The sequence below is a fragment of the Aphelocoma coerulescens genome, chromosome 7, assembly GCF_041296385.1.
Source record: "Aphelocoma coerulescens isolate FSJ_1873_10779 chromosome 7, UR_Acoe_1.0, whole genome shotgun sequence".
Lineage (NCBI taxonomy): Eukaryota > Metazoa > Chordata > Aves > Passeriformes > Corvidae > Aphelocoma > Aphelocoma coerulescens.
This window is the reverse complement of record NC_091021.1, coordinates 22052642-22124730: the sequence shown is the minus strand read 5'-3', so window position 1 is coordinate 22124730 and position 72089 is coordinate 22052642.

Below are 72089 nucleotides of genomic sequence, written 5' to 3'. Positions count from 1 at the left end.
GTGCTCCTCATTAATTGATCCATCATTAAAAATAAAAAAGATTTCTTATATTTTAATTTGGACCTTTTATCACTAATACTGTATCACTTTTGAAAAATATATTTCTAAGAGTTATTGTTGTACTGCTACCAGAATCTAAGAAAAGCCAAAGTGAGTTTTGACATCCTGTGAGCTACCTGGCCAGGAGTTTTATGTCATGATTCCCATCTGTAAAGGCTGTGCTGTGTAAAGACAACAGATCACAGAAACCCACAAGCCTTCATTTAACTTCATGAATTGCTGCTTTGCAACACTGGACACTGATTGGAAATGTATTGTAAAAATCAGTGAAATGCAAGATTTTTAAGGCCTCTTCGAGATCATTTGCATGTCCTTCAGATGAAACTTTTTCAAAGCATTTTTCACATGAATATATGGCAACATCAGATTTTTATTTGTAAATTATTTCTAGATTTTTTTCTGAACATTTCTGTTATCTCATTGTTGTGTTAATCTAATCTATTAATCATATTACTCTGTACAATCACAGGGAATTTAAGATTCTTTCACAGGTCATTGTGAAGGGGATAGTTTTATCTCCCGCAGCAAACTGCTTTCTTTGAGGGAAAACAAAACAAAAAACACACAGGCCAATCTTAAAGAAACAATATCAGATATGGTTAACTTGTTAACTGTCTTAAAAGTGAACATGTCCTCCAAATTACTGATCCTTTCATCATTCAGCACATGAGAAGATGGAAGTGATTGAAATGTGGCCAAGGAGCAAAGTAGATTCAGCAGAGAGACTTTGCCAAATATAAAGCAGACAGAAATTTAAATCTGTATTTTTCCTCACATCAAAGCAGTAACAAAGTCTAAAATGTTTTGGTTTTCTACAAAATCAGGTAAGTGGATTAATTTCTCTACATCTTTTTATCACTGCTTGAGGAACAGCATGTGATTGTTTGTATTTCATCTGTGTGCTCTAAAAAGTATAGCCTCATGTCTATGTATCCATCAGTACAGAACAAATAATGCAGGAACTTCATCTTCTCTGTGTGAGATGTAGTTAGAAAACAAGACAATGTGCTAGAACGATAGCCAAATCTATGTCCCCAGATTCGTGCAAGAGTGATTTATTTGTAGTCTTTCTACACATAATTCTTTAAAATACTTAACTACTTAAACTTTTGACCGTAGGCATTTTATTCACTGTATAGAAGCCTGTATCAACCAAGAAGATTATTTTTTGTTCAACAGCCTCTCTGGAAGTTGCTCAATTTTGTTTCTGTGTCAGGCATCTCTGAGTAAAATCATTACCCTTCATTGTGCAAATTAAGCTGTGACTCACACAGACAGAGCCTCCAACATGATGGGGCTGTGCCCAGGCTGGGTAATTCATGGAGAGGGTTAAAAAACCAGAATCAAATGCTGGCTGTGAGTTAAAGAGAATAGGGGATAAGAGCTTAGGCTTAACCTATAGGGGGACCTAAGGAATAAAGCAAACCAGAGTCCAGTGTGGGGAAGAAAAGAAAAAAAGCAAAAAGGCTAAAAGAGATCAGGCCTAATGAGCCTTTCGAGGAAAATGGGAGACTGGAGCCTCAGAACGAAACAGTGGCCCAGCAAAGCAAGGATAAAATGGATCAGCCACAATGTCACCAAATTGATCCAGAGTTCAAAAACCATCAAATCAACGTATACAATAAAATAAATTAAAAAAGAAGTTCAAACAGTGTCAGGTTCCTTAAAGCTCACTTGCTGACATCAAACATAATAAGAAAAAGACCTGTTTGTAACATAATGTGACTCTTTCCTAATACAGCCTTTGAAATGTATGTACTGGTCTGTCATTTTCTGTTGTATAGTTCTTGCATCATATATTTATATGCCTGGCAGAATTTTTATATGATATGAAAAAGAGAAATAATAATGGAAGAATTAGAGACATATATTTAGACTACAGGGGTTTTATCCTGCTGTGTTGAGGTGCCATGCTACCATCTAGACTGATGGCTTGAGAAATGAGCCAGAGAGTGGAACAGAGGGAAATTCTAGAGTGCAAATTAAACCAAATAAATTCTGTGTATAAAAACACAGTAAATAGCTATAACAAATGCACACTAAAGGAGCAGAAGGTATTAATTCCTATCAAGAGCATTTCTAATGCACCTATTACTCTAATGTGTAAGTGACAAACAAGACAAAGAAAAGACCCTGTGTGTCAAAGCGTATATATCTCTTCATGACGTAAAGAGGTGGTGCTACCCATATTTAGCAGGTTTTATTTAGCCACCTACGCACCTCTGACTTGGTAGACTTATTTTTGATAAGTGGTGCTTAAAAGTGTTGGTATGAAGCATAAGTAGCTAATGCAAATATGTTACCGACCCCTACCAGAGCCAGCAATTATGTAAATTTTCAAAGCCTTCATCTTTTATAATTAGATGTGGCTGGCTTAGAGTGAAGGACTTCCAGTGCTGGCCAGCTCAGTCCTTATTCCAGTATTTCACTAGAAATTATATATTTGAAACCAGAGGAATGTTATATTCTTTACTACGATTTAAGATATAGCTTGGAATAGTTGAAAGACCTTTAGTAATTAATTTCTTGTTTGCTATGCTTGAAAGATGAATAAAAGCATGGAAACACTTGGTGAATAACATCTTGTAACTGATTATAATTAAACATACTTTCAGTTTCTTCTAAGTGTATGAAATGCTAATTACTTTTCACAAAATCCAGAACACAAGTTTTCTTAGCTTAGTTAAAGGGGAAAAGTACAGGTTTATGTACAAGGCTGGAAATCTCTCTGTATGTAAATCCTAGCCATTTCCTCATTAGAAAGATGCTTTCCCTATAGGTCGGTTATTGTCAGATAACTCCAGGGACTGATCCAAAGTACACTGAAGCAAACAGATTATGGTGATTTCAGTTTGGTTTGGATCAGGCCCTAAAGGGCTCCTCAGGCTACAGGGGCAAAAGCACAGTGTAAATCATTGACAAATTTAATTGTCTTAAAGGTTATGGGTTTTTTTCAGAACTTTGTATCTAGGAGTAGCGTTAGGGTACCCCTGTGTCCTTGTGTACCTGTTTTTGCATATTTGTGATTTGCTGTGAGAAGCAGAGGCTCTGGTGGATCTGATGTCTCCTGGTGGCATTAAGGTAGAAATAAGTATTGGTGCCAGCCCCAGTATACAGAGATGGTTTGTGGCTGAATGCCACTTATCAGCTGCCAAGCTATTTGCAAAAACATAGTATTGAAGTACTCAGACCCCTCTGGATATACTCAAACTTGGGGCAGAATGGCAGCACCTCACTGCAATGCTGCACGCCTGGACTTAGAGCTGTCTCCCAGGGCTGCCCTTGGCCCCTCTGCTCACCACCTGCCCACCCACAGTGTTAGGATATATTTCATGAGACCAGAGCAATTCCCCTGAGCTGGTCACTCAAATGGCAGGAACAGAAGGGGGGGAAAAATCCTCTCTAATATTTCCACTGCTTTACCCTTTCATCTAGCCATTATTGCCTCTGCAGAGTGTGAAATCCTGCCATTCAGGCTCAGTAGTGATTTATGCCCATTTTCTAGTGGTTTAAATAACTCCTGCAGGTGCAAGACAGTGAAGAATCAGGCCACTGGGATGCACTAGGCACAAGGGTGTACTTACTGCCTTCTGCAGCAGTGGGATTGTGGAGAACACCATAATGACACTTTACATTCAATCCCAGCTGTACTTAAGTGTGTACGTGTATGAAACAGATTCAGAAGTGTATAGCAAAGAGACTGGAAAGACAAAAAATAATTCAGAAAATTTCTCTAGGTTAATATGCTAAAACTTGCTAGATATACCCTCACAAAAGAAAGTGCTTATTAGAAAACCTCAGTGAAATGCAGGGTAGATGTAGTATAAAGTTGTTCACCTCAGACACTGCAGTTGATCTGAATGGGTACATGCTTGTAGTCACAGCAAAGCAGGCAGGTGTGGGCACATCTTTTCTTCCAGCATTAGGGGAGAATTCAGTATATTAAATCCTGAGGTTGGTGCACAGACAGTTAGGATCTGAATAATTTCTGTTATATTCCGAGGCAGCAGGTTTATTTTCACTGTATTATTTGACACTGATTTTCCCAAACCAAAGGCACCTATGTCTGAACAGGTACCATCTCTGGTTTGCACTAACCTAACTACAGCTGAGGTAGTCTAGGGGCTCGTTTATTCCATTGATGCATGTATTGCACTTGTCCTTTCAATAAAGGGAGGACTTTACTTTCCTGCACTGTCAATGTAACACCATGAACAGCAAATGTGATTAAAAATAAAGCAAAGTAACAAAATCAGAGGTGAGCCACAGCTATGTGCTCAAAAAGGGGAAAAATAGGATTAATAACCAATGCAGTGAGAGAGGTGAAGCATGCTTGTAGGGAGTAGAAGTAGCAAATGTTATAGATGGTACTATATACTGTGAATGAACATCAAAAGCCTTGGAGGCTGGGTTCAGAAGCTTATCAGAAGTTACCTCAGCCTATTTGATTGAGAATTCATGCTGGTGATTTCCAAAGATTGAATTTCCTTGTGAGATCTTTAGTAGTTTCTCATCTGGGTCAGATTAAAGGACAAGAAGAACAGCTCTGCTGGCACTACAGTGTTTCTGCTTGCTAGCCTAGTTAAAGCTAGGAGGTATACAGATATTAGAAACACATAGACATAGAATACTTAAATAAAGCCAGATTTTTTTATGCTTTAGAACAGTGTCGCATACAATATAATCATTTCAAGTACACAAAGAAAATCCAGACACACTCTTTTATCGCTTTACTGATTCCTAAATGGGTCAGGCAGAGGCCCATTTTCATGGAAAGATCCATGCCTTATAAAGCATGTGGCCAAAGTTAGGTATCTAAATTCATAAAACCTAAATAAGTTTCGGTATTTTTATATATGTATGTTGGGAGGTTTTTTTAGCATCAAGGCACTCAGAATGCTCCCAGGAAACACTCAGCACCTTTGCAAACAAGCAAATTAGATAACTGGCTTTTAAATACATCAAATTTCAAGTGTTTGGAAGGTGTGTGGCATTGATCTTTTTTCTGCTGTGCATTTTTGTTACAGAAAGGATACATCTTTCTCAGTTGTCACCTGTATTAAATAGTGGTGGGCTCTCAAACCTTGTCCTCTAAACAGCCTTAAAGGACAATGATAAAAATTCAACTGATCACTGACTGACACACTGAAAGGAATTCTACAAATTCAGGCTTGTCACTTGAGCCAATATCAGTCTGATGACGTAACCAGAGTAATTTAGGGAAAAAGAATACTCACATTGCCTGTCATTTAATTTAAAATAGAAAAAGCCAATCTTTAGGAACCCTTGAGCTCAGTGATAGCAGAGATACGCCCTGCAGCAATCAGTCAGTATTCACTCTTGAAGGCATGGAGATATTTTGGGTTTCTTCCCCAAGGTAGAGAGATGGAGATGCGGCTGCAGTGGAGCCAAATCTTTGCCACCGGCCTCTCACTGCTGGGGATAGATCTGGTCTCGACACAAGATGGCACCAGGGACCAGCCTCTCAGGGAAGCCTTCCAAACCTTTTGCCTCATGGCCTGCAGCAAGCACAGGTGTTACAAATCTGTTCTTTTCTTTGAGTTACCAAAAATAGTTAGTGAGACATATTTTCAGATGAACAAAATTTCTGTCTCAGCGATACTGCCGGCACTGGTTGTGCTTGCGAGCACACTCTGCTGAGAAGGGCTCCTTGTTTTGAACCATGCCACTGGCTCCTCTCTTAAAGAAATGCTCTCAGAGGAAGTCCTGCATCTTACAGCCTCTTTCAACACCAATGTGAGAGCCCTTCCTTTTGCTCTAAACCACAAATCTTTAAAGTATTATTCCCTTTTTTTAACACTTAGAGACTTCCTAGCAAAACAGAGATATTATTTAGGTTTTTGTGCCTCAGTTTGAGGTTAGGATATCTGATTTCTAGTGCAGAGGCCAGGAGTGTATTTTGCTTAAATATGTGCTGTAATGATTGCAGTACTGACAAATGTGAGAATACACAACAGTGTATATAAGACCTCACCATAAAAATAATTTCTCTGTTACTGCCTTTCAGAAATGAAATTAAAATGGAAATGTGGATGTTCTAGCAAGAAGGGCACATATTATTTTAGAAGCTTTGTTCATAATCACTACTCTGTGGAAAAAAAGCATGCAATGGGAAAAAAATGGGCAAGGTTCAACTTCTTAGCTGTCAAAATTCACTTCAGAAAGGGTATTAAAAATCCATAGTTTCCCTAACTAATTTCTTCTATGTGAATAGCTGTTGGAAACAGTGACAAGTGAGTGTAAACAAGACGAATCACAGTTTAAAAATGGTCCCTTCATTAGTCCCTGGCCTTCAGTCCAGGTGTGCTTGGGATCCCCACATAGCTGGCTAGAAGTGTAACCTTGCTGCGGGGCTGTGCGTTCCACAGCAATCACACAATTAAGTAGCAATGACTGGCAACACTATTGCTCAATTAGTCTCATATAGTATGTCAAGCTAGAAGATATTTCACAAATAGATCTTTCAGAGACACTTGCCTCGGCAAATTCACTTTAAGGCAAAGCAGCATAAACAGTACTTTTAACTGAAACATATCATACCTTAGCATCCAATTTTGTTTGTCTGGTGGCTAAAAGCAATGGGTCAAAATCTGCGAGTTACACTGATAAAGACCATAGAAGTTGGTACATTTGGACAGATAAGACTGAGAGAAGCACTGAGCCCTGTCTCACAGTCAGTGTTTATAATAATCTGCAGACGCGGACCATGCAAGAAGGACTATCACCCTACTAGCAGCTTGTCATGAATTGTCATTTGAAATGATAACATAATTGTGCGCATGTACCATCATGAGGTGGCCTGAAGCCAGAGCCTGAAGCAGCCAGATGAGCTGTTAAAGGGAGGTGATGTCTTCCAAGTCTGAGCAGGTGGAAACAAGATACACATCTCACTCTCCCTAGCCCATAAACATGCTACTGTTTTTCTAGGTGCCCTTTAGGGGTCAACACTTGGGATGAAAAAAGACTTGGCTGTTCTGTCCTGAGTGTCAGACTGCTGGGAGATTACAGGTTGCCATGATCTGAGCAACCACATGGCAAAATCACAAGGCATTCATGCAGCTCTGCTGGTAGACCAAAGATGTCCTGTGGCAGCAAAACAGAGCTGGGTTTGTGCAGTGACCCTTTATTGGGACCAGGTTCCTCTCTGCCCTAGTGTGCTGGCTCACTGCAGCTCTTTATTTCAATATCTTTGATATCCTTTTCATTTATGCTCAAAATCTGGAGAGGTTGGAAGAGCAGACTGGGAACCTAGCACAACTTTATTTTTTTTAGGTAAAATAAGTATGAGAGGATTGTCCTATTTTTCTGAGAAGGTATGGGAAATACATAGGACACTGTTTTCTGGGAAATGACAGGAAGCACTGCCCAACTCTGTCATTCACCTTCCTACTAAAATTTTACAGCTTTTCAATAATACCAGGGCAGACTCAAACTCGTGCCCTCCTACCACCTGCTGACTATTGTCTTTCATCCCCTCTGACCTTACTTCTGCTACTGTTGTATGTGCTTCATTCCCGAAGGCTGAAAGTGGATTCCTTTCTGTGAATGTCTCCTGTAATCTGTGTTGGAAACAACACAAGAGCTCTCTGTGCTGTGCTCTGTGGCTTGAGGACTACGTGGGCAAGTTCTGAGCCATGCCCATCCTTGGCTGTGTGCTTGGCTTTATTTTTAGGTAAGCCTGTCAAGATGACTGTTATGCACTGAAACTAGTCCTATGTGTAGCACCTTGCTGGATATTGGACTTTTTAGTTCTAGGGAAGAGCTGATCAGGACTAGTTGCTCCATTTTAAGAGAAACAGGATTTTGGAGAGTCATGGTGAGTACATAGAGACAGCTAGTTGGAAGGCTGCAGTTGAGAAAAGGCTGTGCCAGAATATAATGGAAAAAAGACAAAAGGAAGACTCATCACAGAAAAAGAAAAAACAGAAGTTATAAATTAGCAGTTGAGAAGACACATCCAAGAAGAAAAAAAACAGTGTTTATTATAGCGAGTGAGAGGGAAAATTTAATCAGGATGGATTACTTGATGAGAGAACTTCAGATGAATACGACATTTGGGAAAACTAATTAGATAATAAATTAAGAGACTGTATAATAGCAAATCAGGGCAAATATTCCTGTTGTCAGAATTACTGATGAATAATTTCCTAATAGAAGTTTTAAATCTTTCCTCAGCATATAGATCTTCTAGCACATATTTTCTAAATATACAGTCAAAAGACATCTATTTCTGTAATGCCTGTAAATTATGCCTTCATACATTTGAAGATCCTTTGGTAATTTAACAGGACTGAGTTTAATCTGCAGTGGAGTCTGAAGTCCAATTTGCTAACTTTAGTGAGACCAGCATTTTAGCTGTAATATGTTATTAACCTGCTTTCATGTATATAATGTAAAGAAACTTTCTATACTTGGGAAAAAAGAGAAGGCATAAGTTGTTCATTGAGCCCACCTGAATCTTCCTCATTCACTCCTCACCTGTTTTGTGTGTTCTCTGCTCTGTATAGTAGCAGGACAAATACAAAATCTGCACTTATATGAAGGAGAAGAATACCTAGGTAGAAACCATTTAAAGTAGGAGCCAGCTCTATTTAAAATGTATTAACATTGATCTTGTGTGTTCACCAAATGACAGAAAAGTGTGGTCCAAAGCACGTAATTTACCCATTTCCTTACTTTTACCAGTCTGATCTAATGCTCTTTTTGAAAGCAAAGCCCTTGAATTTGGTTTCTGGTAAACAAACTTTTCTGGACTCATTAAATGGTGGTTCACATACGAGTCATTGCTTGGATGTTAGGTTTGCCAGTCTTTATCAATGTTATCTCATGCCTTTGGGAGGACCTAAAAATGGCCTGTGCCATATTAGTAATACTATTTGCTTTAATGTTACACCTCAGATTCACAGTGAATTAGATACATACAGGAGTCAGTGAAGTAATGGAAATATGCTAAGTTCATCTGTGTTTTTGTCCTAAGTGGCATTTAAATCTATTCACAAACACAAGGCAGACTGCATAACTCAGCCATGCTGAGGGATCCACACATTGGCTGAGTCAGTAGCCAAATAAGGGATGGTGGGTTTGTGTCATTCATGTATGTTTTAACACAATCAATTGAGCTCAGAGAACTTGATTAATCACTTTGACTTATAAACTAGAGCCAGGAGAAAGTCACATGAGTTAGAGATAAATGCCACTCCGCCCCCAAGACAACATGCAGCAGCCCTGTCTAGCTGAGAAACTGTCCCAAAGGAGGTCAGAGTCCCTTGAAAAGCCCTTAGGAATGTCTAAAAATATAATGCCTAAGAACACTCTTTTTGCACTAAGAAAATAGAGAATGACTTTTGAGTACAAGTACTCTTGTACCTAGTAGAAACCTGCAGCCCTTTTTCTGTAAGAGGGGTGTTTCTATCATTACAGCTGTGAGGAGGTACATCTGAGGTAGAACTTATTCATAGCTCATCCATTTAAATTTTTTCTGTTCACCTTCAACTTTGCTCCCCTTGTTTCCTGACCACAGCATTTGATCAGAGATTTATAGATAAATTAACACTACTGACAGCCATTCCCCTGCCAGCCTTGCTGTCATTAAGTGGCGGCTACTTGTCAAGAGTTCAGGAGCAGAGAAAACTGTGGTTGGACAGAGGGGAAAAATAAAGTCAGTTCAGTGTTACCCCACTGGTTCTAATGTGGTAGGGAGTGGAAAACAGTGCATGGTGCTGGTCTTAGAGAAATCATTATGTCAAGGGTTTGTCCAAAGAGATTCTTGTAGCTCATTTGAGCTTCCTCTTTGCCTGGCCTCTCGCTGTGTGAAGAGGCCTGGGTGACACCCAGAGGTGGAACAGACCCACACAAGACCACACAATGCCGGATCCTGTCAGAATATGGATGCTCCTTACAATATCTTCTCAGTACTTTGTCCAGATTCAGAAATCAATTATCTCAAAATTACCTCCTTCTTTTGGTGTTTACTCAGTTTGATTGCAGTTTGTTACTTTAACTAGCTAGCATGCATTAACCAACCTGTTTTGTGCATGCCAGATATGACCTTGGCCCCTCTAGGTTCAGACAGAAAGGCCTAAAATATTTTTAATCTTCACTTAACTCAGAGGGAAGCTTGAGCTCAGCTCCTACCATCTCCTTCTTTCACCGCACCATAACAATGCCTGAAAAGTTTGAGTTATTTCATGTAAGTTAGAAATGTGAATGTGTTACGAGTCAGCTTTGAATATGGCCTCAATTCCAAAAGGTGTTATCATCAAATCAAAATTATTCACACATGTCAAGTTAACATTTTATTTTTATTCCTTACTCAATTTTTGGCAAGCTTACAGGAGCTGTCAGTGTTTCAGTATTTTGAGAAGAATATTTTAATAAAACAGTGATGTGCTGAAAGGGGTTCACAAGAACTCACTAGAGGCCCTTGTTAAAATTCTGCCACCCTTCAAAAAATTATTCCCTTGCCTCTCAAGGAGTTCACCCCCTCTCTGGATACTGCTAAATCATTTCTGCCAGGGATGAGTTTCATCCCTTGGGGCTCATAAAGATACTTCTGAAGAGCAAATTGTTTGCCTTTGAAATAGACCAGATTGCATGAAATAGCAGACACTTTAAAAATAAATTCCTGGGGTAGCAACACTTCTCCGCTCCCCCCGCCCAAGCATCCGATCCGATCTCCACCACCCGTACCTCTCATTGTGTTATACTATCAAGTACTCAATCTATTTCTCAGGAACAAAGTATAAACAGTTCCAGCAAGTGCACTTAATATAACTTTTTTTGCTAAGTGGCATTGCCTCCCTGCTAGGCTGTGGTTATAGGAAAGCATTTATATTTAAAGGTAAAAAAACAAAAGAGACAGGTTCTCCCCATAAGCATATTGGGCTTGAGTTTATTTCAGTTTAAAAGAGGAAATTTTTGTCGGACTCTTTTTAAAAGTATTAGCATATGACTGTAATAAAAGAAAACACTTATTAGGTGCTATGAAAAAAATGCAGTACTTAAAAATGAGAATTCTGGTAATCTTGCCAAAATGCATAAATTCTTTTTTTCTGTTGTTTAATTTGATGTGACTGAATGTTTAAATTATGACTGTGTAGACCTAGATGAGTTTTCCCTGGAAGAACTGGTGTGCCAGATATGCCTGGGCTTCTTTTTAAATGCTGAATTGAGAGAAAATATCTGAGTAGAAATCTTCTTTCTACTGAATGCACTCTTGCTAATCACTGAAAAGTAGGGTCTTATCTGTATAGGATATGCATGATTCACATTTTACTACCATAAAAAAATTTTCTAAGATGATGCTCTTTGTTTTAAAACAGAAGTAAAACCTTGCCAATGCATTTCAAGTGTAAATTAATACTGTTGCATTTCATTAGCCAAAAGAAAACCTGGAAAATCTGAATGGCCCTTTTTTTTCTCATTGGCTTGGTAATTCTGAAACTCATAGATGATTATTGAAATGGGAATATTATTAATTTCTTTCACAGCAAAATTTAAATGACCCATCTGACACATGCCCTAGCTTTGTTTGGATTGTTTCTGCCAATTCAATGGCTGTGGCAATTGGAAGAATATTGATCACCATTTAAAACAAATGGGCCTTAAGACCCTGTTATATCAGTATAAGAGCTAACAAGTATAGCAGCTATTTCCACTGCTGTATTCTTTGGTTTCACATCTAAAATATTCAATAAAATATTTCTTTTTCTTAAGCTGTTGTAAAACTAAGCTTGCTGTTGACCTGAAAGGGTAAAATTCTATTTAGTGCAACATTGCTCCTGAGCAAGATTTAGATTCACCAACTACTGATACTTGCTGCTTTACTGATGTTTGTCCTGCTTTTAGGGCCAGTGCTAGAAAATCATACCAGTGGGTGCTTGTGTGCTTTAGATGATGTGTTGTCACTGTATGAAAAATGAACCAACCAAGCAAGATGTTAGGGACTACTACTTAAAACCTGTCTCAAGAAAGTGTTGATTCCCTCTACAACTCTGATGGTATTCTAGTTTTACTGGTTTCTTAGCAAAGAGTAAGGTATGGCTATCATCATGTAGTGTTATTTGGGCAGAACACCAAGAAGGCTAGACTGTACTGCTGCTACTCATCCACTGAAAAACTTTGGGGAAAATACTCAGCCTCCTTATATCTTCATTTTTCTCTCTCTCTTAAATACGGTAAGACATTTACCTCCTCTATGAAGTGTTCGCACATGAGTTTTGATGAAAAATTTTATGGGAAAGATAGGTACTAACAACATTTCAATGGCCTTGCAAGATGAAAAGTGGCTGAATATCTAAGAAAATGAACATGCTCCTGAGTAGTTGACAGTCATAATCACAGTAACTTTTGCTGACTGGCAAATGACTAAAGCCTGGAATTTCTGGCTTATTCTGAAGATTTGAATTGTGTAATTACTCTCTTAGAAGAGTTAGAGTTGAAGGGAAATGTATGATGTACAAACACATATCAGAAGATGCAGCTTTATATGCAGTTTGGAGTAAGAGGGAAAAACTTCTCCAAAAGAAAGTAATTGAACAGCTGATACTCATAAACCCATAGGTCATGTAATTCTGTGGAGCAAAACATTGAAAGATAATCTCTGCTGGTTTTGTACAAACCTTTTTGGGTTTGTTGTTGTTAGGATAACCCTCAGAGCTACAGCTGAAAGCCTGTATCTAGCCCTTCTTCTATACAGAAGTCTGCAGTTGTATGCACACAGGACCCAGAGGGGTGCACATTGCCTTGTAGGGGAGACAAGGGGCTAGTGTTCCTGCACTACATTAGAAAAAAATATATGAGGCAGCAATACTTGTAAACTTACTTTTCAGTTGAACATTTGCCCTTTTTATCTTCTACTATAATGGCTAAGTCAATGTGTGATTGTTGCAAAAAATTTTTTCAAGTACTAGTCGTGATCTTCAATTACTCAACGGTTGCACTGATTTGGCAATGGTAGCAGTAGATCTTGAAGTGTGAAGATTCTTAGTACAACATCCAAGAAAGCACCCCAAATCCTAGAAAATTCCTGAAGTGCTGATTTCCTTGACTTTAAGTAGCTGGAAATATTTGTGATGTGTAATAGCCTGACACGGAGCTTTATCACTGAAAACAAGTGCATGATGTTACCCTGGTGAGCAAACCATCCTTTCTGGGAGGAAGTGTAAGAGTAGGATTTGGGAAGAGGAGAATCTGCAGACATTGAGGACTAACCAAGCCACTGCACCTGGTATGAGAATCAAACAAGTCCTGACTGAGGATGTCTGAGCATCCATTAGAACAGAAGACTTAGTTATTAATATTTACTTATCTCAGAAGAAACTGTTGAGAAAAACAAGGGCCTCTGCCAAGGATCTCTATGGACCATTCAGATTGGTGGCAGTTAAAGGGATCCATTTTTTGTTGTTTTGACAGTACTTCTATTGAATTTGCTTTATCTGGACTTTGCATATTTTCTGGAATATATTAAACGGAGTGGGAAAGCAGTAGATCTGTCTTCTGAGTCAGCGAAGATTTTAAGGAAAACTGAAAGGTATTGTTAATTTGGATTGCTTTGGAATATATTGTCCAAAATCCCTAAAATACAAAACATAATATGAAAAATGTCAACAATAAAAAACTAAATAATGAAACTTTCCCATTCAGAACTTCATAGTACAACTGCCCAGGGTACAGCCTCTATTTTGGAAGAACAATTTTTGATCAATCCCAGTTGATTTAAAGTGTGTATTTGTTCAAAATATAGCTGTGTGCGCATTCGGTTCTGCATATATATTTTTTATTTTTTCATTTGTGATCTGCATTAAAGTCACTTGCAGAAATGTTGGGATTAGTTAGAGTTGTTAAAAAACACCTATACTGCTGAGTGTCAAGTAGAACAATTTCTGTTGGTATGTAGTACAAGTACTATGGAAATATGTATTACAATGTTAGGTGAAGATTGTTATACTGATGATACTGAGCATACATTTGCCAACTTTTCAGATGATGGAAAAACAGAGAATATAGCCAGGGCTTTAATAATGAATTTAGAGATGAGTTTGTTCCTTTGATATTATATATCACATAGCAGCCTATGCACAGTCCCAGTCTGAAGACAGACACCGGAGTTATGTGTATTTTATTAATATTTAGATGATGTGTTCATGAAGCATCACTTTATACTAGCAAATCAAAGGAATGCATTTTGATAAAAAAAGACATACTTGACTAGATTTCTCTTTATGTTTGAATTGCTGCTGTATAAGGCTTTGCTATTAGAGCCCATTAGCACAGCGACTCTACAACCTGTTGAGGGATTTATGGGTCGGTTTGACTCTGCAGACATGGTGGTTAAGGTGTGAAGTAGCCATAGGAAATTCAGTCTTATACAACAATTTGTACTGCCAAAACCCAAGAAGAAGTAGCCTTCAGCAGAGGTTGCTGCAATAGTTCCGTCATGAAGCAGAGAAACTATAAGGAAACTGTCAAATCATAACTAATTATTGTTTGCAAATTCTGGCTGTCCAAGACGGCCTAGTGGAGTAACTTAGATATAAACAATTACTTTATAATTGAAAGGGTGAATAGGAATCCCAGACTGATCCAGCTTTAACTACAATGCAAGAAAAGCATGGAGAAAGACTGAGATGACACAACACTGACACACAGCTAAAATACCTGTTTTACTCTGCTGCAAGGGGAAGGTCCTTAGGCAATGATCTTGTTTTCTTATGTGTACTGTGTGATGCTTTACTCTCTTCTGCTTTCTTTTTGTACATTGAAATGCTTTCCTTTACAGGTTTGAAGTAATTAATTTCTTGTAACTGTAGTCTCTTCTAAAACTATTGCTTTTGTGAAAGAGGCTGCTAATTCTCAAAAAAAAAAAAAAAAAAAGATAAATAGAAGAAGAAATCTGCAGTACTGTGGATTATGTTACCATCTATGGCCCAATATTTCCAGTCATACTTTATTCCATGAGGAAGCAGTCTGTGTCCATGCTTTGGATATGTTAACTGAAAGAGGGGCCAGACATGGGAGAGACTGTTGATTACACTGCATAATTCCCAGCCCATTTATGGACTATTCTGATTTAATTTTCCAAGAAAACACCTGAGCAATGTTTGAGGGACTTGATGTGTCATAAATTATTCCCAATGGGAAGCGTGGGGAAAACTGATCAGAATAGCTTCTCTTCTCTGTACACCATCTTCCAGCCTGACTGGCTAGACAGGGACAAGAGAGTGTGCAGACATGAAGTTACCTTTCCAGTTGTGCAGGTTGGTCAAGGAGAATTCTTTTAAGCACTGATGATGCATGCTCCTGTAGAGCCATAATTATAGATGGCTGAAGAAAGAAATGACAAATAGCAGGTAAAGAGATATTGCAAATGTAGCTGCAAGTGACTGGGAGGCTGTGTTGATGGGAGTACTTAGGGGTCAGGAACTGGAATCAGCATTATTCAATATATTCATTAGTGACCTTGAGGACAAAATGATTTCCATACTGATTAAAAGTTTTAGACAGCACACCTTAAAGGAAGAGTAAATAAAGAAGATGGTAAATTAAAAATTCAAAGGGGTATGAATGCTTTGAGGGCAGATCAAAAAAGATGAAGTTTATGTAAAGAAATCAAGGCAAAACATCAGAAGAAGTATTTGAAATTCTTTTTTGTTGTAAGAATCAGAGAGTTTTGGTGGGTTTTTGCATGATCTGTTCTTCCATTCTTTTGACATAAGACCACTCTTTGCCCTTGAGTCCCCTGCAGTCACACATAAAGAACAGCAGGACAATATGGTGCAATGACATCATTTAAAGGTCTGAGTAGTCTAGATACCTTAGGGGTATATATGGATTTTTAGTCCCAGATCCATCCCACCTGACACCAAGATTTTAACTGAAGTACCTAGATTAGGTGTCCCATTATAAAAGTTAGGTAGGATGAATCCAAGCCTCACTGGTGACCATTAGAAGAGCACAGACAAGGTGACTTTCATCATCATCTTCTCTCTGAGCAGCGCTCTTGTCCCATCAGCCATCTTGGAAGAACGTGTTTTATAAGAATGAAAAATAAAAAAGGAAAGGTTAACAGAGAAAACTGCAAGGAGCTGAAGTACTGTTCCCATTTCATAATAAGAAATAAAGGCAATAGCACCAATTTCTTTTGTGATCCAAGTGTCCAAATGAATTGGATCATCAAAGGTTATACTGCGTAAGTGTTAAGCAGAATATGGTTTGAAAGAAATCACTGCCTTGTAATAACTGTAAGGATAAAAGAGTCTAAAATATCCAACTATATATAATATCTATGAAATTAAGCTGCATAATGTAATGACATGTTATGCTACCATTAACACATTATAACTATGTAATTTGGAAGGCTAATTTTTTTTTTGTAAAACCACTTAACTACATAAAATTGAAAATAATGATTATTGTAACTACTTCCATTTTTTGTCTTTGGAAGTTCAAAATTAAATATGCCATATACAGTTATTTTATGGTGATGTGTAATTTTATGAGATGGTCGTATAACATGTACAGTAATTCTTGACATAAAAATCCTAAATATATAAATCATCACGTATAAAATCTGTTATAACACATTAACTTTACCAGCAGCCAAGGTAAGTCATTCAGCATCTCATTAACTTAACACCCAGAGTTGACCAAGGAACCTAGATAAGATGACAGGAAATTGCAAATCTCAGTAAAGATATAAAATAATCATATCAAGGCAGCCTTGGATCTGATACTTCTCCATTCTGTTTTCTTCTGTCTTTCTAGTATTTCAATTCTTTGAAGACCAGCATGGAAAAAAGTAAAACCTGGCAGGTCACCCCAATGGCCCTCTTAGTCTAGTTGTAATGTATCTTGCAGTTGGGTTCCCATCATCCTTTGGAGACTATTCAACTGCCTAACTCAGCTCATTTTCAGGAAATTTTTTTCTAATATTCAGTCTAATTTTTTTCTCTATCGCCTCTTGCTAATATGCTTTAAAAATTTAGACTGTTATCATTCTCCCCATATGTCTTACTTATGACTCTGTGAAATTATGTGTATACATGTCTTCCAGCCTCATAACCATTTCTATTAGTCTTCTCGGAACTCTCTGTAAATTGTTGCTATCATTTAGAGAGGTCTTCTGCCCTGACTCATAAATCCAGATATATTTCGGCTACTTTGGGGAAACCAACCTTTCCTGCTAATGAATCAAAATTATTAAAAGGAATATTTATTTCATGCCAGGGTTATGTGAGAGGGAAAACTCAGTTGTCAAACCACCAGTAAAACTGTGAGCTTATGATAAATCAGAGTTGATCAAACAATATTAAAATTCTCACATTTTAAAATTTTCCTTCATTCTGAAGGAGTAAGAAATTATTTTTTAAGAATATTCCCTGTAGTTAAAAACTTAGATAAAAGGAATGTTTTGAAAAGTAATCTGTACTAATAACATACTCTGTTCTGTTTGTAACATTACTGTATTTTTATACAAATAAAATAAAATAATAAAAAATATTTACAACAATATAATAATACATTTTTATCAACATACTTTGAAGTTTTCTATTTGAAATTCTGAAAAATCTGTGCGTTCACAGGGAAAATGTTTCACAGAATTTTTTTTATAAACTAATTTTTGAGGATATAGAGCTAGAAAAGCTCCATTCTCTCACGTATCTCCTTCATTGCACAGACTGAAAGATGATTGGCAATTTCAAAGCACTTTTAATTCTATTATACCATATATCCTGCGAGAATAGGGATGATGCACTAATGGGCACAGAACGCTTTACAGAAAAATACAGCAAAAGAGTTTATATGAGTTATCTCATGTGTGAGCTAGGCTTTGCAGTCTAACAAGAGGGGTAGATTTTACATGTTCTTTGTAACCTAATGTTCCTAGGAAATGAAATGAGTTGTGTTAGATATGGGCAACTTTGTTCATCCTGGGACTTAGGAAGAGCAGAATAGGGTAGAAGAAGAACAGAGGAGTAGGAATGTTCCTCCCTTCCCTGGACCTTGTCTGAAGGTGTGTGTTGCCAGAAGCTGCACCCAATTTCCTTTATGTGCTTGATTTCTTTCCACTGAGTTATTCTGGTCTGTAAGCTGTACCTCACCACAGAGCAGATCTGTCTCAGGCTCATTCAGTGTGCAAGGCTGAATGTTACAACAGTGTTAAAGAGCTCCCCAACAAGAGGGAGTGATAGTACAAAGCCAGCATAACCAGTTCAGCATAACAAGGTCACCGTTTCTCGCTGATCTGAGAGGAGTTTGTGGTATGGTAGAAACATGAAGGATGAGAGTTCCTTGCTGCAAGATTTCTTTAGCAGCCAAAAAGTGTTTACAGAAGCACTGGAGAGCCCAGAATTTCCCCCAGAAGGTGGTTATTTGCTGCTTAGGAGCCCCGATCAGTACTTTTTTCTTCCACAAATCTGGTCACTCTCTCCACCATCTTTAAAGGATGCTTAGACTGCCTTACAAGGTACAATTTATTATTTATTAAGGCCAAGTATCAAGAGAATAGTGAAGTATTTATATGAGATCTTTCATTAAATGCATTACACCTATTCAGAAAAATCTGGCCCAAGCAAGTTTACTGGCATTCTCAAACTCTTATACACCTGAATCACCTGAATAATTTATTTCGTCATGCACAAAATTTACTCCCAATATTTCATATTCAATGTGCCCCTGTAAATTCAGCTGAAATGGTGGAAATTAGGAAAGTTTTAAAAATTTTTAAGTTTTCTTTTCATCGAAGAAGTAGAAACTATTTTAAAATCTTCTAAGAATGGAAAGCCAAGGTGTTAGCTAAAAAAGGAAATTGAAAAAAAGAAATATTTTTGAAATATTGTCAGAAGGAGAACTTACTGAATTGAAAATTAAAGCTCCTACTCAGAATGACTAGCTACAAGTGTGGAGGCAAATGTGCCTATAATACTACTGTACTTTAATACTGCATTTTCCAAGTATTAGTCCTGAACATCAATAGTGTGTTTTCTTTTCCCTGTGCAGTGTGCACACACAAGTCCCATTAATGTCAGTAAGAATTAGAATCAACAGGAGACTATAGATCCCTGAGATACTTTTTCATAATGGTGAAGACTTAGTTGAAGAAACTATGGGAGATCAATAATGCACTGAGGACACATTTTCTTCCTAGATGTGACATACTAGAGGTTTTCTAATGTCAAAACTCAGATAGGAAACAGAGGCAACAAGAAGTGGAAATAGCAAATCATTTGGCTGGCTTGTTTGAGCTGAATAGCCTTCCCCAATGACAGTCTGAACCATAATACCAGAAGTTTATCACCGATTCCCGTTACTACATTTTTGTATTTCTTTCAGAGTAATTGTGACATCCTACTGCTAACTGGCAATGTTATCTAGTGTCTGTTCTGCAAACCTGTCTCTTTGGCTAACAAAATATTAAATGGCAGGGTAACCTCAAGAAAAGCCCAAAGGGAGCTAGGTATGTATGGTCATGATGTGTTATGTGAGCAGCTTGGAGTTGAAAGGTATCCTGCAGTAACTATTCCATTTATATAGAATTTCTGCAAACAGAGTTAAGTAAATGTTTCATACCAGTATCCTGCTGGCTTTTGACTGTAGATAAAGATGTTGAGTGTGGTGCCTTTGAAATATGGGCTCTAATTTATGCAATTGGCACTATTTTTAGTGTCAGGCAGCTGTTATATCTTTTTTTTTCCTCTTCAAATCAAAGACATTTGGGATTTTTTTTTTACAAGTTGTTAATATTGGTTTACCATTTTTGTAATATTAAGCTAAGGATGCATAATTATGTTATAGGAAGAATAAACTTGAAATTCTGGAGAGCAGTATGTGCTATAACAGCACTGTTTTCCTTAGATCAAATCAAATAATAGTTATGGAAGGAAAGCCTGCTTTTGAAACTTGCCTACTTTCTTCCAAAGACAGTGAGAGTTGCTACTGAGAGCAAGGTCAATGCAAAAAAAAAAATAAACCAAACCAAACCAATAAGAAAAAGCCCCAAAATAAAAATGTGAAGAAAATCAATAAATACCTAAATTATTTAAGTACAAAATACAACAGGGTGTCTTACTGTCATGCACCATACCCTGCATCGGAGAGCAGACAGGTGGATTGTCTCTAGCCGGAGCTGGGCTGGACACTCTCTCCAGCATGCTCATTAGTAGCTCTGCGCCTGGGCTCCCTGTTAGTAGAAAGGCAGGGATCACAGCAGGGAAGTTAGATCTCAGGCTTCTCACATTCCTGCTCTATCTTAGCAAAGCTTTGCAAAGCCTTTTCTGGCAGCTCATTAGTAGGTGCACTGATGCATAAGAGAAAGTCATTAGAAGTGTTTTTCAACATTGGCTTTTGATCAGGTGACTAGTAGCTTCGTAGAGACATTTACTTACATTGTTTTCTATAAGAGATTCTGTTGCTATATTGAGAATGACACACATATAAAATGTGGAAAACTAGCTTGACCTTTCTATGACAAAAGGAAAAAAGCTCCATTAGTTCCCTGAATCTTGTCTTTATATTGTCAACTATGACGTAATAGAAGCACGGAATACTCACTCTTTTAGCTTTAATAATCTATGCCAAGTTCAACTATATCGTTTGATTTAAGGTTATGACAAAAAGGACACTGCTACAAAAGAATACAGCTGGCGTGCCTTAAGCTTTATGATTTACTTTTAGCAATAAGCATTAGCTACTTTCTTTTTCCATGCAGACTGGCATTTTTAGCATTTTAAGACTAAATCTATCTGTAGGGCAAAGTAAAATACACAGTAAAATTTTATTGGATCAGATATGGTGGACTGCTTAAGTGCCCTGAGTAGTATCTCCACTGGAAGGATTCCTTGTTGCATGGGAATCATTTTACTAAACCCTAAGAAAACTATGCAAGTTTAATTGGACATAGTTCTAACAGAAAACTGTAACTAGCATCTTGTTTTCTCAAACCTGCTTAAATAGGCTGTAGAAAATGAAGTTGTGCACAGAAACCAAAGAAGTTTGGTGTCAGAGTTATGCTTTGATGATGAATTTGCTTCTTTTGTTGCTGGCTCTTTCTAGACACTCAATTGTTATGTAATATTGCTCATGCCGGTATGACAATACTTCTCCAATCCAAAATGCCTGTGGTGACTGTCTAGTGCCTTTGCTCTGCAGAAAAATCTCATGTTAAGCACATGTGATGACGTGCAACCAAACAAGAGGAGGTAAAGTGGCTTTTGTAAAAGTTTACTGAAACAAAATACATCAGCTTAATCAGGCCTGCTTCTGGCTATGTACGAACATGACATGCCAATTACATAAAGTTCCAGCTCAGCTAAGACTCCTGCTGACTAATTCAGTGTTGATTGTTTTCCGCTACATGGCTTTGAGTGCTTGTTAAGGCTGAGAAAAAAAAGGGAGAGGGGCAACAATTGTAGGAATTCTTTGCTTCCATCAAACTGTCTTATGATTGCCAGCAATTAGTTAAGCTCCTTGGCAGTCAAATGACAAGATGGGACTTGACCAAATACAATGTGTGGAGCACATAGGCATCTGCCCCAGCTGAAAGACATTACAATGTTTGTTAACCTTAAGGGTCATTCCTGATTCACTTCTGCAGACAGAAAACAAGATTTATATAACACAGATCAATACAGCCCTAAGACTTTCGCCATTGAGGATGCTAGATTGAAGCACTTCTCTTTATCAGTTTACCATGACACTAATGTATTTTGCCTGTTTTGCCTGGGCAGTGATGAATCTGTTGGCAAGAGAAAACAAATAAGTTCTGTTGTTGAGAGACATGTTGTCTATGATTTGTCTCAGCAGACATGCCAACTTGCTGGCCAATTCATTTCCTATTTAATTTAAGTGGCATATCTGTCTTCCCCTTTCTGGTATGTCTTTTGTCTGCTGCACACCCATACTGGCATGGCAAGAGGCGCCTGCAGTAGATCTTTTCAGGTAAGACTGATATATCTGAGGCAGAAGCAAAATAAAGAATCAGAATCCCTGACTTTTAGTATGGGATTTTTCATAAATGATACTTTTCTCTCTATTTGCCCTCTGAGAAAATCACTTTAATCATCTATTTCAGACAGATCATAGTGATTTATTTTGCATACTCATAACCCAGTATCCTTTGAAAATATGCCTTTGAAAATATGTGCTGAACTGATGGGGGGTTTATGATGCAGCAAAAGTTAACAATTTTTTCTATTTGCAAGGGCAACTTTTTAAAGATGTTATTTGCTTGGAAAATAAAATATGCATTTAGGGTAGTCTTTACTGGGCAGAGAGAAGCTGGGTGCCTAAGGACTGCAAAATGACTTTTGTTGGTTGTGAGACCAAATATTATCTGCACCAGAAAATCCTTTCTCTCACTTCAGAATGACAAATGCAGTTCTGAAGCTGTTATTTCCTGTTTGTCCCAGGTTTGTCATTCCTTCATTAAAGCAATTAGTTTCTCATGCAGCTCATTGCTTCTGGAAATAGAACAATATATAAATTACATGTAAAAAGAATATATCTTCTTACAAAACCTACTAAAGTGAATGTATGTTGAACGAGTATTTCCCTTAAGAGGCCCTACATCTGGAGGGGTGGGAGCTTTTATCAGAGAGGGCCTTCTCAGCTGAATCCCCTTCAGCCCTGGAATTTTCTTACCCAGTTTGTTAACCTTTAGGGCAGGGTGCAGAGCCCATGTGCTCATTCAGGGCCAGATCCTGCCACTCTTATTTATGTTGAGTGGTAGCATACTCCAAAGGCAGTTAGATCAGCTCCAATGGGACCATATGGTTCTACTCAATGCAAGGAACAGTGGCAGAATCAGGGCCTTGGGCTTTTTCCAAAAATGCATTAGATGTAACAGATAGGCATTTTGTTTGGAGAACAATAAACTTCTTATAACTCCATCCTTGTTATTGTTGTGCTAATAGATTTTAGTAATTTGCATTCCATGGGTAACATAATCTTTTTTTTGATTCAAGAGACTATGGCTGTGGGCACAAGTTACCATAAACTGAATGATAAAATAAATAGAATGTTTGAAATGCTAAAAGAGGGAGGGACAGGAAAGGCAATATTCAAGTGGTTCAAGCCTGACAACTTTTGCTGGCAGGCTTAACATATGTTACCAAGTACAGCCTTATCTACGTCAGCATGTCCATTGTCCACCTACCACTGCACTGCTGCAAGTTTCTGGTTTACAGGATCATACCCTAGATGAAGAAAAACTTTACTGAAGGCAGGAAAGCATCGTAACATAAAGCTGCCAAACAGTACCATCATTTAGTGAGGACAGAATTCAAGCAGTGGAATAGTTAACATAAACCACACTTCTCAAATGTGTCAGCTAAATATCTGTGGCAGAACACATTAATTATAGCAGTCAGTTTACCTTTATCCTTCACAACATTTCTGATTAAAATTTCACACATTACAATGATATGTGTCTTTTCTACAAGCTATGAAATCTACTCAACGTCAATAAGTTCTTATTTTGTTATTGAAAGGGTTGATGTATATATATAAAAAAAAAGACTTTTGATCCCTGACAGAGAAATCAAAAACTTAACTTCTGTTTTGGATATAGTCATGCTACCTGCATGTATTATGTGCCTGTGCAAAGCAATCATTAGTAGCACTGGATAAAAAGGAATAAAAAAAGTCCCTAACTTTGCTGCCAATAGAGGGTATGTGGTTTCAAATTTTATATTTGCTGAGCTTAATTAAGCCATAGATTATGTTTTGAAAGGTATGTTCAATTAACTGAATCCCTCATGAGGAATTATATACAGGAAGAGATAATCACAACATTTATCTGGTTTACAAATGTATATGCTTAGGTTAAAAATGTTCTGGATTTTTATTCCATAGAGTATATAAAGATTGATAGAAAAATAATGTAAACCAATAATTGCAAATACTTACACAGTGATGTGCATAAAAAATTCCAATTATATTCATTATTAAGCATATAAAACTATTTTTGTTGGTAGATAATTACTGATGAAAATCTCTTATTTAACATTTTATTTGCATCTAATTCAGAAATTCATGTTTTAAATAAAGTTGCATGTTTACAACAAGGAGATCCATTGTGGCACATAAAGTATCTAAATCACTCTGCAGAAATGTGTCCCGGTGGAAAGAGGAGATGCAGAGTGTAGGTCCAGCATAAACCTTTGTAATTAAAGCATAAGCAGTGCTTGAATTTGGTTCAAATGTATTCTCCAATCCAGCTGGATAAGCCTAAAAATACACTAAGCCAATCCAAAGGCCAATACATGCTGTGATATACTGGTAATCTCCTGCATCGTCATGTACTTGTTGAAAATGAGTGTGTGATTCCATGTGTAATAAGAGAAGTTTGACAAGGGAGCAAAATCATACACTCAAAACATACACTGTCAAAACAAGTGTCTGGACTTTGCCTACACATATATTTTTTGTTAATATACTTGCTTCCAAAGTGACATTTATTTGGTAGGGCAGCACCACTCTTCCCTGACAATGCATTGACTATTTTGATTTCACTGAGAATAGTTTTGACTGCGAACATTTTCTTTTACTGAGACCGTTGCTCACTGACATAAATGAGATCTGATAGCCAAGGCAGGCTCTTGGCTTGGCAAAAAGCCACTGGCTTGACTGTTGGAAAGATAGAGCAAAACGTTACAGAAGTAGTCCCATAGGGAGAAATCCCTCCTCCCTCAGAGGCACCCTCTGAGGAGTGACGGTGGGTGCCTGTCTCTGGCATGTTCCTCCCTCGCTGGCTGGGTAGTGAAGGGAAACGTTGTGCTTGGGCTGTGCCCTGCTCTGGAGGACACCTCTAGACACAGGGTTAGGGCACAGCATGGCTCTGCTGGAGGGGAGGATGGTACCTACCATTCAAAGAAAAATGCAGAGGTAGAGGAACACTCACTATGTGGAATTTTTAGGTTGCAGAGCCTCATTGGGGTGAGTGTCTAAGCCTGCATGTGAACATATTTCAGCATGAATGTCTATATTACTCCATTCTAGGCAGAGCTGAACCTGGAAAGCTGTCTAGTCCAGTGCTGTACCTATGCTACTTTATGTGTTACATAAAATAAAATAACACATAAAATTTATGTGTTACAAGACAAAAGAAGTAACATAAAACAAGCTCTAACATTGTGTAAAGGCAGCTTGGGGATGCGACAGGTTCATGTCCTGGACAGGGAGTGATTATTACTCAATTTTCCATTGAGTTTCCTGGTCTGCAAAGTGAGGAAATAAAGGCCAAACCTTTGCCAGAAGAGCTGGAGAATGCCCTGGTCTAGTAATTACCAATACAGTGACTCCTTCTCAGTCTCATGGGCAGCCAAAGTGCTATTCAGCTGATAAATAAGCAAGGTAGTTCTTAATCTTGCTGAAGGATAAAATGTTTCTGTGCTCTGTTCTACTATTGTCTGCACTCACTGATTGCTTCCAAGAAAATGCACAGGTTTTTGAAAGCACTTTTAAGACTTTCATTTATAATGAGCTGAAGAAGGCCAATGAGATGAACTCTCTTGTACAAATGATTCTTAAATAAAAATAGTTTAGGTAGAGTTCTTCATTCACATCTCCTGGGAGTAATGTGTCCAGAGGAAATACCCTAAAGGCCTTCCTTCTACTAAGTTTGCAGCCTGTATTATCCTCTCTCTATAAGGCATTGGTGTTTTAAAAGCCTCTGAGTTTAAGGTTAGGAATTTCATAGTGGAAATTAATAAAGAGTTTAGCTATAGAGTGATCCTCTGTTTCCCCATCTAATCAAGCCCAACCAGCTGAATGAGTTGCTTTTGAGTTCTGGTGGATAAACCAATGTATGTTAAAACCTCTGCTTATATGAACCTATAAATAATAGTATTAGAGAAAAAATTGATCAAACTTTGCTATATCAGCATACAAAACCAAGATAAGCACTTCTTATTTGTCTCTTCACAGTAGATGGCATTTCCTTTACAGGAAAATGAAGTTATAGGATCACAACTCTACCCAGTGGATGTTTTCATAATGTGTAAGAGTGCGCTTCCTGAAGAGATTAAAATTTCGTACAAAAAGATTAGTATTTTATTATGATAATAATTTTTCCACAGTAAGTGTCTCTGTACATGCCTGACACTGACCCTGTGAGTCTGCAAAAGTTGGAGATAGTCTGAACTCATTTTAAAGAGGAATATACAGTTTCATCTCCCTGCAAGCACTACCCTTCCCAAATTAAGTGCTTTACATAACCTACAGCAATATGAGTTATTATTAGCTGCTCTTGTGCACCATCATGACATCATTCAAACTTTCAACACCTATTTATACTTAGCAACAATCCATACATTTTCAACATGCAAAACACATTGGTCAGGGGATTTTAAAATAATCATTGTATTTGTGAACATATAAAGCTCTGAGGGAACATTTGGAGCATCAATGTGGTGGGCTGTTTTGGGGACTCCCCTTCTTGTCTGCCTTCAGGGAGGATCTCCCTCCTAAAACCCCTGACCCCTCCAGTGTCTTTGCTACATACCAGGGAGCCAGAATAGAGTTCAAAATTGGACCTGCTATGTTAATGTTTTGAAAACCATTTATGTTTACCTCGTTTCAGAGTGCATGTGTTTATTTTTACAAGAGAAGATGATCATGAAATAGAGGTGTGAAAATTTAGATAGAAGCTAATTAGTTTTAGTCAGACTGTTACAGAGCATAATGGATTTTCAGCTTTCTCTATTCTTTATCCTCTGACTTCAGGCAATTATTTAGCAGTGCTGGAAGAACAAGTTATTGGTCATAATTTCACGACGTAGAAGGCATGCGTAAGACCACTCCAATTAATTGAATTTATATAAAAATGTTTACTCAATTTTAATTGGATTGAGCTATTTTGTGGCCATATTGAATTGAATTAAGCAGTGGCTTCTCAGTTTCGTTGTTTTATTATATTGCTTCATATTTCCCCCAATTCTTACAAAAAAGGAAAATATGCCTCATCCTCCAGATAGCTTATAACAAACTCAAAAGGCCAGGTTGATTTTTGTTTAATGTGACTGATGTTGAAGGGAAATATGGAAGTAATATTTGGTATCCTGCACACTGGGTTGAGCTGGAGAGTGGAGGAACAGCCCCTAAATTCGCCATCCCACTGAAAAATGACTCTCTGCAGCTGAGTGACTACAGCTGCAGCAATGCCCCTTTTCTATTTATGCTGATCAGTGGAGCTACATAAAAGCTTCCCCCCAGGTCTTCCCTGTGTCTCTCCTATCTTCTGCCTCCCAGAGAAGGATTCCTCTGGCAATGCTACCTAAAGTGTACTTCCAGCAACTGCCTAAATGCTAGACATAGTGTCTTACTCTAATCTGGGAAAACCCTGGGCAGGAACAAAGTTCCTGCAGATCTAATATGCAGGTTTCTAGTCATGCAGGTGCCAGGGTGGATCATGGCATAGTGCATAATAGGAGTCCAATTTGGAAGTGATTCTCTCCAAAGAATAATACATCCTAACACATTTGTGTGTTCTGCAAAACAGTTTTTTACTCTCCATTTAAATCTGGAATATTGTTGTATGCACTATTCTTCAGCTAGTAAAAAATTAAGGTCTACCTTTCTTAACTCTTACTCAGAGCTCTCATTTTAATGGGAAAAAGATCTTTTGCAATCTGTTATGTTGATTAGATTTACTGTCAAGGCAACTAAAGTGCACAATTGTTTATTTGTTTGTTCTTTCAGTGTAAACATTGACTGGGTTGTTAGCTCTGTTTCTTATTAAGGTTTCCCAGCAAGCCCATATCTAAAACTCTGTTTCCCAAGTGTTTGCCAAATTTGAACCATCTGAGGTGCATTTAGCTATGACAACATCTCAGAAGATTTGGATGTTTCAAGAATATTGTTAGGAAAAAAAAGAACAAAAATGCTGGTGAAATCTGGCAAGTTCCTTTCCTAGCAGATCCGTCAACCTCATATTTTAGAATAGCAACTTGAAATTTGGCAGGGAGGCAGCCTTCCCTATCCCTGTGAAAATCTGGCCGTGCTGTAAGCCTTGAAGAGTTTCAGTTGCACATGATGGGAGACTTCTTCCATTTTAGCTGCTAAAAGTCCTGGAGGGTCCCGTCACATCGCACGTGCTTTTGTGTCCGTGACCCGATCCCGCCAGTGTGGTCCCTGCAGCTGGCAGCAGCCCAGGGCTACTGGAGCAGAGCTGGATCCTCCTCAGGAAGGCATTCCCAGCATGGGGAGCTGGGCTGGGGCACAGGAGCTGACAGCAATGAGCCTGTCAGTGGTGTGTTCACACACCATGACATGCATTACTGAGTGGCACCCGGGCAGCATGGAGGAAGCTGTCTAATTAAAAGTCAGAGGTAACAAAGCCAAACTAGAGAAGGAAGTAAAGTATGAGACTGGTACAAGGAAGCTGGTGAAACTGGAACTGACTGGACAAGGAAATTATGTTCACTGTTGGTGATTTAGACTTAATTAGCTGATTCCCCCCCCTCCAATTCCAATTCCCAGCACCTCCTGTCAGTTATAAAAACAAGTCCATTTGGTTCATTAAAAATGTGTGTTTCTGTACATTGAGGCATTTGGGAGTTCTTAGAATAAAAGATCATGGAGAATATATTTTGAATTTTTAATAATGAGATCCCTTTCAACATGTTCAGTGATGGACTGAAATTGTTCTAAAGTTGAAATTAAATGAGAAGGCAGGGGGGCTGCAATTTGTATCCTACTTAGATACCATTGCACTTCTGGTTGTGTATTACTTCACTCAAGAAACATCTTTCAGTTACTACAGTGCTTCAGAGATTATGAATTCTATTTACCAATTTAGTGCAAGGCATGAATTATCTTTATTTCTGAGAGGAATTTCTGTTTCTTCTATGGACACAGAATTTCTTGCCTCTCAGTTATATGAAAAATAGGCTTTAATTTTCCATGGATTGCTCTGCAAAACACCTGGGGTTTGCTTCTCAAAAAAGAAAGCACCTTAAAAAGCCACATATTTTAGTTAGTTTAAAATCATGCTGCAGCATGTCATTCAGATTCACTAACTTCAGCCTAATTTAACAGTGCTTGAATAACATGAATTTCACTTCAACTTAATTAAACAGAGGCATAAGCATTTCAGGAATGATTTTGATGCAGTCTGGACCCTTGAAGCCTCATTGTAATCTTACACATAAATGAGCATGCAAAATGTCACTTGAAAGGCAGAGATTTAGATACCTAAGTTGTAGAGGCAATTACCCATTTGTGTACATCAGTGCTGTGTTTAAGAATACAAAATATTTGTGTGTATTCACTGAAGACCCATTGGGAGAAAAGAGCTCTTCAAAGTAATTTTCATTTCAATTTTATTTAAAATGCAGAACAATGAATTTAAAACTCAGGATTATGAAATGCTGGTAGCAGAAGATCAACATTTTCTCTTTTTATTAATTAAATAGGACAATAGGAATTGGAAAATCAGAGGGCAGCATTGTGTGTATGTTTGCTTGATTAACTTATTTATTCAGTTTGAAATGAAGAGGGGGAAATGGTGTCAGATAATATGCGGAATTTCATAGTAAAGAAGTTTTTACCATATGATTTTCTAAGCTCATGATGGCTCTTTGGATTCATTTTACCGCTGCCATTAATACAGCTAGAGGTGATAAAAATGAGAAATGTTTCTATTATAAATAGAGGTAGTTCTGCAAACACAGTCCCCCCAGCCACACTTTCAGCTGCACCTGGGGAAGATGCGACACGATAGTGCTGGGACAGTGACAAACTCAGTTATGTTACAGACACTTGAAAATTGCACTGGCTTTTCCCACATATTACCATGTAGCACTGCCTTTGTTACCTGGACCAGAAATATTTCATTTCACTAGATCTCAATCCTGTAAGACAGCCCTGTCATTTTAATTTGTCACTCTTTGTATACTGCATCGCACAGGAGTTGCGATGCCCCAGCCGAGTGCCATAGGCTACTGCTCAGAAGAGAAACCTGTCATGGGAGATAGCAAAGGTAAACACCAAAAACCAGAAATTTATGGCTGAAATCACTACCCAGGGCTCCATGCCCACAGGCTTAGCAGGTGCTGAATTGGAAAGATCCATGATTTCAGCTGAGAGGTAGGCATATGTCTCTCCCACTGTCCCCTGCCTCCACCATGGTCCCTGTGTAGCCATGTCACTCACAGGAGGTAGCAGGAAGGGACAGAGGATGAAATTAAAGTATTGGTGGTAGGAAGAGAAGTTGTGATTGACATGACACATGAAAATTGCTCCAGGAACTCTGTAGTAGAGTTGACAGCAAAAGAAAAAGTCTGGGAGAAAAAACCAGAGAGACTTGGGATGATCACACATCTCTGAAACAGCCAAGTGATCCCAGATCACTGGTGCCAGAAGTTCCAAGTCTTTCTCCAAAGAAGGCACCAGCACAAAACAAATGAGACCATGGTTCTGTCAGGCTTTTTGGTGTTAATCTTAACAGGATGATGCATCTTCCTTGTAAATTGTGAGAGATAAAGTGAGTCAATAAACAAAACTTCATAGCATATTTACTTCTTAAGAACTGAGATGGTGAAACACAGATCTCTCTTCCCTGACGTGGATTTTTGGCTTACCCTTTGGTCCACCCCCACCGAAGCAATTAATCAAAATAAATGAGGCATCAAACATCTCATATTAGCTGACTTCAGAATGCAACATATTAACTGTCTTCAGGAATTTCATTTACCATGCTGTGCAGGGCACACTGTGGGTTGTACTCCAGCATCTTTACTCCTGAACAGTATTTTGAAGTATGTGTTATTGATAAACTACTGATTAGAAAAAGGGAATAACTGATCCTTGGTTTTATTCGTTAGGATTTGTGGAATCTCTATGTAGCTATGCAGATGTAATGAAGCTCAAGGCAGTGTTATCAATTATCTGTACCAAGCCTTCCCTCACATTTTGTGATAGAAGGGCCATCATGTAAACAGACGTAAATTAAAGAATCAGAGTGAAAACACCTCAAACCTAGGGGGAAGTAAGTCCTTCATTGTGAAAATTGTGAATTTACTGTGAACCACAGGAGAGACAACGTCTCAGGGATGAAAAAACAGACATATTCCAATAGATAAACCAAAGCAGCTTATAAAAGGCAATGGGTAATGCAAATTTGGAAATATGAAACTTAGAGGGAAAAGAGGTTCTCTTTAGGAGACATTCCAAAAAACTGGAGATAGGATTTTCTCTTAATAATGTAAAAGAGATATGCTAGTTAGGCATGGCTGTGTCATTCTGGGATTATTTGGCTTGATTTGACTAAAAATCTCCATTGCTAAACTGTGCAGGTGGGCTTGCTGCCTGCTTGTCCTCAAATCAGCTTTTGTATGTCAGCTGGTCCTCTCAGAGCAATGTAAGCAGAAGATAGCTACAAAGTGCCCACACCTACAATATCTTCAGCTGTCAGAGAGCTGATCTTGGCCTCTTGCAAAAGCCTACAAAATGAACACAGGCTGTTTTCCTCTTTCCTGGTCCTGGGTGGTTTGGCTTTATTAGACATGCACCCCAGAAGAGAAAAGGGGGGAAAAGAATGAGGCATCAAAGAAACAAGAGTCTTAGAGTCTTTGTTTCTTCTCCAAAACTGACCCCTGGACTTTTGCTATAAGCTTTGTCCTCCAGAAGAGCCTTCAAATCCATAGAGCAGTTAATAAGAGCTACCTGCTAATATGACTTCAAAGTTATTAAAGAGCATTTCCATACAAGGCTTAAGAGCCTGGTTTAAGGATGACTCAGCAGTGTCCTTATGCAGATTCTTAGGATCATTGTCCTTTTACAGCAACTGATTATTGAAAAATTTCTGAGATTTACTGAGTGTTTCAGTAATTTCAGTATCTATTCAAAGAGATAATTTAGCAAATTTTGCCAAGCTCTTACTTAAAGCATTAGGAAAGGCATGAAAATTAGTCAGGAACTGGTGAACAGCAAGTTTAAAAAGAGCTTAAGTAGATGTGGAAATAAGAACTTCAGCTCCTATTGTACAAATGGGGGGAGAGAAGCAAATAGTTTTAGTGATTTCACATTTTAGTGACAAATGAAGTCACTAGCAGGATGAAGATTCGTAGCCAGGGGGAATTTAACATGAAATGGTATTTCATCTCAATAATTAGATAATCAATTAATACACACTATGGCCCCTGTGGCACACCATGGCCATGGACACTGTGGCCATGGCAGCCCGCCTGCCACTGCCAGCCCGTTGCAGCATCTGCCAGCTTATCTCCCAGGGAAATGGGATGTACTACTTGTCATCTGTAAAGCAACACCTTAACAGGAAAGGTACTGTGCTATTTGGCATCCCAATAAAGCCAAGTCCCTGATGTCAGGATACAGGGAACCTACATGATCAGCTGGTCCACCTGCACAGGGATGGCATGGGTCACTCCACTGGAAGCTCCAAGAAGAGACTGAGTGAAGCTGCCCAAGGACTCAGTAGCTCATCCATCCTTCTCGTGTGTGCCACGGCATCCACAGAGGCCATGGTGGGCCATGGAGGGCCATGGACCACATGCAGCTCTGTGCACCTTCCAGAGCCAGCACCCAGCCAGGATCCACTGCTTCTCCTCCAGGACCTCCCCTGCACATCCCAGCTCTCCAGCTCCCCTGTAATTCCATTATTGATGGAACCATTCTGAACTGCACTCTTCCTCTGCCACGAGTGCAGCACATGCTGCCGACACCAGCTCTCACTTAACTCCTTTGCAAATGTCCTCCCAGTGCTTGGAGGATTTTCTTCATCTGGAGTCATCAGTTTGCTTTTTGATTCTGAGAGCAAGATCTGAAAGACACAAATGAGCCACCTTCTTTCAAAAAGGTCTGGTGAATCCCAGCTCCCTTTCTAACAGATCCATGCTCCTCTCCCATGCTGCTGTGTGGCCAGAGGGGTGCTCCGCTCCCGTGCCCGGCTCAGCAGCAGCCTGGGCAGGGCTGGCTGCAACTGACACATCCCTCCTGGGTCATGTCCCTTCAGACTCCAGATATACATATCCCTACCAGAGATTTAATAACTTCTCTTCTGAAAGAAAGAAAAAGAAATGCCCCAATTTTCATATCCATCCTCCTTACCCAATGCCTGTTTGAAAAGCAGACCAAGAGCTGTCCTGAACACCTTTTGTGTTTCCATCTCCATTTGCCTCTCCTACACTTCATGATCTATAATTATTAGGTAGTGATGCTTTTTTTGCAATTGAGAACTATATTACATAAATATAATAAGCATGTTAAAATATTAAATGATTAACTGTTTGTTTGTACACCTATGAAACACTCTGTAACAGGATTAGGTTGGATCCCTAAAGAGTCATTAACTTGCATTATATTGAAGTATTTATTATTGTGGCATATGTAATGGATAATATTTGTTTACATTTTTAATTACTCACATTTTCAGCCAAGAAAATCTCCAAGGATAATGTCTCATTTACAAGTGTCCTGGCAAAAGACAGCATAATGTAATCATCACACATTACCAACAATTCCATGACAACCATGCAATGGTTTAAATATGAATTTCAAGTAAAGACATAATTATGGTAAACAATTAAAAAAACCATGACACCACGTATGTGTGTATAAAAAACACTGAAAAACTTAAATGAAGCAAACTTTTCTCTAGCTGCTGTGGATATTCAGCTTGTTCCATGTCCCAGTGAAGTCAAGAGAAAAAGATTCCATTTTCATCCACAGTGTCCAAGCTGGCACCATAAATAATGTAGCAAGTAAGTGGCAATTTGTACCTTCAAAATCTTCCAATGTATTGAGTCCTATGGTTGGGGGTGGGGAAACAATTTTTTTTTTCTCACAGAAAGTGAATAACTAAATGAAAGGAACTTAAATTTAATTGAAAAGCTTCAATTTTTCAGTTTCTTCAGGAACTTGCAGTAAACTCTGCTTGGATGATAACCTCTCCTTATCAGAATCAGCCAAGGAATGAGCTGTATTAGCCCTGAGACTTAGATCAACCATGATGTATTTTTGGTGAGATTCTCAGAAATACCCTTCACAGAGCTTAATGTCAGTTAGAAAATTGATCCAGCAGTAGTGAATAGCCCATTGTCTCAATCCTTGTTCACTGCAATTCCAGTTTGTATAATTTCAATATTCTGGAAGCAGACTTTTGCCAATAATTTTTAGGAAAAAACCCTTTGGGTTATTATATAGAAAATATATATTTTTTTTAATGGAGACTCATAAATGGTGCAACGGAGAGTTTCTTCCTAAAAACAGTAAGAATATATGTATTTTAGTAGAAGCATCATGAGGAACAGAATTTCGGAATGCATCCTGCAAGTGAGCTGAGCAACACGGAGGGGTTTTTTTGTGAATTATATCAAATCTCACATTCCTTAATTGTCAAGAGTATGTTTCTTGTGCTTGCTATGGATAGCTTTCCATCTCCTTTTCTTACTTGTCATCTTCAACTTAGTAGTCCTTTCTAGACTTTGTAGAAGATTCAGTCCCATTGATATTATTCTGCCTGAGGGTTGTTGCCACATGGCAATAAGACAAATTCTTAGTGCTGTGTTAAACATGTGGCCATAAACTGGAAGGTAAACTATATATCTGACCTTTGAAAAACTCCTTTTGGGCAATAGAAGCCCTTAAATCCTTCTTGTGACATCATCAGAACTTACAAAATTTCAGTCTACTGAACAAAAAATGGGTTTGGATTGTTTACAATCTTTTCAAATCTTCCGGCATTAGAGATTTTCTGATTCCTCACAGTGGCTTTCTTTGCAGCTATAATTTCTGATTGGAAATGTTGTCACTGTCCTTTAAACAGTTCATAGATTGGCAGAAGTCTTTGAAAGTCTCATTTCAGCCATTGGAACTGACTTCAAGGGAAAAGGTTGAGTCACCATCCCTGTTGGTATTTAAAAACCTGTAGATCTGGTTCTAAGGAAAGTAGTTTAGTGTTGGACTCCACAGTGTTAGTTTTGATGCCATGAAGACTTTTTGCCTTTTCTTTTATACCCCTGTTATACCTTTTTACTTCTGTATTCTTAGTGCTTTTTCCCTACATTCTTGGACTTGTTTGTCAAGCTGAGAGACTAAACATTTTAGAAGCTTCGTATCTGGGGATCAGTGTGCCCCAGAGCCCAAGGTCCTCTCCAGAACACATTCTGTAAACCAAGATAGAACCATCCAGGGGAAGGTTCCTTGGGGAGGGGGGCTCACTTGAGCCTCTCATTGGGGAATCTTTGATAGATATGCTAATTAGTAAAACCTGTAGTGATATACCAGATCTTTTGGGGCAGATTCGGCGGGGTGCATCTCGATGCATATGACCTGGACGTGTGCACCTAAGGATCCTTAAATACCAAGGTAAAATCCCTTTTCCCCTTCTAACTGTGTATGACTCTTGATTTTAAGACCAGGAAAAGGCATCAGTTTAAGGGTTAGGCACAATGACCTCGATGGTCTTTTCCAACCTAAATTATTCCATGATTCTCTGTTGTGATAGCAGACAGCACGGCTTGGGGCTGAAGTGCGCTACAAATCCTGGTAAGAGGTGAAGCTTGAATGCTTCACCTATGGGACATGACTATGGTAGAAAAAAAGTAAATGATTGCTCAAAAGAAATTGTTTTCAAACAATTCTAAGAACCTTACAAATGTCAATTCTCTTCAGTCTGCATTTTCATTTCACTCTGTTGCTTGTGTTAACATAAAATAATAAAAAAAAAATCTTCCGTCTAGAAGGGCAGATAAGGTAGCCACTTTTTACTTAGATAACATTTTTTCTTCCTGTGGCAAAATGTACCTTGTTATTCATCTGGACTACCAAACCAGTCAGTTATTTAGCATTTTTATAGTGTATTTTCGATCTTTACATAGAGAAGTGGACCTATGTAACTGAAATATCTTTGCAGGAAACCCTTTCTTCCTTAGCTGGTTGCAGTTTTTGAAAGAAAATAGCCCAGCAGAACAAAACACAAAGCATTCCTATCATTGTTTGAATAAAAAGATCCACGCACCAAGTTTGTATCATAGTGACTACAGTGGAAGGAGTGTATGCCATGCTGCTTAATATCTTTGAAACCATACTCATGTCTTTTAAAGAATCTGTAAATCTCTCTCTAATTAATTGTAACGGAGTTTAGTTTGCCCATTGAGAGGAGCATAAACCCTTTAATTGCTACATTCTAGAAGTCTCTGAGTCCCCAGCCAGTGGTAACTGTTTGATGTGTATCATGTCAAATGCGATGCTTCAAAATTAGTTTGATTAAAAATACGTAAAGTTAATGAATTGTCAAAAAAACAGTGTCCTTTAGTAGGCACAGTTTTAAAAGATGTCTATTTTAATCTTCATAGTATAACTGTCTCTGGTATTTCTGTCATTTGGTAATGCTTCCACATTCATGGTGGTCATCTTTGATCATATAAATTCAAGAGATTCCAAGGCTTTTTCTATTTGCATAAAAAACAAAGAAAGCATTGTCAGAAATCCCTAAATATGCATTTTGAATCAAGTTTCACCTAAGTGCTACACAAAGACTCAGTGTCTTGATGCTAATTTATTGAAAATGCCTTGGCCTTTAGGAATTTCCCATTGGCACTTAGTAGAGCTGAACTCAAAGTGGCAATGGCAAAAAGCAGCCATCGAAACTGTGTTCATGCTGACATCTAAGCCCTAGTGCTCAAATTATGAGTGCCTTGAAACAAAATACCGTAGAAGGAAAAACAAAGCATAAATGCTTTAGGTGCCAAGATTTCAGTTGAAAGGGGTGGAGGAGAAAATAAGTTTGGGGTTTTTTTTGTGAAATCTAATGTACTAAAGACTTAGCACAAAAAAAAGGATTTAACGATAGATGTAAAAGATTTGATGTTTAATGCACAACTCTGAAGTCAGTGTTTTATATCTATAATTTTTGCATATACATAACCATATTTAGATTTCGACATATGGTCTGTAAATAACATATGTAAGCTGGATCGTTGAGTGAGATGATTTTTTTTCCTGCTGAATGTATGTGCTTATTTTATGAGCAGAGACGTGAAAAGTTCATTCATGTCAAAATGTGTTGCTAAGTATAAACATGCTGCTTCACTTTAGGCAGGATCAGGAAAGACCCTGGGTGTGTAATCTCTGAATTGACTCTATGCTGATGTTGCCCAGGTTTTGTATTACTAAACTATGGCTCACAACAACAACAAAAATTTAACCTTTAAATAGAGGCACCAAAATAATTTAAAACAGATTGGAGGGTTTAAAGGGCTCCAAGAATAAGTAGCTCATATTTCAGTTCCTCCCCTCTAGGGCCTACCTATTTGGTGTTCAGAGTTCATCTCATATTGCAGCTGCTTATGTTCACATTTTCTGCAGTGTGTGGATGAAATGTCCAAGGAAAAGTAAAAAAACAGCAACAAAAAACTAAAATATACAACATTAAAAATATCTCCTCTAAAACAATGGTTTGGCTGTTATTGGGCAGGGAATAGGACAAATCACCCAGAGGCTTTTAAGTAAGAGCAGGGGAAAGAAAAACCCAGAAAACGGTGAGAAAGTGTGGAGATTTTAAAGGGACTTTTGGTTTCAGGGGATATTTTTTATTCAAAGTTCTTCCAGGTTATAGAGTCCATTATATATATATTTTTTTTTTTTGGTTCTTTTATTAAAAATTTCTTTGTAATTCATTTGGACTTTCTTGCCACTGGGCACAGACAGATAACAACAAACAATGGCACTCTGTACTTATCACTTTATTCTGTTTTACAGTGTGTCTCTGATTATGGAAACAATACATTTTTTGCACCTTTCTTTGGTTACTATTTGTCAAGAGTAGCCTTTATAAACAATATATTTTCCCATTTTAATAAAAGGCTAGAGCTGCACTAAGTGCATAAGATGGGATTTGAAACAAAAACCCATCAGGCTGCTAGAACAAGGTTACAGCACACCATCTTAGGAGTTAAAAAGCCTTCCACCTACTACATTTTCTAGCCCTACTATTCACATGTAAAAGCCATATATCTCTTTAATTAACGAACGAATTTCACTCCTTTCACCAGCATGTCTTGCCATGTAGTCCTTCAACCAAAGTGATTGCTGTTGCAAACAGCCCACTCGCACCAAACAATTTGTGCTAAATAATCAGGGTCTGAGGACATTTTCTTCCTTACATATGATCTATTCCATTTTTCTTTAGCCTGTACTTATGCATATGTAAAGATATTATTACGAAGAACCCAACATCCTTTGATGACTGAGGAAAATCTGGCCCCTTTGAAGTCTATGTGAATTTTCCTTTTCAGCTGCAGCAGGGGGAACCTCACCCCATCTGTCTAAGTCTCCCTAAGTAATTCACATGGCTTGGGTCCAAAAAGAGGTGAGTACCGTGTTCAATGGTGAATGGTAACCTCACTGGTTACTATAACTGGTCCAGCGGTAAATCCCCAAAGGTGACAGCAGATACGGTCGTAACTGCTCCTATGGTCCTTTCCTCGAGCCTACCTAGACACTTCTGTATTTCTCTTCTGCTGTACCTCCCCCAACTCTTCTTAGAGTAGGGGAGAATTTGCATTATTTGGGGAGGCGATCCTTTTGGCTCCTTTCAAGGCTAGCCCAACTAGGCATGGCTGTCATTACTGAGGTGCCCAGAACCAGTCCTGTGGATTTGGCAGTGATAATGCCAAGGACTTGCTTTCCTTTTCAGCTCTTCTACTCATTTCTTCAGAAATCTCTTCCTTCTGACTTGCATTAATAGAGTGAAACATAGAGACCGGGAAAATTAATCTACTGTAGTAATGTTTTAATTAATAATTAGATACAGCTTGTTCTCTCAGGATGAAAGTATTTCCATTATGCCTAAATCCTTATTCTAGAAAAGGACTAAAATATCATGATTTGTGTTCTGAACCATCAAGAAAGTACAAAAATCAGGTGTTTAAGAGAGTAAGTCTTCCAACAAAGCAAAAGTGTACTTCTGCAGTGTGTCAGTGGAAAGGGAGTACAAATTCTCATGAACCACAATAAGGCCAGTTCAGTTATTCCAGCTCCTTTTCCAGGGCCAGATATCTCCAGACAGAACCAGCTTATATTCCCCTGAAACTTGTATGTAGTGTGTCTAATATTTCCTAGATCATGTCTATGCTATGTCAGCTATTTAACAACTGACTTAAAATACAATTTACTACCGTGCAAAACTGGGATTTGCATCTGACTTTAAATTCAGCACCAGTTTCAGAGGAGTATCATACGAGAGTCAGCTAATCTCATTTCACTTTCAGACTGTTTCTAGATGTCTGCCTGAAGATTAAAACACTCATGAAAGCAGCTACAGAACTAAGCAATCACGATAGTACTAAACAAGTTTATTCTTGATCTGCAATATCATTAGAAAATTTGGGGGACTAGTGTTCATTATATATGGTATATATTTGTCTTTATTTTCTACATACTTACCTGAAAGGTTAATGAAAATGCAGATGCAATGGTTCCTTTATATGGGTTTACCTTCCACGAGTGCCAGTTTTCTGACTAATTGATTATGTCAGAAGCTCTATAAATATCAATAGCATATGGAAAGGTTAAGCCAAGGTCTCCACATAACTGGATTCATACTCTTTATTGATGGTACAACCATTATCCAACCATAATGGAAGTGCTTTGAGTGTGAAATAGAGTAGAACATTGGATAATTTTCACCAATGACTGACTGGAGGAATCAAACTGAATGACTGACTTCTGCAAACTAATGAACAAAGCTATGATGTACAATGTGTAAACTAGAACTAGAATTTGAAAAAATCAAGAATAATGTAAAATTAAATGTGTGTAATCCTTGTTTTGCCAGTTGTAGTTTAATACTATTTAGGATGCTCTTCAATCTCCTCTGAAATAAACAGTAGGAGGCTGTGCTAGAATGACATCTTGCAAATAAGAGAAGGTAGTTGACAGCATGCTGCTCAGTTTTCACTAACAGACGTAAAGATACTTTCTTGCTTGGAAGAATATTAGGAGTCAGGTCTAAAACAGAATTTGATTGTGTTATCTTTTTTAGCATGTTAGCAGCAATTTTTCAGAATGGCTTTATTGTTCTGTGTTAGTTTTTCTCCTTTATTACCTCTGGTGTTTGGTTTTTTTTGCTACAATAGAGAGGAGTCAATTCAGTCCCTATATGTCATCTCCCTGATAGCTCTGGGTAGCAAAGAGAGCCTGAAAGCAGTGTGGCATCGTGGCATTCCCACTGCCATCACTCCATGATAGAGCTGGTGGCAGTGCAGGAGGGGCATTGCAGCATCACCAATTGTTACAAAGGAAGCTGGACTCATTTATTAAAGGTTTGAATGGTTACTGATATATGTTCTACATGCTGTGGAAAAATTGGGGAGGCACATTCAGTCTGCCACATAGAGCCATAACCCCGTTTTTGAGCTCAAGGCTAGATTGCACTTGGATTCTTCACCTGCCACTCTGTGCTTTCCTCTTTCTGAAATGATCTGTGTCCAACAGGTTTTGAAGGAAGTGCCAAGCCTGTGCTTCATTGCAGTTAATAAGTTAAAAACTACAGAGTAGTGCTTTGAAAATTAAATCACTGTAAACATGCCAAAGTTTTCTAACCAGCTGGAAAATGCAGTTAAAAATCCTATACACTTCCACACCTGGACTGCTTATTTCAGTGAGTGGTATGGGACAGGGATTCAGCTGTTTGCATTAGAACTGAAAAGAAATGCTCTTTTCTCAGTAGTCAGTACGTTTTCTTTTCACAGAGAAAATACATGGCACCAATTGCAATTCATTATCCTGTGTTTTTCTCTGAAAATGAGTGTGCTTAGACCTCAGAATGTATCACTTCACCATATAAATTTTCCTTAAATGTAGTATTTAGCAACATTATAAAATGCTGCCTTCTTTTGGTTTTGAAATATTACTACAGAGAATTTAGGGGAAAACTTGGTATGATCAATTCCATCTTTAACATCTGCTTCTAACTGCTTGAAGCTTCGTGTGCAAGTAAAATTCCCATACTGGTGAAATCAACAGTGAAATTCCTTTTGAGTTTATCCCAATTGATCAGGCTATTCCTGTAGGACCAGATTTCTCCACCTTCATTTGCATACTCCACATGAGCTGACCCAAATCAGCGTGCAGAAAGATATACTTCATTCTGATCCCTGATTCTCAAAAATCTACTGTGTCATCCAATTGATACAGAGTTTATCTCTATCTTGGAGAGATTGGTTTCCTACAGTAGAGAAGTCATGAGTGACTTTATGCCAGATTTACTTTTATCATTTGCTAAGCATTGTCCACATCAGCCTGTGAGCTTTATCAGCTAACCACCAATGAGGTGACCCTGGTTAGACTATTTGCATGAGAAGGACAAACTGCTGCAGGCTGTGATATGTGCAGCCTGTTCCCCTGTCTGGGCGGGAGGTCACCCCCATCAGCTGGGAACAGCTTTGGTCACACTGTTGAGTGGAAACAGTGACTGATGGGCCAGTTCCAATAGGGGAAATGCAGGAAAATCTTGATGAAATGTATGGCTACAGATATTTCGAAGTTCCTTCTGCCCAAATTTTCATTGACTCTGTACAACTGTTAAGTGGAGAGTTTACAGTGGACAGATGGGGGGGGGGGGGGGGGGGCGGGGAAGAGAGCTGTCTTTCCTACTACTAAGAATGAGGGGGGGAATATCTTTTAGCTTTTGACATGAATATAATATGATATTCTTCATGATTGTCATCCAGACCAGTCAAAAATGAAAGGTCAAATCCAATTCATTTTAGTCATGTAAAGAACCCTACAAAGTCAGTTTGACTAATGTTCTTCAGGGAGAGAAATTTAGCTTTGAGCATTATCTGGAGCAAAAGAAAGCGTAAAGCCATTGCTTTCTCAGAATTGCTGTTAAGGACACTAAAAAAAGATTTAAAAATGGCTTTGAATTGCTTCAGTTTAAAAAGTGCTAGAGTTTGACTGAAGTAGCTGAAGAGTACATTAAGACCCAGATTTTCCTGAGGTCCAGCAAAGCCTTAATCCCAGTAGTAACACCACGCATTCTCAAGGCAAATAGTCTGCTCCCGTGCAGACTGGTGCTTCATCCACCCTCTAACTGGAAGAAAGTTGCTGGAAATTACCTCCATCTAAATCACCAAACCGCACAAATTATCTAGAAAAAGCAGCATAAATAAAATGCTATTTTATTAAATGTACTGCTGTTTTCCACTGAGAAATGTGAAGGCCGTGGGAATAGTCATTGCTTCTTCAAATTTTGAAAATAAAGAGATTGCTATGACATGAGTCACTTGATTTCTGAAAGCACCTCCAAATCCTCATAAATAGATAATACAGTGCCTCTGTTGTGAGAATGTCCCTGCTTATGAACTGTGCTTAAATTACCTTGTATTACCCCAATTAGATTCACAACATCCCTATATTGCAAAAGGCTGTTTTCATTCTCAATTAGTTGAAAAGGATTAGACACACTGATAGATAGTACTAAATGCTAATGGGTCAGATCCTAAAGCCATTACACTGTTTTCATGCTGCATTCTGCTGGCATTGATTTCACTGGAGTGCTGAGGAAAGCCCGAATATGAACATCAGTATGCAGCTCAATATTTTATGGGTTTTCTAGTCTTGGCTTTTAAAAATATTCTCCCTCTGCTATTCTTTAGCCAGAAGAGCAAAAAGAGCTAGTTCCAGCCCTGACTTCAAAAAAAAAGCTGAGTGACAGTACAGAGGCTTGAGGAAATCACAAGTTTATATGTGGGCTATTTTATCATCTCTAATGGCAAAATTAAAATTAGTTCCCAATTAAAAGAGAAAAGCACAAGTACAATCTGAGAACAGAAGATAAAGGGTGGCATGAAGTGAAGATTATTAAGCAGCATAGTATAACAGGACCCCAGGTGCAGAAGGGCCTCATTATACTCACATTCTTGTGCTGCAACATACGGATGTACGGTAAACCAAAAAAAAAAAAATATTCCAAAGGACAGTTTTACACAGTGCTACATTTGAGATGAGTACATGTTTTTTGAAGACAGACCATAACAACTTGGTTTTTACTTCCAAAATACAGTGGCACATTAATTGCTTGATCAGCCAAATGAAACTAAATGTAATTAAGACTAGTGTGGGGTTAATTTGGTCCATAATTATATTATATAAAGTAAATGAAAATTGTTTCCTTCCTAAATTGCAATTCATTACAATTACAGATATTAAAATAAGATACTATAAAATTACATGAAGCATGTACACATTAATAGCCATTAGTAATAGCTTGATATTTCTATCCAAGCAACAGTTTATTAGAACGCCAAAAGGTTATATTTGACAACTCACATGACTGATTTTTTTACTTATCCTTTCTCCTCCTCTAAGAAATTCAGTCTTCTTACACACAAAACATATGCCATGTCATATTTGTGCATGTTAGGCATATTAGTTTTAGTCTAAGGTTTGTTTTAACAATATTGTTTGCTGTTCATTAAAATACTTAAGTTTGACAGCTGTATCTCTGGAACGAGCCACATCAGTCCTGGTGGAGAGGAGCTGCCTCTCCCAGCACAATACAGTGCTTTGTTTTGGGCACGAGAACTTCTTGGTAGTGGGCAAATGCTGACTTAGATCCTCTTGCCTTCCATTTAGCTTAAGCATAAATTTAAAGCTAAGCCCATGCTTAATGGTTTTGCTATGCTTTAGTAGCTTTTTACAAGGACTCAAGTATTTTGTAGAATTGGAGCCACTGGCTCTATACACTGAAATCAATGGCAATGGTCACGGTGTGCAGGGTCTGACCTGTACCTCTTATGAGACGAAATATCTCTAGGTATTTCTACAAAGAATTGTAAACTTCAGGGTATCACATTTTGACCACTCTTATGAATTGATTTCCTACTGTTTCTTTTTCTAAAATTTTTTCTTTTGGGGACAGAAAGTGTCTAGCAACAACATTTTAATATCAGACAAAAAGAGTGACAAAGCAGTGCTTTTGAAATCATGACATCCATGTGATTTTTGAGCTGGTGCAGAATGATGGACACTAGAAATATATGTAGTCAGATAAAAAGCTACAGGCACAATAATAATTTTTATGCACCCAGGATACTCACTAAAATGAGGGGAAAAATAGGAAATGCAGGATGAATCTTGTTATTAGGGTCCTTCAACTCCAACATGACCAAATTTAGTGTCAAAGACATGAAATCTCTAACTGCATTGCACAACTGGGTATCACATTTAACCACAAGGATTAGGATGTAATCCTGTGATTTCTGAACATCCTGAATTTCTGAAGTACTTCGTACTTGCAGGCTCAGGATTTTGTGTTCCTTGAAAAGCTGCGAGCAAATAAGTTTTGTTAAAATGATCTACAGTTGTTTTCTTCCTTACATGAAATAGTAAGATATCCTTTGTTAGAGACCACAACTATTGCAGTGTCTTGATTTCTCTTACATTTTTTTTGTATGTACTGCTCCTAGATTTGCAAACTTAGAGTAAAATGTATTTTAAAAATAACTATCTCTCACTATCTCTCTTCTCTTTATAGCAACTCAGACTCAGGACATTTAGTTGATAGAATTAGGTTATTGCCACTGACAGCAAATATATTTGCATCTTAACCATTAATTCTGTTAATTGAGCATTTCATGAAAGTGGTTTATAAACTGATGATAAAAGATCAGCACCCTACAGTGTTGGTTATACCTGTACACAACATTAATACTCATTTAATAAGCTGACCAATAATAACATTGGGTAGAATATCTTAATGATGATATCTTACTTTCAACAAACTGAGAGATATGTTTTGCAATATTTAATTGAGCAAAACTCCCAGTGGCTTCAGTGAAAGGTGTTCTTGATTAAGGACTACAGAATTTCACCTTAATAGTATTTATCATTTATGCATGGAAATGTAGGGTGATAACAGTTATTAGCATTCCAGGTAAAGTAGCTCATGCAAATTATTCTGCTATTAAATAGTCAGCCACATTGTATTTAATACCCCCAAATAGTTATGTATATTTAACAGGGAAATGACAATAGGAAAAAACAGATTTAGTTCAGATGTTGAGCTGCTATGTAAACCAATTATCTATCCTGAGGGAAACAGCTCTGTCTACAACTACTTAGGCTCTAGGGCCTATTACAAATCCTGGAGTGGGCTGTTGTTTCAGTTCTCAGGGGAATCTACCACGTCACACTGGAAATAGTTGACAATAATTAGAAAGCCTGCTTCTGCCAATACTGAGCACATTTTTAATACCTTTCTAAGTGTTACGGGAGATAATATATAAGGCTTTTAGAATTCCAGTCAGGCTAAGGTGAACCATGGAAAGGACAACTACACAATAGCCCCAAACTGGACTGTGACAGGCTAATTATTGTGGCTTCATTATAAAACCTCTTTTTGCATAGGTCACCTGGGGAGTGTAATTAAAAATGCATTATTGGTGTATATTTTTATTGAAGCAATTAAATTAAAAAGCAAAAAAAATAATTATTTGATGAGCAAATAATAATGTTGGTCAACAGCATTTATCCAAGAAAGAGAGAACAAGTTAGTGGTTCATTAACACTAAATGTGTTAACTGGAATGCTGTTTGAAAGATGAGCCATAGAACAGCTTTTAAATACTCAGATTAAAGGATTTATAATGTCAAGTTTAACACAGAAATTATAGATAGTATTACATTGCCATGAGTAACAGCACCTTTAATCTGACTTAGCAAAAGGATTTACTACACATGGTATGATTTTCACAATTAGACAACTATAAATCTATCTAGTATCAAACATCTTTATTGGCCGCATAGGGGTATCAACACACATGCACACCTTGGGGCACACGCTCACATATGTGTAGGAATATGTAGAGTAGGAGTCTGTAAAACTGTACAGCATCTGCTGCAGAAAAGCTTTTTAGCAATTCCTGCCTCGAACAAATAGATGTCAGGGAGTCCACTCTAGCTACTGTTTAGATTTTCCTGACATGGAGCCAAAGGGATGCCCTGGAAACATGAGGAGATGCAAGGGGATCCCCCCAGGAACTTGGCAGTATCACCATGCTGACAGCACAATTTTCCTGGACAGCAATGTGTAGTTATACACGGCTCAGCAGTGAGAGCAGCAGCAGCAGTAAGAGTAGCTCTGCTTACACAAACCTCCCATACAACACACACAGAATAAAGCCAGCTCTTTCCAGAAAGGATTAGTTAGTTGATAGAGCATACACTTGATGGTTATTCCTCATGGGAAGAGATACGTCCTGAGCATATCATGTTGGCTGTGCTGCTCAGAATCTCTACAGGAAGTATATATAAGATGGGTGGTTTTACACTAGGCTCAGTTTGCAGGCTGTGAAGTTACCAGCAGTTGCACAAAAGACATATTTGAGGTTCTTGAAGGCATGTTCAGTCTTTCTCTCTCAGAAACCATTTGTTGTTCCTCAACGCTGTTCACCCCATCTGTACATGAAGCTCTGGGTATGCATGTACCAGAGACTTGCACACAAGCACAATGATATTTTCTATCTTTTCTTCTTCTTCTGGAAACTCCTAACTTCCTCCTTGCCTTTTGTTGTCAATAGCATTGTTCTGGCACTGCCAATAGGCTCACAGTCATCTAAAATCTCCTGAGATGAGAATGTCTCCTCCTGCATATATTAGGCTGTTTACCTTCAAGTTTTTACCCTTTATTCCATCTGTTATTTTTATTGTTGAATCATTCATAAGACCTTTCTGTTACACTTTGCATCATGGATTTAATCCTGAATCATTCTCATAAACTGTAAAGTGATAACTTGCTACTTAAAATTTTCCAGATAATTTATGAATACGTTGAACAGCAGAATCCCAAGAGAGCTCTCCAGAGGATTCTGTCAGTAATTGTCCTTCTCTGTGAAAACTGACCACTTACTGTTTCCCTTTGTTTCCCTTCTTTTCACCAGTTGCTAATCCTGAGGAATACCTTCCATTTAGCCCATGACTAATCTTCAAGTTTTTGTTTCTCTAAGAGTCTTTGGTGAGGGATTTTGTTGAAAGTCTGTTGAAAATCCAGTCACACTGTATCAACTGGCTGTGTTATCCGTATACACATTGATGTGGTCTAAAAACTATAAAAGATTTTGGGGCATGACTGCTGTATAAAAGTTAATCTTGACCATCTTCCCATATGATACTGATATTTTCCTACAGTCTCCACTTGTTTACCTGATGCAGAAATAAATTTCCAGGCCTGCGATAACTAGCACCATAGGAACTTTAGTGAAGATCAATGCTGCATTAATCACATTTTGTTTCTCTGCCTCTGTGGATGCTTTAAACCAAAGCACCATTACTGTTTGATTTCACATATGAGCTCTCAGACAACTCAGGTAAATATCATCTCACCTGGGCAATTTCTTCTCCTCCCCATCTGCTAAAATGCCCTAACATTTTGTCTATTGTACTGATACCATAACTTGCAAAAAACTTCCCAGTTCCTTGCCTCTCCAGACTGGTACTTGTGCAAGCCTTCTGATGTGTTTTTTAGAGTAAAAATCAAAATAGTGTTATTTTGGTTTTTGTTTTAAATTATTATTTGTCTCTGAGTTCTCTTTTTACATTATCTCTGCCCTTTTTTATCTCTCTCCCTCAATTATGCTTTCAGATTTGGTACAGTAATCACTTTCCCTTGGCCTGGCAAAACTTTGATAATTTAGGGGTTACTGTAGCTTTGGGAATTAATTCAGCATTCCAGGAGGAGGTTGGTTATTACTGATTCATGCATAGACTTAAGTAGGCCAAGTTCCTTACTGAAAATATCCTTCCTTATGACCACAGTAATTTCTTTCTTCAGGTATATTTTATCCCATCCTAAATATTGTCATATTTTCACAATACAAAACCTACAGGAAAGTAAAAATCTACAGAAAAGGCTATTCTGTGCTCAGTACTGTAAATATGAATGTATTATGCAGTGACCTTCAAACCAGCAAGGCCTGATCCTGCTCCCAGTGCAGCCAAGGGAGTTTGCTGCAGGCTCTCTCCCTCACAACAGGACCCTGTTACAGCCGGGTGTAGGAGCATCCTCATCAATAAACAAGTGAATGTTTTGTTACTGCATTGATTTGAAGACTTTTTCAACAGTAATGAAGGATGTCTAATGGTTATATACCTCTAAAAATAATATCTTCCAGACATTCCTTCCTCTCTTTCTCTCTACGTGTTATATATGGATGTATGCATGGATGCATGACTGTACTGAAACCAAATGTAAGTTTCTGCCTTTTTTTATTATTTTCATTCCTAACACGAGAGCAGAACTTATGCCCCAATTTGAAAAAATGCCTAAACCTAAAAATGAATTAAACACACATAAAGTTCTGTTACTGGTCAGACCAAAACCCTAAGGGTTGCATTCTGTATTCAATTACACAAGTGTTACTCCCGTTGGAGTCAGGACTGGAGGGCAGAATTCAGCCTGAAATTGTAAACAAGAAAAATTTAAACTGAATCTGGTCTTTCCTTAATATGCACTAGTATGTACCAAGATCTTGTTGAATACAAGGTCTCTTATTTGGGAAAAAGGGCAAGAAGGAAAAACATCAGTGAGAAATGGGGGAAAGATTTCTCCAGGATAAAATTTGCTGTCTAGGTGCTTTGGCAGAAAAAGGTTTGTTAAAGTGAGGAAATCAGTGGTTTTAGACTCCCAGATTACCTTGTTTTGACTTATTCCTTTCTGCTGTGTCTTAACAATTCACCTCTGCAGCTGCATCTCCTGTACTGGTCTGCAGTTTTCTCACCCTATTCTGGGTGAGGAACCCAGACCTGCTCTGTCCTTGACACCCAAAATAAGTGGGACAGCAGCGGACAGTGATTTTCTTGCACTTTTTTCAAGGTTTGAAGGTTGCTTGTTCTTTCTTCATGAAAGCTGTGGCTTTTCTTTTTTTTTCTTAGTACTTTTTCTCAGATGACATCCTCTCTATGCCATAACCCAAGCTTGTAATCTCAGGAACTGCCTTACTTTTTTGGTGAAGGCCTTATCACATTGCTGAGTACAACAGAAATTTGAGCAGAGGGTGCACAAAAAACATAGATGTGCCAGGAAGATTTGCATTTTCACAGAGTACCAAGTTGTGACTCTGCCCTCTGCATGACTCTACAGCATGGGAAGCTTCCTTGGTTAAATCGACTCACAAGCTAGGCAAGTCTATATGAGGAATCAATTGCATGACTCTAGAAAGAGGGTCCAAAACTGGAATTAGAATGTTGTGTTTCAAAGAGTTATGTATGTGTAGCTAAGGTACAATTAAAATAAAGCAGAAATTATATGAGAAACAGAGTCCAAGACAAGGCTGACATTCATTGAGTTGCCTCAGAGGATGCTGTCCAGACAGTTGCCATTTCAGTGTGTGAGTGGTCTTCCTGTCTCGTAGAATGGAGCCATTGTTGGCAGTGGCTGGAAAAAGTGCAGCGTGTGGACATGAGTCCCCAAAAGACAGAGCTGGGAAAAACAGGGACTTGCTGGAGAAGGCTCTGCAAAGCACCTACTCTGGACTGCTGATGAAGTCAGTGATTCAGGAAAAACTTCTTGTGAGTTGTGGCATAAGGTATTTTTCCATCTTTTGCCATTTCACATGTGAATGGATGTTGCTGATATAGAGTATTTTCCAAACAGAACATTATCTGAAGCTTAGTAAGGATGTTAATAACACTTGAGTGTCTTGATGAAAATTATTATTTCAGCTTGTCTATATGCACATTTGGAGCTGCAATATAATTTAATATTTCTGTTTTTAAAAGCCAGCTCTGGTAGAACTAAGATTTCTGATGGTCACCTCTGTCTCCCATGAAAGAAGTTCGGGAGACTTTGCAGTGTGATATACTGCCTGGTTTGCTTGGGCATAGGATCCCTCACAGACTGCACCATCCTCTTTCCCAGTGAAACTTGACCTACTGGCCCAAATACCTCATCTGATCTCAGCTGCTACAATATCTTAGAAATAAATAGGACCGTACTAGCCATGCAGTGATCCTAATCTATGAAATCTTTATGTACCCAGATTCATTCTGACATTAGAGAGGGTCTAGCGACCATGCAAAAAAAATGTTAACTATCTCTAACACGTGACGAAACGATAATAAATGTAGAAATTGATGAAATGAGGAGCAAATGATTATGGGCATTGTTAGGCAATGCACAGGTTCAAGGAAGATGAACTTCTCTTTTTCAGAAGTTCTAAAACTACCCCTAGAAGTTTAACTGGCAGCGAGCATGAGCAGGCTCTAGTTCTGAGTTTTTATTCCTGGAAATAACTGGAAGAAAAAATGCTTCAAATAAGAGGTAACTATAGAACTGCAAGTCAAGGGTTAATTTTTCTTTTCTTAGGGAAGCAGTAAAAGCTGAATTTTTCCATTCTGCGTTATCTGTGGCATTATATGTGGCAGCTGCAACCTATTTCTATTCCTAAATTCTGATAGTTTATTGCCATTGTGGGAGATGAAGGATTTGGTCCTTGGTCGAGAGTTCCAGGTGTCTGAGAGATTTGCAAGAACTGTTGGAAAGGGGAAAATGACTCAAAGAATATGACATTTCTGGAAATATAATTTAGATTTTGGTCAACACGGAATAGGAATGAGTGGTTCAGGTCATCAGCTGAACTGGCATTTCAGTGCTTGGGCAAGCAGAGAATCAAGCAGACAGACTTGTCGGTCGTGGGTTAAGTTACTGCTTTGAAGTGTGGAGCCATCATGTAACTTACAGGTCTAAGTAGATGTTTAGTTCTCTCCCATCTACTTAAGCTAGCTGTTTGCATTCTCAGTTATTTTGTGTTTTATTACCAGCCCTGGAGAGTACAGGCAATTTTTTTATAGCTGCAACTTTGTGCAGTCACTCAGGGAAGTGCAGTGGATCCACAGTGGAAGCTGAGCTGAGGTATAATCTTCCAGCTCCTGAATAAATCTGGTCAGTACTGGTGCAAGTCTGCTCAAATATACTGGGTAGAGTCTTGGCTGCACAAAACAGAGAGAAGTGCATACACAGATTAGAATTTCTCACTATGTTTACTTCACTGAACTATCTTTTCCACAAATCTTTTGCATTTTCTCTTCTCTGTTCAAACTCACAATTATGCACATTTTAAGGCAAAATGCCACACTGTGATTATCTATTCTATTCTCCTCCTTTTCCACATAACATAAGCCAAAGAACATCCCTGAATTAATTCCTATTTCTAGTCTTACAGTTACGGTTGAGCTGAATGTATCTTTTTGAGAAATTCCCGATCTTAATATTTTCTTGTGATAAAAAACCCACTGCAGTCCTGACTTGCTAGCTCACAATGCCTAATTACCCACAGCGTTTAAAATGCAAGCCTTATGTCTAGTCTGAATTATTCTCACATCTGTTTCCAGGTGTTGGATCTTATCATATCTTTCTGCTAAATTGAACAACTGTGCATTCTTCAAAGTACTCTTCCCCATGTCGATAACCACAGATTTGAGAAAATCTGCTCTTTTGACCTTCTTTCTGATGAGTTCAAAGTCTTACCTCTGCAGCTTGGTAGCAATGCCCAGATTCAGATTTGAGCAAGTAGCTCGAGCCAAGTTGGTAGTGCTGTACAGGGCCTTTCCTTGCCTCTGCTTCTCATCACTTACCTCCATGCTTCATTAGGGCAGAGGCAAACACAAGCCTGCCCAACTGTCCAGCCATCCTTTCTCACACCAGGGATGTTTGCACAGAGACAGACTTGTGTACAGACATGTTTCTGAAGGCAAGGGGGAAATAGCTATATTGTTCATTCCTCAACATGTACATAAAATACAGCAAATTTCAGGCCCTAATTGTGTAGATGGCTTTATTAGCTAAGGTGATATTTCACAAGTTTTTATCTGCACCTAGACTTTGGGCTTATTCTTTTTTTGTCTTTTTCACAAGAATATTGAGAGGGGAAAAATTGCAGTTATACAGTCAGTAGTGGTTAAGCTCAAGAATATCAGATCTTCTAAACCACCACAAGAAGAAGTTATTGCATCAGAGTAAGCAGTAGATTTATCCCAACCTATACAGAGAAAGTGAGTTGAAATATGGCTTGGATGATCAAGACTCCATATTCAGGTGGGAACTGATCTAGTGATCAAGTTAACATAATTTTACCACCATTTTTAATCTTTACAGTCATCTTTGCAGCTTTTCTATTTGTTTCCTACCTCTTTTCTGAAGCCTCTCAGAGTTTTTTTTAATGTCTTCCTTAAAGTGTGGACAGCAGTGTTGGACTCTTAACAGCAGATGCTCCAATATCAAGACACTATAACCCTCAAGTGTTTTGCTTTTTATTTCACTAAATTATATCCTTACTCATAGAAACCACAATGGCTACTAGAAGCTACACATATTCAGGTGTCTGCCATGAGTTCTACTTCTTCCTTTATTGGAAATACTGCCTGATAATCTTACAATCTGGAATTTCTGACACATATTTTCTTTTAGATAAAGAGCCTTTTTTCATAGGTATTGAAGTGTGTGTTTGTTCTAGGTCTCTATGCAGTGCAGATCCTTTTATATTAGTGATCTGCTTTTATCCTTATTTATCACTTTTCAGTCTTTCCTTTATATGGAAACTTCATCAGAAGTGATATGATTAGATGATTTCTATGGGTTATTAATAAAAATATGACAAGGTTGGAAAAAATTCTAGTGAGATCCTACTCAGATAATTTCCCACTTGAATTAGACTTCAAGAGCCATGAGATGATGATTAACTTATATAATATGTAAAACAGTTATACAGTTCTAGATCTCCAATTCAAATCTTCAAAAAGCACAGCAAATGCTTCATAGATCTTATTGCATCAACAGTATTGTTTTTACCAAGCAAAATTTTGTTTTCATCAGGTAGTTTGATAACATCTTCCTGTCAATAACTGCAGTTGATCAATACTAATTAAATTATCTTGTTTAATTCTTCAAAATAAGAGAAGGTTCACACCATTACTGCTTGATATAAGCAGGACTGTCGCTTGTAGTATTTTGTGTATGATTTTTCATCATAGTAATGTCAAGCTTTACTAGCACTTATTTAAGTCTGAGCTAGGAATTATTGAGATCTTCTGCAACCAGCCTGAGATGAAGCTTCTAAATACTTGTCTTGTTAAATATTTTCTAATAATCTGACTTTAAGGTTTTTATGGCTCTCTCCAATATAGTGAAAGTAGTGTATCTTTTAAATGAAATTTAAATAAAACATCCTTTGCTGAGATTTTCTTGGTGTCTTGAAGGTTGAGCTCTTAAGTGCAATGGAGGGGGGTGTAAGGGAATATTACTGATAGCCATGTATTTGCATGTACAGAATATTTATGCAGTGCAAGAATACTCGAAGGAATGCATATTACTGGAATGTGTATGACTTACCACATATATCCATAACATCATACACATGGAGAGAGAGTTTGTGCGTGTGTATGAGCAAGACCCAGCAGGAGAGCAGTGGGTGTAAGCCAAAGAGGGAGGCAAAGCACAGCATGGTCCTCAGCCAGGACAGAGGAGCTGGGCCACTCTGTTAGTCAGGCTGTGTCTCTGGGAAGTGCTGGCCACCGGCATAGAGGAGTAGGGAATGTGATATCTTGGATTCAAACAACTGGAGCTTATAAAACTTCATGGTCTTCCAGGAGAGAGCTGCCATAAACAACATGTGCACTGTGCCCCTTTTTTTACTAGGGAGCTGTAAAGATTGTAGCTCCCACAGTCAAGGAAAAGGCATGAGAAGGCATGTCTGACCATTCATCCTCATCTTCTGAATCCTTTACTGTGAATGCTTGACCTGAGCAGCTGAGAAACATTGAGACAATAGCTCAGGAGTACCAGGGTTTGATGCTTTTCCACTCCTCTCATACTGCTAGGTCTTGCTGTATGGTTTCATTCTACTTTTTAGCAGTGGCCTCAGTCTGCTGCTGACTAGTTTGCTGAGTCCCGGATTTCTTCAGCCACCTGTGGCGATTTGGTCAGCACTCTAGGACAGGAACTGTGCCATACTTGGCAAATCAAACTTCACCACTGGAGAGTGACCCACTTAAACTAGCAGAATTCAAGATGGAGTAAATTGCTTGCAGCTACTTTTATATCTCATTTCATGTACTTTTCGTATCTAGTCCCTGAATCAAATCTGACACAGGCTGTGAGAAGCCAATGTCATTAATATCTAGTGCATCTCCATGTGCAAATGTTCATAGAGCTCTGGCTAGAGGGGTCTACTGAATATCATCAGTTCTGATTTTTGCCATCCACCAATGTAATCCAACATACTACCGGGGCATCAGAAGCCACTGAATTCTACCCAGTTACCTCTGTAGTAAAGCAAATAACTTCTGCTTGACAAGAGTGTAACTTCCTTGAAGGTATCCAGTTTTTATCTGAAGATACTAGGAGCTTGTATAACTTGGAGAAGAGTTGTGGGGTTTTGTTTTATACACAGTTCTTGCTTAGTTGACTTTGCTCACTTCCACTTGAAACCACAGCTTCTTGGTCAGTCTGCCTATACGACATTGAAGAGCTCTTTAGTGTCTGGTTTTCTCCCTGTAGTCAAATTTGTCACCTCAAACTATTGCATCCAGAACAAAATCCATCCATAGAGGTAAGGAATGATCAACACCTTTGTCTCCACTCTCAGCAGAGGACAAAAGACAAATTGAGCATGAGCTTCAAACAATAAAATCTGTTGAGCATTTGGAGTTCTGCACTGAGATGAGGGCTGATGTCCTGTGCTTGGAAAGCTTGAAGGATCAAAATCATGCTGGAATTTACTGTTACCGAAACAAAGTGCCTCACTTTCAAGTGGAGGCAGCCTCATAAGTCTTACATGCACAGAAGCATCATATAAATATATATCTATGTATATATATATATATTGTGGAAGATAATTCAGCTCTATCTCATATGGCTGGTATAATTTTAATTGCATGGTAAAACATGAGAGTATTTCTAGAAGCAAAAGACTCTTGAAAACACCTGCCTCCTTATGTTCAGTGTATAAATTTGTTCACTTTCAATATGAACTGCTTATTGAGGAATCTCAGCTAGCAAGTCCAAGAACTGATTTCACAATCTGATGAATCTATAGACTTAATTTATTTTAATTTTTTTGTTTGTTTTTCAGAATTCTGCTAAGTCCTAGCAAAAATCATTAAAAAGTGCTATCCCATATTTTGCAAGGGAAATTGGTTTCAAAGCCTTTCCCAAAGGCAGCAAACTCATTCCTGTAGTTTTCCTTATTTAAACAAGGTTGTACATGGCACTTCAGAATATCCTGTAAAAAATAATCCTGTACGTTCATGAGGAAGAGCAGAGAATATAGCTGAGCTCTTGCTTTTATAGTTTTTCAATATCACCCTGAGGTCACACAGGTCTATGGAATGTCTTTCATATTGTAAATCAGAAAAGGAGGAAAATAGCAAAAAAAAAAGTAATTTCTCAGATACTTCTTTATAATGAAGTGCTGTCTGTTGCAGCACTGGGAACTCCCAGCAGCTTCAATAGTCCCCAAGATGGAGCTGGACCCACAGCATTGGTCACTTCAGCAACCAGCAAGGCCTCCCCACCAACAACAAATGGCCATAATTCCTACTTTTCAAGGATTCCTGTATCTTTCAAATGCTGACACTGTACCTGAACTCAAACTGACCTCTGCAGGAGACAGGAAACTGTCAGGGAACTTCAGTGCACTGCCAGGTGTGCTGGGAGATGAAGGGTTAATCTGACCAGGGACTTCAGTATTAGGGTTTATGTTTGTTCACAGCTTGGCCAGTGTGATTGGACTATCCATCACCACAAATACGCAATAAACACAGACATACACATATATATGTGTGTATATATATGTACATGCATACATGCACTACTATGTGTGCATATTCTTACACTACGTACAATACAGACTTTCAAATGCACTAAGACTATCTAGAATACACAAACATGCACTTCTAACTTACAAAAGGCCAAAGCTGAGTTATAGGTGAGTCTTTTTTTCCTGCTGCTTTCAGAAGTGACTTTCACAATCAGATCTGCAGCTACACATAGTGCAGACCTGCATTTTCTCTGTCTGACCGCTTTGTATGGAAATAACACCCAGAAACTCCTAAGCCACTTTTGGTTCCTGTTGAACAATATAAGCTTGGTAAAAAAAATGAAAGTAATTCTGCTGAGAAATGCAGTGCAAACCGCACAGGGAATGCACGGCAGCTCACTGAGGGCTGGGCTGTGCACGGCAAGTGGCTCTAACTTGGAAGGAGGAGAACTCCTTCCCAGGGGAGCAAGTCCTGGCTCAGACACCTCCTTGTGCCCCAGAAAGAATTTCCTCTGTGGTGAGAGTGCATGCAGTGTTGATTACATTTCTTCAACTTCCCCAGCCACTGCACCCCATCAGCTCCATAGGGAGGGGCTTCCCTTCTGCCTGACTGGGCTTTGTACTTGGGCACAAGTGTAAAACTTGCCTGCATGTTAGGCACGGGCACAGCTGGTCTCGGGAAATATTTCTCTCAAATGCCGAAATAGACATCACAAATAGGTAGAGAAACCCATGGAGGACAGCAAGCTGCAGAAAGGAACAAGTCACATTGCCAGGAGAAATAAATGATTACATATTTCCATTCACCACTGGATTAATTTTCCTTTTTCTTCTTATAAAAAATGCAACATCTTATTACTGATAGCTTTCAAGTCCAGCTCCATATAGGCTGAAAAGCAGTACCGGGAAGTATTAAATTCTTTCTTTCCAGCAGTCCCTGGGTGGGTTCCTACTTGCTCTCGCAGCCGAGCTGGTTTTCTTTGTAGTACGGCTCTTTTGGCAGTAGAGGGCACTTAGAATATGGACAAAGCATAAAGAAATGCCTTCTGAAACTTCCCTCAGAAAGCTTTTGTTTAGCTGTGTGAAACCTTCAATGCTGTCAAATGTTCCCCAGTTTAAAATAAGATTTTTAACAGTGTTTGGCTTTGGAGATTATTTATTATCTCTGCTTTAAACAAAATTAAAAAGTTAATTTTGCTTTCTGTTTGAGTCAATTTTTAGCATTGCAAATAGTCTGTTTAGGTTTATGGGTTTTGTCTGCTGTGCTATCAGCAAAGCAACAATATTTTATTATTTGCTGACACTAGGAGTAAAGGAAATCATTTTTTCCTTAGAAAATGATGAAAATAATTTAGTAATATTTTAGGTTATTCTGGGGTCAAGTGAACCCATTCCAAAATAGGGAAACTCAATTATACAAGTGGTAGAGAAGAAAGATACTGCAATGGAAACCTAAGAAGTGGAAAAATATGCCCCATTACTACATTTTGATTCTTCTAGGACAAATATGAAGCTTACATGAGAGCTCATAGTAGTACTATTTCTTCAGGCTGTTAATCTCTTATCTCCCCTGAAGCACTTAGAAAGATTTGGACTTTCAGGGGATATGTGACATCATCAGTATTTGGATGTGAATGTTACAGCTCTGTTCATAGGCAGAAGATACATTTCAATTACTCCCATTAATAAATTGTACTGTTGAAGTGGACTGTACTGTACAAACTCCAGCAATATCCTATAAACTTAAGGGAATTGTCCTTAAAAGTCAGTAGCATTTACTCATTTGAGGTGCTTATTTTAGGATCAGGCTTGCATGACATATTTTCCACCACTTATGGTAGTTGTAACAGTAATTGGTGAGAAAATTATGTCATATTTGCTATATGAGAAAACATAGGGAGCAGATACTGTGAAGCAGGACAAAATAGGCAGAAATCTTCTCCTCCTGTAGCTATTTGAAGGTGTTGGATCAGGTCCATAAGTGGAATAAACTGATGTAGCTCCAGTGACTGAAATGAAACTGCAGATTTAGAGCAACTGAGGAACTGGTAAATTGTCTGTCAAAACACAGGAATCAAAGAGTGTGGGTGGGTTCTGGTTATATTAAATTACTGTCAGTGTTCACAGAGCTTTAAGAACAGGACAAGGAGAGGACCTTGTTTTCTAAACCTTCTTTCATATATAGTAACACAACATTTAAGTGGCTCATTATTTTTGTTTGGCCTAATTTGTGGTATCACTGGCAGTACTCCTACAACTTGTACAAAACCAACAGATTAATATCTTTGCAAGGATAAACTGGTGTGGATGCACTCATTTACATCAAACAATAATAGCTGAGAAATCGATTTAGCAAGGCCAGATATAGAGCTACCAGCTAACTTTTCCCCCTCAGTTCATTTAATTCTTCTAATGACACATCTTTAGGGAGTTTCAGCAGGGGTGGTGTCTCTGTTTACCAAAATCCCATCTTTATGGTCCTTTAGGCTCGGCTACTAATAGATAGTGCAGAGATAGTGGTTAGCAGATCTTCATCAGTTCAGTTGCAGCACAGCTACAATCAGTGTCCCCATCCTCTAAGAGGATATTAACAATACCATTTACCTGGATGCAGGATTCGTGCACTCTTACCAATGCAGCTGTCAAGAAGATGGACAAAGAGGAGAAGTAGCATTGCTCACCACTGGGAAAAGGATCTGCCAAGAGGGCAAAAGTTTATCCTATCCTATTTGTGTGAGAAGTAGTGGAAAATCTGCTACACCTGTCCGTGGAACAGCTGCTGCTGTTACCCCTTCACACCCAGTGGTTGCAGCTCCCACAGTGTTTCTGTACCTACGTAAGGGAAACCACTTCCTTCTTGCTTGCTGTTTCTACCAAAAAGGTAGCACGAGCACCTTTTGTGTATCTTGGGAATCTGTGAAGCAGAAGTAATTGCCATGCATACAGCAGAAACCAAGCACTCATTTTCCTCTCCATTTCCAGAGGCTGAAGGAACATATTAATTACCTAAGAACACTCCATTTGACAACTAGAACAATAGGAGAAAGCAACCACTGGAAAGTAAGAACCCAGCTCTTGTCAGCCAGGTATCAAACCTGAACAGTGGTTTGTGAATGTTCCCCCAGATTAGTAAGATTCCCTACTCCATTTTGTTCAGACTCTGAATGCTGCTTATCACATGGTTAAGATTCAACTCATAAAAACATGTCTCAGCAATTGGAATTTACCCTTTGACCTTCGTCCCCCTCCCCTTTGTCCCCCTGCTGTGATGAACAAGCTTTGTCTTCACTAAACATCACTGTTACACTGGTGAAAACTGCTTTTTGCACAAGTTCAAAAACTCAGCAAACAGCAGGGACAAAAGCATATATAGATGTAAAAACATACACGTAGTTGTTGTGTTGTATCTTTACTGCACCCAGAGAAACATCAGAATTTAATGGGTTTTGCCATATATTTGGCAAATATTTCTGTGCAACGATGCGTCCTGCAGAAACAAGAGATAGAAGCAGTGAACTCTTCAGTAGGGTGAAATATTTCTTTTCATTTAAAAACTTTCTTGAGCTGTGCATAAGCATGTGCATGACTGTGTGGGGCTAGAAATAGGTATCACCCTGCTCCTGGTCTCTAAACTTCTCGATGGGGTCAGTGTGGAGGAACAACACAGCTGCTTATGCTGGTTATTTGATGACATATGGTAATATCTGCAGTGTTAGAGCTGAATGTGACACACCACAGCAAGTTAAGCAAAATAAACCTGCTAGCCTTTCCCCCCACCACTGCATTTAAAAAAAAAGTGTTTTTCTTTTTTGTGGTGAAGAGTCATTATTAGCTGTGGAAAAAAAAAAAACAAAAACAGTTGAGTGTCTCAAGTGCTTGGTTTGTGTATATCTGTGTGCATGTCAATAAAAGCTAACAAGATAGGCAGATCTGTATTAGTAAATAGGGTACTTCATACACACAAACCAACATACGAATACACATGTGCTCGATACTAAAGCTTTTAAGTAAAAAAAATACCCTCAAACTAGAGGCTGAGCCCAGTGTTAGTCTATCAGGCATACAAGAATTGTTTGTGGTGCAATCTGAGGATAACTCAACTGCACAATTATGAGATTATATCCTCTTTAGAGGTATAATTATGCCATCTCTATATATCTTATTTAGAAGGCATAATGCTTCTCCCCTAATAGTGGAAAAACTAGTACAGAGAAATGCAGCGTTTTTTGCTTCCAGCACACAAAATACCATAGACATCCAGGAAGCTTTTGAATGCAGGATCTTAGGGCTGCAAAAAACAAGACTGAACTCCTGATACTTACCTGAAAAAATTCCTAAAACCAAAAAAACTACGATCTCTGTAGCTTTCGGTGAGATGAAGCTACATCTTGCAAGAATTTTTTCAAATTCATTTTCAGAGATGTCTTAGTAATGACTTTTTGAAAACTTAAATTAGACATGTCAGTGGCATCAGAATTTTTCTTGACTGTAATAAAATTGGAGGGATCTTTTTAAGCAAAATCTACATTGTATTTAGCACTGTTACCTACCAGTATAAATGGGTACAAATGTTACAGACTGAGAGGGTATAGAAGAGGTGGTAATAAGGCAGTAGTATGCTTTATGCAGAAGGTGATTGATAATTTCGTTTTTTCTTTCTGGTTTCGTTGCACTGTTTAATCTTTCCAAGCTTAGATCAAATGATTGCTCATTTTGGATGATAAAGTTTATTGCTACTGTCTGGTATGTGTAATGACTACTTAATAATGTGCACCAAGACACAGCAGTAGCTCTTTTTAGTTTGTTTTCAAAGGTGGTAAGGAGTCTCACCGCTACACGCTTTTTCACGGAGCTGAGGTTGCTACAAACCTAAAGATAAATCTGCAAATCTTTGTGACTATTCTTTATCATTGTCACTAGCTTGGTGGTGGTCTGCCATTTTTCTTGAAAGCTGGGCACCAACTGCTGGCCAGAAGTATTTTTCACTGAATTTTTTGTACTTTAAATAAACTACTGCTTCAAGAACTGCCAAGTGTTCCTCATTCATCTTCAGGACACAGAGCTTCATGTATATCTTCGCAAACCTTGACTCTGTGAAATGTTTGTCTCATCTCTCTGCCATTTATAGCAGTCTTTGAACTCCTGGTTTATTGATGGCCTTGACTAAATTAATGCAGATGTAATTTTTTTAAAAAGGTTTACACTCTGACTAATTGTATGCAAAATAAATCCTCATTTAGAGAGGCTCCTCCTCTTGTTCTAAAAGGTCTTTCTGGATTCATAGAGTAAATGTTGCTGAAAGCATAGAAGGGGGAGATTGTTGTTTCCTTTGGCATTTCTCTTCTTATAGTGGTAGAAGAATATGCATCTGCTTTTCCCTGTGGAGGGGGAGATAATATGATAACCTTCTGATTATATACATAAGCGGGAACTGATCAGCTTCTCTTGTGGTTCGTTTTTAAGGGCAAGTTCCAGTTGGATTGTGCTAATGCACATATTCATGAATCTCTCCAAACAGGATTCACTGCTCTCCAGGGAACTGTTGAAGTATGCATCATTGTTTCAATGAAGTATCTTCATTATAAAACATAGGGACTATAAAAGGTGAATACCATTTGCCTCAGCCTAATATAATCTCTAGTTTGACTTTCTCCCACTATAGTGATTTTTTTAACAGAATCAGAGAGAATAATATGAGACAGTTTCAAATGAAATATTATATGAAATTAGGTACATGCGCCTTGATGAACAGAATATTTTATTTTCTATTGTTTTATTGAAATAGGGAGAAATTAATATCAGTGGAATAAAAATGATCTTTAGGATCACACAGCCAATTCAAAGCACCTCAGTGGGGATAGTTGGGCTCTAGAGGTACAGAGTTTCCTACTTTACTGCATTAAGACAAGTAGGTATAAAAGGCTGCACTGCTTAGTAAAATCAACATGTTTAAAATTCAGGAAAGAAAGCAGATGCTGGAATCTACTGAAATCAATCACAAAAAGGATTTTTCTCATTGCAAAGAATGGGATGACATAAATATCTCTATAGGCTTTAAATTGCTCATTACATGTTTTTATCACTGTGTAATTATTTTAAAGTGTCCTAGACTTTTGGTTATTATAAAAATACATTAAAAATAGCAGCTAGCATTACATTTAAATATTGGGAAGGGAAGAAAAGAATGTAGTATTATATGAAGAGGCTGCCTAAGCCAGGAAGCATTCCAGTGAAGTAGCCAATCACTTTCCTGTAAGTAAATATATATATTTATTGGTTTCTATATTTATGTGTGTGTCTATGTAAGTGTGTGTATATATATATATATACATATATATATATGCATGCTACATATAGAGATGAATAAATGTGGTTTTTTTCAGAGTTCAACAGATGTCTCACAGTAGAAAAGTTTTTTGTAGCCTGTAACAATCTAAGGAACATATAAACAAGTAGACAGGCATGATCCTTGCTCAAAGAGATTGTGGTCTGAGAAGGTTACAGACAACTCTGTTCAGATAGATCTAATATAGTCTGTAGGTTGAAGGTCTAATAATAAAAGTATTAAAATAATACTGGACAGTTTTATTGTTTATTTTCATATTCTACAAAAATTAACATGGCATTCATGGTAAAATACTAGCAAAGATGTCTAGCTCTGAATGACCTTGTGACTTCAGATATCTTTATGTTACAGTAGAAAATGCTTTATATTTTAATTTGTTTTCACAGTCTAAAATGCATGCCTTTGTATAGGAGGCAAAACATGGCCTATGGCCCACTTAAATTCCAGTCAAGCTGTATTTGGAAAGCTTAAGTGGGGCTTATATAGTGAATAGGACTTTTCCTGGCACTTTGGTCTGTGATGGATTTCTCTTGTTGTAGCAGTGGTGACACAAGTCATGTGTTCTGTAATGACACCAGATTTATGAAAACCTGTCATGGTCAAAAGCAGTCACATGCACATAAAAAAATAAAAATCTGGTGCTACATCATCAGCAATGTTTGAAGAATTACACATATTTCACAGTTTGGTTCAACGTCACCAGGTCTCTGACAACAGATAGCTGACATTTGTAGTATGACTGGGAGTTTCCAGCCATCCCCCTCCTCCTTCTCTTCCTCCTCCAAATTCTGCTTAATTGAGTATGTTGGCAACCAGACCTTGAAATTTGCTTTGCTGTCAATTACTTCCTTTGGAAAGGCAAAACATCAATATGAGTTTCTATACCACTTTCTTCTGTGATTAGTATCTTTGGTGGCTGCAGAATGTATCCATGCTAGAACCATGTAATAATATCCTAGAAATCCTGCCCAGGAGAGAGAGTGAATCATTCATCAGGGAATGTGGGAATATATTATATAAATGAATATACCGTGTTCATATATATAACTGTATTTAATAACTTATTTCTAGTTTATATAACATCCTCTGTAAAATATATATATATGAATATGAAATACTTTCTATACATTATTTGTATAGTATAGAAAAACATGTAAATTAATATATTGTATTAATATAATGCAATGTGTAATTATGATATATTGTAGTGTATATGTTTGTATACCTAATATAGAAAATAAGAAATTATAAAATATTTAATTTATTTTGTTTTCAGGACCAATTGTAAGTTGTCTACTATTTCAAGCCAACTATTTAAATTTTAAGTTTCTCTTTTTCTCCCAGCAGAAGTTAGATTGTACTTCTTTCTGTTTATGGGTGGATAAGAATAAATCATATGCGAAGAAGGCTCTCTGGTTTTGCATGTCACAAATAGGAATTGGCCTTGGAGAAAGTGTCATGTCTGTGAATAAACCCACTTAAAGCCATACTTGGAGCACCATGTTAGTATAAAACTCAGTAACAAAGTCATATGTAGGATATGCCAATGCTTTGGGAAAGGTGTTCTCAGAACTTTGTCTTCTACAATTTTATTGAGTTTGGTAATATTCTGTGATTTTTAGGAATTTATGTCCATACAGGTCCTAGTACTCTGTAGTAGCCCATCCTCAATGTCTGGAGTAGGCACATAGGTGAGAGTAATTTACATTGTTTACAGACTGTCTCCTAAGCAAATAGAACTTCATGCATGACATAATTAGAGTCAAATCAGAATAAGCAAAATATATTAACACTGGCCTAGCAATCTTGTTACATAATAGTTGATGTTTACTGAGGCATCTGCATATCAGCTCTTCATCTGCAAGACTGAGAGAAGTCTAGTTTCTCAGCAGTTTTTGGAAAGAATCCAACATATTTGGATCAAGATATAGGTAGAAAACTACCCCTAGAGACAAAACAGGGAGTTACAAAGGCAGCTGATTCATCTGCCCTGGAAAGTGGCAGGTTATGGAAATAACCTTTGCAGGAGCTGTAAGGGAGGAAACGAAATTACTAAAGTTACTAAGAAGTAGTTATGGAAATCCAAGGATAAATTTTGGTGATTATCCCAAATGTCTATGTTATTTGCTCCTATGTCTGTAAGATAACTGCCTAATGTTGGTTTTTACATTTTCCCCCCAATGTGCTGTATTCCTCATGTTCAGTAAAAAAAGAACATACAAATAAGTCTTTCATTACCAAAGGAATGACAGAACAATATAATTATCATACCAGGTGACACAGCATTTTGTAATAATCCAGTACATAATTTATGCCATCACTATACATTTTTAAAAATAAAATCTCCTATTTTTAGATGAAAATATCAGACTAGCTTGCAAGATACCTTTTATGTAGTATGATGGGCACCACAAAAAGATTCACATGCCTTCAGACATAGGTAGGACCCAAACACTGTTGGTATGGTTTGCTGGGTGAAATCCCAGTTCCACTGAAAGCAATCCTCCCTTTGACTTCAATAAGGTGTGACTTTCACCCCCAGTTTCCATGTTGGGCCTTGAAGACCTTGCTAACATAAGGCATCAAATAATTACTTCTGGTCAATCAGGGTTTTTATACAGATCTGATGGTCTGAAGGATAAAGTAAATCAGTATGGATCAAACCTGTTCTGAAGGGATCTTAAAGGTCAAGTTGATGGTTAAGTCACCCTGATTGCTTAACTCTTCTCCTCTGTGTAGAGACTTGCTGATTACAGTGCTGGGTGTGGAGAGGTGAGTGGCACAGGACTGAGCCCGCCAGATCAATCCTCAGAGGTGACTCTCCCATACTCAGATACTAACTTCTCTTGCATAACCCAAATTCTATGGAAGAGTCCTCATATGTCAGTCTTAAACCCAGCCTTTCATCTGTCAGAAATTTAATTGGAAAATCACATATGATATGAATTGCAATGATATGTTATGTATTTACAGCATCAAGTATGAAAACCTCCCCTTACAATTCATTCAGCTCATTACCATGAAATTCTACTAACATTGCACACAGTAAGGCAAAATTCAGATCTTGTTCAAAAGTTTTGTCTGGGAAATCAAAATATAAAAATTAAAATTAAATGGCAAAATCCTGGTTTCTGTGTTCTATATTCTTTATATTCTGAAGGGCAAAGGAAGTAGGCTCCAATCTATGCCTGCAGTCCCATGCAAGTGGGGCAGAAAGTCTCCAGTGTTATAGGAGTTCAGGGAACTGATTGAAAGGGAGCTGTACAGGCACAGAGAAGGAATGTGTAGGATTGTTTGTTCTCTATAAACATGAGAGCATTTGGCATACAGAATTTTCATCTGTCTCAATAACAAAAAAATACATCCTAGGCCACAAACAGTTATTTTTTTCTCTTAGGAGAACACACGTGAATAAAGAGAAGATAAGAGGAAATTACACATAAGGCTGAACAGCTTTCAAAGAAGCAATGTAATTTTTCATACAATAGTCTTCACACATTCAAATGCTAAAAGAAACTTAGTGGAGTATTATTTTGGATTATCCATGTTCACTTAGCAGAAAAGACAGGGACTACCACTACGAAAAGAAAAAAAGGAGAGAAAAAAGAGGCATTTGGAAAAAACAAAGCAAAAGCAATTAAATAAGAGTTTATTTTTTCTTTATATATATATTCCCTATGTCTCCCCATGTCTCTAGAAGGCCAAAGTGAGTTATAGCTGTAGGGCTTTTTTATGTCATACCTCTTACAAAAAAGTGACACATATTGGTTATTTATCAAACTTCTTATTTTTGTCTCTTTTGTACTACAGGCAGAATATAATACAGTGTAGACAAAGATGCATATAAAAGCAATTTGAGATAGAGGCAAAGCTATGTATTCAATAAAATTATATATATTCTTGCAAAGAGACAGAAAAAGAAATGTGCTAGTAAAGCAATGTAATCAAGTATAATTAAAGAGTAATATGTGCACAGATAAATTAAAATACTCTGAATTTTTTCATAGTATAGGAGGATGAAATAATCATTCATGCCATCTTCTGCTCCAGCAGAAAGCATCAAATGAATTCCTTCCACTTGGAGTTGGGTATTGTACTTTGACTTTTTCCCATCATCCATTTGTGCTGTCAGGTCAGATAATAAGATGAGAGCTTCTAATGGTTCTCTTTTTTCTCTGGGAGCAGATCTTTCTTCTTACCTTATCCTATTAAAAGTTGCACGGATTAAAAATACGCCACAGATATCAAAAATAAATGCAGTTTTTTGAGTGAAAGCTCCATCTGGTTTATTTGGCACCAGCTCCATTTGATGATTATGACACAATCTTCAGTAACATCGAAGTCATGTGTCTTTAAACTCCCCGAAGAAGAAAGCATTATTTATGGATTATATAGAGAGCCATATAATGCCTGTTAATTTTCCATACAAGTAAATCTGTTACAATAATAAATCAGACTGTGGTAACTACAAAGTCAAAAAAGTATCTAGTAAGGAGTTCATTGGACTTTGCAGGTATCAATGGACAGTATTCTGAGGCCTTGCATCATGTTTTCAGAAGCATTATTTAATCTGCAGAAATGGACGATAATTTGTTAAAAAACCCAAACACCTCTCTTAGAGGGTCCTTTTAAGTGCAGTGACTTTACTAGACTATGGAAACCCAGCCATTAAGAAAATAATTGGGGGTAAATAATAAACTATACATTTCAAAATCACAAGTAAGCTTAATTTCAAGTTTTATTTTCTTTACAGAAAATTTACATATGAAGAAGAAAGCTTTCTTTTTCTTTTATTTTTCTGTTTTTCCCAGCTGCTGTCTTCATCCTGTTTAAAGCAGATTTCATTAAATGTTAGGTCAGATTCATTTACCTCCAAGTAAAAGAGAAAAGGAGTCTTTGGCAGATCTGTTACCTTTCATTGCTGTATACTTTTGGGAGGGGAGTGGAACGGAGGAGAAGAAAGGGAAAACGTGTTAAGGGGTAATCCTTTATCCAGATATGGGTGAGAAGCTCTGCTTATCCTTCCAGTCCTGATGTAGCAGAGTGTTCCCTGCAGCCTCAGCTGAGAAGCTGCTTTCTGCTCTGCATTGCATAGTTCAAAGAGATGGAGCTCTCAGGTCTGTAAAGCACACTGAGGATGAAAACGGTCAGGAAAAAAGTTTCCTATACCAATATAGGTCATTGTTTCAGTGACTTCTAGAGCCACTTCAAAACAATCTGGGCTCCTGTGTATTTCTGCCCCACTGTATCATCATGAATATCTGCAACCAAGAACTATGGAGTGACATTATTAAGGCAAAAGGAAGAGAAGAATCCTACACTGCTGACTGCCCTTTTCAGAAATGGGCTGGATATGGATTTTGTTATTCAACCAAATCACAGCTATTACCCCAGTGAGCTTGGCAAGTGTTTCAAAACAGGGAGTCCAAGGTAAACTGCAATGCTTGTCTCCACTTGCCCTTGCTCTCTGCCTTTGCTTTCTCCTGGAATCCTTGTGAGAAGGAGGAATTTTGTCTGCATTAGACAGAGGCTGCACAAAATAGGGATAACTTAGCCCTCACCGCAGGGAGTGTGACATACACTGCAGAATAAGCACGGCCAGTGCAGAAATTCAGCTTTCGCAGAATCCCTTGTAGTCTGAATCTGAATGTAAAGCTACTTCCCACAGGATAAAGCCAAAGAGAAGAGAGACAGCTGACAGAGGGATTGTAGGCTTACCTCAGTGCAGTTCCCACTGCAAGTCCTCGTACGCAGACTACTCTCTCACACTCACGCTTTGACAGAAGCTTGGCATCTCAGCTGAGTGCTTCATAATTAAAAAGATCCTGTGCTGAAATTTGAAAGCTTTGCAGACTTTGTTTCATTTTGTTAACAGGATGGTTATTAACAAGGATATGGAGCTCTTTGTTATAGATGGAAGGCTGGGAATGGCATGAAAATGTCTTTATATGTTTTTATATAATCAAGTTTTCCAGATTGAAGGATTTTAGACCGGATGAGTGTTCTGAATATTTTTCTAGATTCCTGCTTTCTATTCTGAGCTAAATTACTAGAAGCAGAAGTTCACATTAAAGTTGAGAAACCAAGCCTACCAGTGATAGATGGGTTTTAGCCTTACCATGGGCTCCTCTTCAATCTGGTTAGAGGAGTTCAAACCAGCTCTCATCTCATTCATGCTAGTTGGCCCATCTCTAATCATAATGCAACAAACTACCGTGGCAGCTCCCACAACCAAGCTATCAACATGACCTTGTCATTTCAATTTTTCACACATATTCTTTGTTTCCCTCCCCTCCATGCCTGTGTAGCATATCACACTAAAATCTCATCTTTCTCCAGCCTACTGCCAAGGGCTACTAATCTGTAATACAGCTTACTTGAGAAATGTCAAGCAGGATGAAAACGGTAAAACTCACAGAGGAGAAGCTTGAGTTGAACATCCCCTTTGCCATGAAACTCTCTCACCTGCTCTTTGCACTGTGCTGCAGTCCAGGTCAGCCTTACCTGAGTGACCCACTGAGAATAATAGACCATTACATGGGTTCTAAACTTGAGAGAAATAAATGTACCACAATCAAAAAACCTCCATCTTTTTCTGACATGAAAACCAACAGCAATACCCAGGTTTATTTTTCAAAAATCCCCTAATCTTCATTTTTTTTTACTTGTCCCTAATCTGTTCTCATTGTCTGAAAATACAAAAGCCTCAGAGATTTCCCATCTTTTTATCTTCACAATCACAGCAATGTGCATCGAAGCAGGGACAGACATTTAATGCAAATAACTCAACAAATTATTTCCAATCACTCCATTCTAAGGTAATAAAAATATCACTTAGAGTATGTGGAGTAGGTTCAAACAATTAGTGAATTAATGGAACTCATTACTTTCTCACAGGTTTTTTACATTCAGAAAATAAATAAGAAAATGAATTTATCTGAAAAATTATTTTGAATTACTTGCTCAGTTTCAGGTATATGTACTCCAAGTCAGTGGTTAGAGAAATCTGTCGGGCTTCTAGCTCTGCCTGATCCAGCTTCTCCAAACAAAATATGCCTGAAAAGTGATGACAAGTATAGTAAATATTTTTTCTAAATCTTGCACTGTGATCCATTTAGAGAACTGAGGGTCTGGTTTATGCCCAGAGGCTCCAGTTCTCTGACCAGTCTAATTTCAATGGAGGCCAAAGTTTTAAGCATGATACAAAGTGTGTTTTATACACAGAATAAACTTTACCAGTGACTTTCTACATTGCAGAAAGGGACTTCTGATTTACTTCTGTCCATTTTTCTGAAAGGCCAGAAATCTTCTCCTGTGGGTGTAAGAAAATAAAGCTTGCCAAAGTGTTAGATCAGACACAGGTTTTCATCTCTGTCCATTTTCTCTCACATGAAAGACTTCTGGAGCTAGCAAAGCATGCTTTTGTTGACCAGCAAAGATCAAAAAGGCAGCTTATTTTTGTCCTTCAGCCACTAGACTGATACTCTCAGTTCTGTTAACATTCTGCCCCCATTTGAACTGGACACTTTGGAAGTATCAATAATGCAAGTTGGAGGGCTGCACTATCACTCATCTTGTATTTGCCTCTCCTTCTACAAAATTAAATCAAGTTGAAATCAAAGGAGACACAATCTCAGTCATATAGGCAGAAAATCTCCTGTAGCTTTGCAGCAATTCTCAGTGAAATATTTGAAATTATTTATGTTGGCAGCAGTGACTGATCCACATTGAGAGTGCAGAGTTAACAAAATGCTTCCACCCCGTGGAGACATAAACAAAGTGTTGGAAGCCACTCATCATGTCATCCACCTTCTCCCCGCTTCCTTGACAGGCACATCTCCTGAAACAGAATGTTGTTTTACAGGAACATCAGAAAGTGCAAAAGTAACTAATAAAACAGTGACAATCCCACTGTGACCACAAGGACTAGGACCAGCAAGCAGTGCACCCCTATCACTTATGAGTGAAGAGAAAATACGCAGCTATCAGAGCCCTTTCTTAACATTGCAGATTGGGTCAAGAATAGATTCTGCAGGAGAGCTCAGGCTATTTCTCTGTTTCAGACTATTTCCATGATGAATGTTCTTACAGGATTCAGATGACTCAGTGGATCAAGAACAGAAATGTCAGCTGTGACCAGCTGTGTCAAAAATTGTTGTCTACTTCAGCTGGCTGCTCTATACTCGGAGTTCAACTACAGCACTCCTAGTAGCTTTGTAATTGGCAGAATTATCCTCAATGCATCTGTTGTTGAGTGTGTAGGAATGTTTGCAGGCGAGATGTACATACACATAAAAGGATTGTGTTGAAAACATAGTAAAAAGCAGTAAGTATTTAGCCACAGCTGAGTTCTCTCTCATTTGCACTAAAACAGAGAAAAGTAACAGCATCTTGCCATGCTGAAATACAGTTGATTGCAGGATTTCTAAGCTCATAAGCAGCCACATTGCACAACAGATGCCACACTGACTGGTAGCTGCTGCCCCACCTTGATGTCCCAAGTAGCTGTCTGTAACGAGGGAAGCCTTTCTCCGTGGCTGGAGTGCTGTGCAAGATTCTGCTAATTGGTGGGTCAGTGTGGTTCTGGGGAGCTGTTTCCTCTGCAGACCTCCTGAAAGAGCTAAGATCACAGTCCCTGGGCCCCTGAGGACAGTCTGCAACTGGATCTGATTGTCAAATGCAAAACATAGGAGGAGGAGGTTGCTTGTTCCACATTCTTTTCTCCTTCAAAGGCTGGCAATAGTCAAAATTTCAGAAGCTTCCTTGGCCCAATTGTGCAGATGTAACAGCCAGTCACTGTGGAGAAAAGACACAAGAGATTTGCAAGTTCCTTGAGCAAAAGTTTTGCCTGATTTCAATCCAAAGAGTGAAATATGAGCTTTTAAACTTGAAATTTAACTGAATTTCCAGCATTTATACACTCTTTAAAGGTTTTACTTCTTCCTGCACCCTCCTCCCCCCAGTCTTTCTTCTCCTTGAAATAAGAATGGATCTAAGAATGCTGAGACATTTGGTGATATTTTTATCCCAATAATAAAAATTTGCCCCTTTCTTTCACAGTTCTCATGCTCACATGAATTTCAGTATCTTCTCATCACTTGCAGTTAGTTTCAAATCTCCTTTGGATAGATCATGTGTGGTCTTCCTTACCCAACATTTTTTCCGATATTCAATGGCACTGCATGCCTCCATTTGTTTGCTTTCCTTTCTAAAGCAGTGGATGGATCTCCTTACTGAAAATTTTACAGACAAGCAAAGTGAATAGCTCAGATGTACATTAAGTATTTGAAAGAATAATATAATTTAACCAAGGTACACTGCTCAGTGACCTAAATCACCTGCTTTCATAGACGGTTGACATTATTTACATTGAGGCTTTTTTGTAGAGAGGCGTTTGAATGACCCTTCAGAATGAATATGCTCAGTAGGAACACTCTGCCCGCTGTCTTGGCGCCTCCCGCTTACGGTGTCTCTCCAGGTACCTTCAGTCAGGTGTCTACAGCTCTGAAGGAAAAAGATGTCTTTTGGTTTTTGTCAGTGAAATCACTGACTTTAAGATCATGCTCTGTACACACACAGAACTTGATTCCTCTCACCGATGAAACATATCTATTGTACCCTAAACCTGACTGTCAGCTTCCGTATGGGGAGCCAGCCCTTGACAAGGGTGAAGCCAACACTGAGTAATTTCCAGACATAAGCCTCCTTTTTGTTGTGATATCTGATGTGGCTGTAGACATAAAACATTCAGAGACTTAGTTGGTATTTTTTCAGTGAAAAATATTTAAAAATGAAGCTATAGTTCAGACAGCTGAGCTGACAACAGCTTACAGAAAGTGAACAAGTAAACAATTGCAGAAGTCTCCAGACACTGCAAGACAAGATGAG